Source organism: Quercus robur, chromosome 8, assembly GCF_932294415.1.
Source record: "Quercus robur chromosome 8, dhQueRobu3.1, whole genome shotgun sequence".
NCBI classification, from domain to species: domain Eukaryota; kingdom Viridiplantae; phylum Streptophyta; class Magnoliopsida; order Fagales; family Fagaceae; genus Quercus; species Quercus robur.
In genome coordinates this window covers 25,589,298-25,649,107 of record NC_065541.1, presented here as the reverse complement: position 1 = coordinate 25,649,107, position 59,810 = coordinate 25,589,298, and the positions used below count along the sequence as shown (strand labels likewise).

Sequence of the window (59,810 nt, the reverse complement as noted above, 5' to 3'; positions counted from 1 at the left end):
TATCCCATGTTCTTCATCATTGCAATCACCTTATGGCTACAATATAGGACCAAATCCGAAGTATACCTTTTATCCTTCAATCCATAATCAGTCATGTTCACAAATTCAAAGCCACTTGTTTGGAGCTCACCTCCTCCTTCCTCAAGTCCATAAATCGGCGCTAGGATCTCACCATCACCGAGCATTATAGAAATTCCTGCCTTCCATGGGATCTTCATCTTTTGGTGTAGAGAAGTGAGAATAGCCCCAATAGGGTGAAGCCATGCCCTTCCTAAGAGAAGGTTGTAGTTAGGAGTTATAAAGTTGTAATTTACAACTATGTTTCTAGTTGGCTTTTATTCCGTGCCAAATTTGATTGTAATTATATTCAATCTTTTGTACCCTGTATGTATTGTGGGATTTGATTGTAAGGGTTGTGTGATAGAGAGAGAGAGTGTGAAGACTCAAGCAATTGAAGCCAGAAGATTTCTCGTGGGTAGCTCATTACTAAGCATCCTGCGAAGTGAAGCTTGTGCTTTGCACATGACTGAAATGCGAAGAGTCAGTACAGATGGAGACAGCTGTGTTTCGCGAGTAACTTGCAAGTAAGGCCTTCCCGCGAAACACTCTGTTCTACCAGACTATGCTATTTGATACACACTTTCTGTACCCACACTATATACACCCTCATTACCCACAAATGTTACGGAGTGCTTCTTAGAAAAAACCCTACCCTAAAACCTTGAGAGTTAGAGATATCATACCCATATATCTCTACGCATAAGCTTGTGGATTTTCCTCAACTCCTACCTCTCCATTTCCATACCATTGAGAGGTTCATAGCCCAAACACTAAACACACCCTTTCAAAGTGTCAAGTGATCGTTTGGTGCTGCTGGGAAGCATTGGAAGTAGCCAAGGATGGCAGATGCAACATGGAGCTTGTTGCGAGATCCGGAGAGCTAGACAAGACACGGTTTTAAGAAGTCTTGTTGGAGTAGGAGCTTGGAGGGCTTAGGTACAACTGGTAGATTAGGCTTGGAGGGTCTCTTGCTAACCCATGTATGCCAACTGATTGTCTAGTGGATCGATTACCGCTTGAAGGGCGGCAGAGAGGTTTTTCACCGAGGTCTTCAGTTTCCTCTTCGATAACATATCAGCATTTTATCTGTGTTTGCATTTTTCTTCCCTATCTTTTGCATTTCATTCTACTGCTGTGATTATTTGAATATGTGTTAGAGTAGTTTGTTTGTTTATCTGCTCACTTTTACACTATTATGTACTTAGAATTAAGTTAGTGTAAAATTTATCGAGTCGTAACTCTTATTTGGGGGTCTAAACAACTCTTGTGTTTTTAACACATTTTCGAGCTTTCAGGAGTGATGTCCATGACATGAAATTCCACAATTATTTCTATTGGGCCAATCTTGTGAGGAGCTTTGAAAGTACCTATAACCTTCCTTGAAGTATTTTCATATGCCCTAATGGTCAAATGAAAAGGTATGATTGTTTCCAAATCTAATCCAGTGGTAAGGGCAGTCCTAAAAGGACATACATTCAATGCGGATCCATTATCAATCAACACCATAGGAACCTTGGCGCCCATGCATTCGATGGTGATTTATAAAGGTCTAGTGAGTGGCCCCTTTGGGAGGAAGTTCCTCGTCAGAAAAAGCAAGAAGAGGATGAAATGGGGCCTCCACTTCCATGAGAGATAATACTTCTTGTGGTGTAGTTTCTATAGGCACCTCTTTCCCATTCAAAGCATCCAAGAAAGCACTACAATGCTTGTGAGAAGCCATAAGCAAGCCCCATACCGATACATGAGCTTGAGTCTTTTTCAATTGAGTCAAAACTCGATCTTCTTCCTCTTTCTCTTCCTTCCCTTTAGGTTCAATGGGCTTGGATCCTTCTCCTATGTCCCAACTAGGATGATCCTTCTCCAAAAAGGATGGTTTGTAGTGTTTCACACTTTTAGTAATATTGGCCATATTGTCTTCTATGACTCTTCTCTTTAGCTTAGCCATTCCTTTAGGAAGTATCCCCCACATAGCCACCGCATTCTTCAAAACCTTTTCTTCTTCATCCCATATTCCTTGGACTTCTATGATGTTAACTTCCACGGTCTCTATCAACTTTGAACAATCCCATTCAATCTCATCGATTTGCACCCAATTCTGATATGGAGGAGAAGCTTTATGATAATCAGGCAAAGGGTTCTTCCTCACTGTTAGGATATATGGGATTCACTTGTTAGAAACATATGTCACTATTTTATGTAATTGGCTAATCCTTTGACAAAATGCACTTTACTTGTATTTGGGTAGATCTAGGATGTGTTTAATACTTCAAGAAACTTTGTTTCAAGATCAAGTGTTGAAGCCATGCAAGTCTGTCCAAGATTCAAGCTGAAAAGTGCTTGTCATTAAAACTTGACAACTAGCCATCTATCAAGCTGTTCAGCCTCGTGGCTGGACAGCAGCTCAACAGATAAGGTATCTGTCGAGGTTTATGAAAAATATAATTTTAGTTCTGTTTTGACTTTAATCTATAATTATGTGTTTGTGCTTTCTTCTCTCACAACCCTAGACATATAAACAGATTATTTTAAAGGCCGTCCAAGTGGACACAAGTTGCACAAGTGTTGAGCAAAGTTTGTTCAAACAATTTGTGACCAGAGACACAGTTTTGCCCTAATTCATCATTCTTGTGAAGAAGTTGCTGTGTTTGTGCATCGTAGGGTTTTGTGACTAAGCATCTTTTTGATCTTCATCGTTGGGATGAACTGAGAAACTTTGCAGCCAACAACCTTCTCTAGTTGGTGATTGAAGTCGCGTATTGAGATCCACGCAATTGGTTAGTCACATACTGGGAGCCGTGCATAAAAAGAGGAAATTATCACTACAAAACAAGTCCAATTGGGTATTGGGGTAAGGGTTCAACTGTAGGTTGGTATAAGGTACTAGGATTCCTTTACTTGTAACCGCTTGTTGTGATAATAGTGGAATTTTGGGAGTGGTGACCTTAAAATTACCCGGTGGGATTTTTGCCTTGTATGTTTTCCCCATTCGTAAACAAATCATCGTGTTAATTTAATTTCTGCTGCACTTAGTTTAATTGATGATTTGTTTGTGCTACCGCACATTTGTATGTTAATTTGATTAATTAATAAACTTGGCTAATTAATCAATTAATTCATCACAAGGGGTCAATACGTTTTTGGCCTATCAAGTGGTATCAGAGCAGGCACATTGTGAATTGGTTTTAATCTTTGCTATGTTTGATCCATTGACCCCTTGTTGTCATGGCTGCAACCGGCTTGAAGAGATCTTTTAATTCAAATACATCTTGTTTTTCTAATCTCTGCTTGTTTGAGTGTATCAGAAAATGCAAGTCTAAAAGTTATTTGAATTCACTTGTGATGACCATTGTAAAAGATCTCAGTTTTCCTAAGAATAAACTAAACTATCTCAGAATGAAAATGTGCAAAGGAGTTCGTCTGAGAATAGTGAAAGTTAAAGGTTTAGCTCGTAAAAGGCATATGAGAGAAAGCACCATTCCTACTGATCTGTCATCTAAGCACGAAGTGTGTTTTATGATGAAATCCGCATTTAAAGTTACAGACATGTGTTTGTGGTACCTTGACAACGGTTGCTCAAGACACATGATTGGAGACCGATCTCTCTTCAAGGTTTTTGAGTCTAAGAAAGGTGGCAATGTCACTTTTTGGTGATGGGAGCAAGTCACAGATTAAAGGAAAGGGAATCATCTCTCTACTTGGACTGTCGGACATTGTAAATGTTCTATATGTGGAAGGTTTGAGGGTGAACTTGTTAAGCATAAGTCAAATATGTGATCAAGAATTTATGGTGCTATTCTCAAAAGGAAAGTGTCTTATCATGGATGAGTCTGGAAAGAAACTCATAAGTGGCATTTGCACTCTAAACAACTGTTATGGATTGGTTCCTAATGCTGATATTGTGTGCAATAGCATTCGTTTGCCAAATGAAAATCTATGGCATCAACGGATGGGACATGCTAGTTACAAACATCTTTCTATTGTATCTAAGCATGAATCAGTCTTGGGGATACCAAAGCTTAGTAGAATAAGCATGATTGGAGAGCTAACTCACTTCCTTGGATTGCAGATTCGTCAACTAGATTCAGGTATATTCCTATCTCAATCTAAATATGCTAAGAATCTTGTGAAAAAGTTTGGTTTGGAATTTGCTAGTTCTGTTAGAACCCCTATAAGCCCAAATGTTAAACTCACTGTGGACTTGTTAGGTAAAAGTGTAGATTCATCTCTGTGAGAGATTTCACAATTCGCTCCAATACCAATGGGCTTGGTCTGTGATCGAATGCTATAAAAGATTTGTGCCCCCTCATTCTTCACCAATTGGTCATTAGATGGATCGATAAGGCACACAGTCCGACAAGTGGTATTAGAGCCTGGTCATAGGTTCGAGTCGTTGGAGCCGTATTGTGAGGGAGGGATTATGAGCGATCTCACAATTCGCTCCAATACCAATGGGCTTGGTCTACGATCGAATGCTATAAAATATTTGTGCCCCCTCATCCTTCACCAATTGGTCATTGGATGGATCAGTAAGGCATACGGTCCGACAATCTCTATATAGAAGAATGATAGGTAGTCTTCTTTACCTTATTGCTAGTAGACCTGACATTAGTTACAGTGTTGGAGTGTGTGTTAGATATCAGGCTAATCCCAAAGAATCTCATATGACTACTTTAAAAAAAATTATATAGTATGTCAAAACCACTGTTGAGTTCGGTGTGTGGTACAGCAAGGACATAAATGATGTCTTAACTGGGTATTCTGATGTTGATTGGGCTGGGAATGCTGATGATAGAAAGAGTACATCGGAGGGTTGTTTTTATGTGGGTAAACAATCTTGTCTCCTGGATGAGCAAAATGCAGAACTCCATCTCTTTATCCATTGCAGAAGCTGAGTACATTGCTGCCGATAGTTGTTGCACCCAACTCCTATGGATACAAAAACTCCTCCATGATTATGGTATTTTTCAAGAGCATCTCACCATCTATTGTGACAATACCAGTGCCATCAACATATCTAAGAATTCGATTCAACATTCTCAAACCAAACACATAGAGATTCGACATCACTTCATTAGGGAGCTTGTCGAAGATGGTATTCTCTTTCTTGAGTTTATTCATACCGATGATCAGAAGGCTAACTTGTTCACCAAACCTCTTGACAGCAAACATTTTGAATTCCTTCGTCAAAACATTGGTGTTATCTCCATGGACTGATCTCTTTCTCTCCTCTTTCTTCCTCATGCATTTGCATCTAGTTTTTATGCTTTGCTTTGTTTAACATGTTTTTGTTTATTTTCAGTTTTGTTTTGTTTTTTTGTTTTTTTTATATAAAAATAAAAAATAAAAAATTGAAAAATCAGAAAAATACAAAAACAGTGCGTGTTTTGTGTACATTGGTACTTGTGTACATTGGATGGCCATTGAAACAAAGTTTTTTAAACTTTGTATCTCTTGTAGCTTAGATAAGCATCTCTATGCATAACTAAGCAAGTGAACTTTGTGGCTCTTGTTTGTGACGAATGTGGTTAAGTGATCTCTTGTACTTAATACTCGTATCACTCTTTTTGATTGGAAGGACTAGAAAATCCTAAGAGAAAGGCATAAATAACCATCTCACCACTGTTGCCCACCAATCATGAAATGACATCTGTATGCTTCGGCATAGCAAAACTGCAATGTCAATGACATTTGTGTGCTTCAGCATAGCAAAATTGGAATGTCAAATGCTTAACATCATTGGGTATTTCTTTTCTTCCTCTTATATGCCCATGCATGATTTGCTTAAAAAGAAAAATATACAAAGAAAAATAAAAAAGCAAAAAGACCAAAATGCTTCAAATATGATTGCAAGCTTATATTCTAGGAGATGTGGGAGTTATAGAATGTATCTCGAAGGTGATAGTCCCTATCAAACATTTACGATTGTGTATGAGTTAAAGTGATTTTCTCATATCTCAAATCGTCATAACATGTATACACTTATGCAATCTTGCGATATTTTTCACACACAACATGCAATATTCTTTGCTACTCTTGATACATGTGTAGGTACAATGTGATTTGCCTATTACAAGGTTTACATGTGTTAATGTATGCTCACTAAACTGTATTGACTTGTTTTTGAAATATAAAATTGGTTAGACTTGTTTTGTGTGTGTGTGTGTGTGTGTGTGTGTGTGTGTGTGTGTGTTTTTGGGATCTATGTGCCTAAAATTGTAGTTGAGAGATGATTTTGAGAACTTAAAATGCTGTTTGGATTCTTGGTTGAGTTACATGCTTGATTGCATTCATATCTGTGTTTTTCCCTTCTTGAAAAACTATTTTTAAGCAATCTCGACAGCTTTTGACACCTCCTCGACACCTAGCTATCTATCGAGCTTTTCACCTTCCTCTTATCATAATCTCGATAGCTTTTCAACAGCTAGGTGGATTGATTGAGATTTCTTTTGGATCCTCGATAGCTTCTCGACAGCTGGTGGATCGATTGAGCTTCCTTTAGCCTTTTGTTGTTTTGTCCCTCGATAGATCCCCAACAGCTGTATCTGTCGACGTTTTGCTTTCTCGACACCTCTATCTGTCGAGATTTACTAAACCTCTATATATAGGTTCTGGGCAATCTGATTTTCATTTGTCTCGATCTCTCTCTCGACAGTTTCATCTTTTCACCTCCCAAACCTCTCTCACTCACTCCAAACTTCTTCCTCAAGGTTTCTTCAAGCTTTTACAAGTTTTGCTTCACTTGGTAAGCTTCAAATCTCTCATTTACATGCATTTCATGTTTTGAAACCTAGGTTTTAGGGTTTTTGAAAAATTTTGGGGTTTTTCAAAATTGATGAGTTTTTGTTGAAATTTTGGGATGGGTTTTTGCTTAAATGAATTTAAAATCTCATACATTGCATCATATAAGCATTATAACAGTATTATCATGCATTTAGATGTGTGCAAATTGATTGTGTGCTGGTAGGATTGGATTGGGCTGAGCCCATGATGCCCTTTATATTGCATGTCACATGTTCATGCATTTCCCATGTATACGTACTCTCTTTTCAATATATTTTGATATATTTGAATTGCTTGGGACTTTTCTGATCATCTCTCTCTCTCTCTCTCTCCCTCTCTTTTCATTTACGTTAGTCGTGTCTATGGCACCTAAAAGTAAGTCTACTCCGTTCCAGAACCCTCTTCGTTATGGGGCATCCACTTTCTCTGATACTACTCCTTCACATATTCGGTTCCGTGATAAGGATGCCTGTAAGGCCTTCTCGAAGAAATTTTCTCGACGAGGCATTCATTTTGAACGCTAAGTCATTTTGGCGGACTTCGCCGATACTGGCCTACCCGATGTCATTCACAGTCGGGGTTGAGAGTCACTGTGTGATGTCCCAGTCACATGTCCATCTGTGCTGATCCAAGAGTTTTACTCCAACATGCATGGATTTTATTTTTCTGTACCTCTCTTTCACACTCGTGTTCGAGGTATGCGCATTGCTGTCACATTGCGGCTTATTGCGGATGTGTTTCATGTCCTTAGGGTAGAGTTCCCTAACTACCCAGGTTGTGAGCGTCTAAGGACTGTGTCCAAAGATGAGCTCAAATCCGCTTTTTGTGAGCGCCCTTCTGATTGGGGTGAGCGTTAGTTCACTTATTGTTCAGACTTTGCAAAAGGTCCTTAATTTTTTAACATGGTTATGACATTCGTTCTTCACCCTCTTTCTCACTATAACTCTATCACAGAGCCTCATGCTCGATTTTTGCTATCCCTTCTTGAGCATCTTACCATAGATTTCCCTTCTCACTTTATTTTATCTATTCTAGATGTCTATAAGGATTCGGCGTCCCGTGATAAACTCATCTTTCCTTCAACTATTATGAGGATCTTACGCTATTTTTCTGTTCCCTTTCCAGCGTCCAACCACTTTTCTTTCATGTGTACCATAGACTACACTACCGTTAAATGGAGCGAGGTGTAATTTAGGTCGAGGCAGTCTAGGTCAATAGCTCCTCCCTCCCATTCGGCTCCATCTTAATCTACTCCATCCACATTCGCTCCCTCATCTTCTACAAGCGATGTGTCACTCAGAGACATCATGGCGCAGCTTCAACGCATGGAGCACCTTGATACACTCTCTACTGAGTTGTATCAGGTGAACGTTCGTGTCGGCCGTATAGCACGACAGTATGCGATCATGGGTGGCTTTGCTCCTGAGGCTTCTCCTCCACCTCCTCTAGTAGCTTCTGATTCTAAGGATGAGGATGATGATGATGGAGATGCTAGCTCTATCAATGATATGTCTACTTGACACTCTTCCCTTTGTCACTCGTGACAAAAAAAGTGAGTAGTTTTGGATATGAGAGTAGTCATTATTAGGGGGAGAGTTAGTATATGACATTTTTGTTAGGGAGAATGTTGATATTTGAGGGATGTAGTGAGGATTACATGTATCTTTTTCTTTTCTCTATTTTAGATACATTTATTCTTGTACATGGGTCTTATGACCATTATTGACATACATTGTACTTATCTTCTTTATATTTGTTGATGTATGTTTCTTTCACCTACCCTTACATGTGTTGTTTCTTTTCTCTCTTTATGCACATGCTTCTTATTACTTGTATGCAATCTATTATTTCTGTTTTACACAAAAATGCCTTGCCATAAACTCTCTTCTTGCAAAGTTTTTCAAGAGTTTGTGTTAGGATAGATTTTATTGTATTCAACAAGTGAATATGAGTTGAGTGATTTATGACTTCTCTCATATGTTCATTTGTTTGTTGTGGTTTTGTCACGGATTGCCAAAGGGGTAGATTGTTAGGACATATTTGATTCACTTGTTAGGAACATATGTCACTATTTATGTAATTGGCTAATCCTTTGACAAAACGCACTTTACTTGTATTTGGGTAGATCTAGGATGTGTTTAATACTTCAAGAAACTTTGTTTCAAGATCAAGTGTTGAAGCCAAGCAAGTCTGTCCAAGATTCAAGCTGAAAAGTGCTTGTCATTAAAGCTCGACAACTAGCCATCTATCGAGCTGTTCAGCCTTATGGCTCAACAGCAGCTCGACAGATAGGGTATATGTCGAGGTTTATGAAAAACAGAATTTCAGTTCTGTTATGACTCTAATCCGTGATTATGTATTTGGGCTTTCTCCTCTCACAACCCTAGACATATAAAGGATTATTTTAAGGGTCGTCAAAGTGGACACAAGTTGCACAAGTGTTGAGCAAAGTTTGTTCAAGCAATTTGTGACCGGAGACATAGTTTTGCCCTAGTTCATCATTCTTGTGAAGAAGTTGCTGTGTTTGTGCATCGTAGGGTTTTGTGACCAAGCATCTTCTTGATCTTCATTGTTGGGATGAACTGAGAAACTTTACAGCCAACAACCTTCTCTAGTTGGTGATTGAAGTCGCGTACTGGGATCTGTGCAATTGGTTAGTCACGTACTGTGAGCCGTGCATCAAAATGAGAAATTATCACTACAGAACAAGTCCAATTGGGTATTGGAGTAAGGGTTCAACTGTAAGTTGGTATATGGTACTGGGATTCTTTTACTTGTAACCGCTTGTTGTGATAATAGTGGAATTTTGGGAATGATGACCTTAAAATCACCCGGTGGGGTTTAGTTTCTGCCATGTAGGTTTTCTCCATTCGTAAACAAATCACCATGTCAATTTAATTTTCTCTGCACTTAGTTAACTTGGCTAATTAATCAATTAATTCATCACAAGGGGTTAATACGTTTTTGGCCTTTGGCCTATCACTAAAGTTAGGCTTGGTGATGATATTGGGATTTGGGAGGGTTCCATTGTCTATGAGGTCTTGTATCTCCTGTTTAAGGCAGAAGAAATTGTCGATTTTATAGCCAAATTTCTAATGGAAGTGACAATACTCATTGAGGTTCCAAGTAAGAGGTACGGGGTTAGGCATAGGTGTGGGATCTAGAGGCTTGACGAATTCTTTGGAAGATAAATTCTCATATGCTTGGGCAAAGGTCATTCCTACGTCGGAGAATTCTCAGCGGGCTTTCTTTGTGAAGCTTGGGTAGGCTAAGGTTTGTTGAGGTATGATGACACTTACATTCACGGGATGGGGAGCCTTAGAGGTAGTCACGCCTTCTTGATTGGAGGTTTGCTCTCACCCTTCTCCAATTGTCCATTGTTGATGGCATCTTCTATCCTAGTTCCATAATCACACAATTCTCCAAAAGAACTAATAAAGGATGACAAGAGCCTTCTATTATACACCGGAAGTAAATTCTTGATAATCATGTTGATTTGATCTTTCTCATTTGGCCTATTAACCATCCAAGATGCCTTTCCCTTATAGCTTGTCATGTATTCGAAGAATATTTCCCCTACTCCTTACTTAGTGGTCTCCAAATCTCTCAAAGTCACATCAATCATGGTATTGAAGATGAATTGATCCACAAACAACTCCACTAGTTCATTTCACACCTTAGTCTTGCTCGGATCCAAACTATAGTACCATCTTTGAAAGCATAAAAAATACAAAAAAGAGGCTATACAGAACCATACATGTGAAAGTAGAAGCAAAAGCAAATACATAAAAATTAGGGTTTCTGGCCAAGTTCATGCGCACACATGAACTTCCCTAGCGCATAATCAAGCCTACGTGCGTAGGCAAGATTATGCCTACGTAGGTTTCTGCCCATAAACCCTAGAAACACAGCAAATGCAATAAAACTTTAAATTGAGAAATCTAAAATCGTATCAGGCTCCCCAAACATACAATTACATAAACCTAAACTAGATAAACATATTAAGGCATAAAACAACAAAAAATTAAAGTAGATAGAAAGATTAAAGAGCAGAAAAGAAAGGAAAAGAAAAAGAAAAGTTTGAAACTAATTCCTCAAAGAAAAGCTCTTCAAGCTTGATTTTTAACCGTTCCACTCAATCAAATCTATTCATAATTTAATAAAAGAGTGATTAGTAATCTTAAACTCAAAGATCAAGGCTAGAAAAGACTCTAATCAAAAGAAAATTGACTTAAGGATGTTTTGTGAAAAACTCCCTCTTTGATTCACTATTTCTAATTATTCTTAGTGTTTTCCATGGGATTTCTGTGTGTTTTGAAAATATACCTTGTAAGGCTACTTATAGTGTGAAAAAAGGGGCTCAGAACGACTCTTAAACGATGTGAGATTCATTCCAAATCTCAACATTAATGCAGAAAACTTGTCTTGTTTAGTTTATGGAATTCGCTATGCGTGCGCAAGATTAGGCTTGCATGCGCAGGTTGATTCTTACGTACACATAGCAAAGGTTTTCTTGACTTTATTTTTCCAAAAATAGATTTATTTGCTCATTAAAATTTATATTTTTCATTTTAACATTTCTCAAGTCAATTTAACATTTGATTGGGTCCTAAACCAATCTTGGGTTTTAGAATTCAGCATCATTGGGGAGCGGGGTCTAAGTCATAAGGGGTACAAAATGTAGTGTCTATAGGGGGCCTAAATCCCTAAAGGCTCAAGGGTTTTTGGAGGAAGGGCCGCCACAACATACTTGAACCATTTTTCTAAGAACTGGCCCCACATGAAAAACTATTTGCCTCCCCCCCTCCCCCCATTTATCCACGTTAGTGTTCCTTCCAAACTTACTTTTCACCTTTTAATATTTTCACTCATTTATTATTAGTCTTTACTATTGAAACTCCTTTCACATATCAGGCCATTAGCTTAATTAGAAGTTTTACCTTTTCAATTCCCAAGCTTTAATATATTTTTTCTGATATGGTGTAAGTTGATACTACTTTTTTATTGTTGTTATATTACTCTCTGTTGTAAGCTGATATTGTTATCTGCATTTATTGCTAGTAAATATTGCTCTATGTTGCTGAATATATCTATTGCTATTTTTCTAGCACTGTTTTTTCAGCTCTATCTTTCTGTGGCCATTCTTTTAGCTTTGTATTCTTTCTTTTCTTTGCATAAAAGTTATAATTTTGTCTAAAAAAAGAGTGTTGAACTTATTTGAAACTAGCAAAAATGATTTTAAAATCTTGAGGGGTACTAAAGTATTCTTCTCCTTTTGTTAGATGTAGTTGTTTTATTTATATATTTAATTTCTTGAATGGTTTGAACTTATGGTTGTTAAAAGGACTAAGGGTCCATTTGGTTGGACGAGTGGAAAAGTGGGAAGATAGAAAATGGTGGGAGGGTGGAAAAGTGAGAGGATAGAAAAGATTTTAATTTCCCTCATTTTTGTTTGGTTAGGAGTTGTTGATACCGTATTTTTTCCACCCTCGATTTGCGTGCCAAACCCCAAAAATCCAAAAATATCATTTTCTCTCCATGGGTCTGCAAGAGCATCCAAGACGACGTGGCACAACCCGTTCGGGCACTGAAGCACTTGAAATGCCTTTTTTTCAGCTAAAATGACCAAAATACCCCTAGTTAGCCCTAAGTTTGACCAACGGCCAAATAAGGTTCAAACTCTCGCAAAACAACATTTTTAACAGTTTTACATCAAACCCGAGCTTCTTGGATATTTTTAACAAGTTTGACCAAGTTTGACCTGAAGTCAATCCTAAATGGGCCCAAAAACCCTAATTTTGATCCGGTTGTTAGAATAGTCTAAAACTAACGCCATTGTGAAGATTATCAAATTCTCGTTCCAATGACTATTCATGGGCTGAAATTGGAGTTAGAACGGTTGAGATATCACGAAAACCAAGGTGGCGTACTGATCGATGCACCACAAACTTCCGAGAGCCATAACTTTTGATCCGACTGTTGGATTTTCAAGTTCCATATCTTTTCAGAAATGGGAAGTGAAGACCTTTCCAAAAGTGTCAAGATCAACCCGATCAGATGAAGTTGAGTTTGAGGGCCGCCGCCTTGAAACGCATGTCGAGGCTATAAATAGCCATAGGCACCCCTCAGACCAGAAAAGGAATATATTTTTCTGAATTTCTGCTCTTTGCCTGGTTTCCTTACACACTTTTCTCTCTTCCAAACACCAAAAACACACACAAAAAACACATCAAAGCCTCTTGATTCTTCTCTCTTCACCAACAACACAAGGTATTGTTCTTATACCCAATCTTCCTTCCCTGAGTTCTACATTTGGGATTTGAGGTTTAGGGATGTGGATGAAGCTTTTTAGCTACCATCCACACCCCTAACCTTCTAAATCTTTTTCTAGCATTTATCTTGCTCTTTTTGCTTGAATAACATGATTTATCGCATTCTTTAACATGTTTCTTGCTTTATTTGTGTTTCTAGTCTAAATCTCCTTGCTTTTATGCCTTATGCCATGTTTCATGCTTAAATCTACATTCTTACACACTTATATGTTTAGATCTACATGCGAAGGGTTTTATGCCATGCTTTCCTTTGTTTCGTTCCTCTTTTTTGCTTCATGTTGATGTTAGGGTTACATGCTCACATGCTTGTATGATGTCGTTGGTTATGTTTTGATCGGATCAATGTGTTTGCGTGCCTTTGCCATGTTTTATGCTTAGATCTACATCTGTACGTGGCTATATGCTTGGATCCATATTCTACCATGTCTATGTACTAGCTTTCTACATGTTTGCTTGCACATTTTTATGCTTATATGTCTAGGTCTATATTTCCACATGCTTGTGTGCTTGGATCTATGCTCTTTACATGCTTTATGCCATCTTCCATGTGCTTGTGTGCTTCATGCCATGTATGTGTGCCTAGACCTAGGCCATGTATGTCTTGGAACGTGCTATTGTAGTCCTTTCGTCGCTTTATCTTTCTTTCTTGTGTTTTGGCCTAATAGTTAGGACCCGATCTAGACCCTATGGTCTTTGTTATTGTCCACGTACCTCGGCCCATATCAAAGGGTTTAGATCACCCTATTTGCATGTCTATGCTTGTTTGCTTGCTTGTTTGCTTGCTTCTATGCTTTATGCCTGTGTTAGCCTTTCTTGTTCTAGGCTTTGCCATGCTTAATGCCCTCCATGTGTATATGGTTGTGTGGTTACGTTCAACGCTCATGAGGCCTTGTTTGGATGTAACCACTTGGGATGCATCGCTACGATGTTGATTGATTCTTGCATACCTTTTCCCTTTTCTGCTCCGTGCGATGATATGCTTACCATGCTTGTCTGTGCCACCCATTGGCTTTATTCACATCTTTACACGCTTGCTTACATGTCCATGCATGAGTCTTGCTTGCTAGTGTGTCATCCATGCTTCAACACAATGAAGTCATGGACATTTGATCCAAACCTACATTTGTCCCTCGTTGACGCCACCTTTTTCTGTGTTCTCTTGCTTTTTTGTCTTTTTGTTTGTTTGCTTCCTTGCTTATTTGCTTGCTATGCCTATCATGTTAAACCTGCTTTATGCTTTTTCATATGCACTTCGCATCTTTTCCTTCCATTACTTGTCTGTTGGTTTCTTATCTTTGCCTTTGCATGTACACACATGGAGCGAGGATGCATGGATTCCCAGGTGTAAGTAGAAGGGCGCGGGCACAAGCGTGAGCCAAGCAGCTGTAGTCAGAAGGTCTAGGAGTTTAGCCTTTCCTTTTGGTTATGTACTCTTTTAAACCCCTTTCCTCCCTCTTCCCTTTCTCCCGTAAATGGTTTGTATTAGGTATATCATGCCGTGTACCATTCGTCCTCATCTCTAGAGTATGGCGACCCTTGTTTATTTTTTTGCACTCATATTTTGGCCATGCTCTAGGGATGTCGGCTTTTACTTTCCTTCTCTGTGTGCTTGCATTGTGCATGATGTATGTATATATACTTGCTCATCCCTTTCTAGTGTGATTGTCACAGTCCGTGTCACCTAAGGCAAGCGATGCCTAATTTCCTCCGCGAAAGTAAGGTGACATGTCGCTGGGTTTTTGCTGTGGAAATCTAGTACTTTGTCGAATGCCTTAGGAAAGTATAGATTGGGACCCCACTCATTTAAAAGCCAAATCTCAATACCCCCATGCATGCAAAGCCTCGAAAGCCAATGCTAAAATCATGTTTTTACTACCAATTTCTGAAAATTAAGGTTTTATCAAAACAAATAATTTTCCTCTGACATGCATTGTGGGGTTCCTAACACATTCCCAACATGTAACCAAACTTTTGGACCTAAGAATCAAGATTTTTTGCCATCCACATTAGATTAGGAAAAATTCCTTTTTTCTTAACCTAGGATTGGTAATAAAATCAACTAGAAACAGGTGACCAATCACACCTTAGAAAAACCCAATGATTGGTGGTGACTCCACTTACCTTTGGTAATCCCTTGAAATTTGGCCCAGATTCTTGCCCTAAAACCAAAGGTAGACCTACCTTCCTCCACCGAGAGAGAGAGCACTTGAAGCTCTACACGAACACACACCACCATATATACTGAGAGGGGCCCTCCAATGGGGCTCCACATGTGCTGGAGTTGTCACCACGGCGGGTGGTCGAATGAGTGCCCGTGATGGCGGCGGCGGTTTTTCCAGTTCTGTCCCAATAGAGGTCAGGCGTCGACAAGAGTGGAAAAGTGGAGAAATAGAAAAAATGTGTTTGTATAAATTTACTCATATACCTTTGTTAAAAAATAATGTACTATTAAAAAAAAAAAAAAGTGACAAAAACAAAAGCAATCACCCAAATTTATTAGGAAATAAAAATCATTTCTAGAAAAAAAGAATCACGTCTAAACAAAATAAAAAAATAAAAAACAAACAAACAAAAAATCACAAAAGAAAGCAAAAGAGAGAGAGAAAAAAAAAAGTAAGAGACAACGTCCAAACTAGAAGAAAAAAAAAGGAAAAGAAGAAGAAGAAGAAGGAAAAGGCAATGTACAGAGTCTACAGACTAGACCAAAAAAAAAAAAAAAAAAAGAGCAACGAATTGGATAAGCTCATGTGCAAGTGCATATGGTCATTTTCATCATTTACCTATCAAATTCCTCCCACTTAGTTTTCTCTCCAAAATTGGGGAGAAAACACCCGGGTCCCACCAATTTTTTTCTCTCCTCTCCCTCCAACCAAACACCCACCAAAAAAGTTTTCCTTTCCATTTTCTCTCCAAAGTTTTCTATCCACCCTATTTCACCTTCAAACAAACTTACCCTCATAGGCGGCTCCACGTTAGAGTTAGGGTGGTCACACCCTAGCTTGGAAAATAATCGTTATTATATATAAAATTTAAAAATTTTATGATTTTTCTTAACTTAAAAAAAATGTGTGACCACCCTAAATTTTTGTTAGGTCCAATATAATTAAACTTTGGACAAAGTTTAGCAACAAACTTGGTTGTAGATTAAGGCTACAACTCTACTTAATATTTTTTTATTGGATATAAATTTTAACAGTTCCACAATTAGATTACATTTTTTTTCTTATATCCTCCATTCTTACAAAACTTCAAGAAAATTAAAGATAAATAGCTTATGTCATTAATAAAATGTTTCATTTTCGAGTTTTTGTAGTCAAATTATATGCAAAAAATAAGTTTATGGATCAAATAGTAAATAACATCCAATTGACATGAACTTGACATGTGTTTTAAGAACATAAAAAAAAAAAAAAAAAAAAAAAAAAAAAAAACAATTCGACGGTTAGATTTTCAAAATATGTAATCATGTTAAATTGTTTAGTGAAAGTTGTAGTCTTAGGCTAAAATAAGTTTGTAGTCAAACTTTGGTTCTTTTTAACTATATATTGGGTCTTTACAAACAAAAAGAAAAATCCAAAAAAAAATTTATTTAACTAAAATTTTGAAAGAAATATTGCTTGCAGCATTGATAATGAGATATAGCTATCTTTTTTCATTAAATATTGTATAATTTAAATTTCTAGAGCCGCCACTGCACACCCTAAGAGAAACTTAGAAGGGAAAATGAACTTAAGATACTTAATTGGTCATTTAGTTTTGTTAAGTGCTAATAAGAATTACATTGATTAAACCAATGCACACAAAAACATATATGCACGAACCAACCCCTCAATAGTTTTTTTTTTTTTAATTAGTGACTAAACAAAATAAACGAAAGAAACCGCATTCCTTTCGTGCAAAAGAAAAAGGACCCTTCCTAATTTGAATTTGAAATTACCATTTCTTTATCTTTAATATCTTTAATCAAAGGTTTTACTTCTTTTTTTTTTTTTAGGTGAATTTAAAATTGTTCGAATTTTATAATCGTCAATTACTGACATCGGTAAATGACCCAAGGCAATTTGATTATAATTCAATTCGTGACGATCATAAGTAGAAAGCTCATATTCTTCAGTCATGGATAAACAATTTGTTGGACAATACTCAATGCAGTTATCACAAAATATACAGATTCCGAAATCAATACTACGTTTCTTTTGAATTGTGACTCACTATGAAAAAGCCCGGGCCCCCAAACTAAAATTCCTGGCTCTGCCCTTGCCAGCATATCAATGAAGCTTGTGCACTGCTTTAAACTATTCTGATTCCACAGTGGTACCGCTTGTCGTTGCTCTTCCAGTTTTGGACATAGATATAAGGCATGGACCATGGTGGACATCCTCTTTATGAGATTGACATAGTTCACAACTCTCTTTGGTGATAACCCTGCATTCCACCAAGTTCATCTTTGTTGGTAGGGAATTTCAGCATGCACGCCAAACCAAAATTTTGACTTTGCTCGGCACTTCCAGTTTCCATATAGCTTGTTAGAATGGTTTTAAGGTGTCGGGGTTAGAATGTTAGATGGTCCCTGATGATGCCAAACACCAGTGAGCCAGACGGTTCTCGCATACTCGAAACAACACCTGCACGACAAAAAGAGAAGACCTTGCAAAGAGCATCGGTGTGGTGCTGGCCAAATACCCTCCGAAGGTCAAGTTAGAATTTCTCACAACTCTAAAGTGCTAGAGTGGGGTCAATTATGTGTACCTTGGTTTATGAGGGTATTGGGGCTTTTTATAGTAGTAAAGGGTTGACCTCTCTTCCTTGATGTAGAGTTCTTTTCCTTATAGGAATCCTCATGAGCGTATTTTTCGGAATCTTTTCCTTGTAGGAGTCTTTTCGATTAACACCAAGCATGGGGCGCAAGATATTTCTTTATATATGCAAACGTGGAGACCAAGCAAGGCCATGTCAGGGTCATCAGCTTCGCCTACTACCTCGTCAGGGTCGTCAGCTTCGCCTACTCCCTCGTTGGGGTTGTCAGCTTCGCCTATTCCCTCGTCGGAGTCGTCAGCTTCGCCTATTCCCTTCAGCTTAGTAGTGTCAGCTTTCCATTTATGACAAGTTAAAAAAAAAAAAAAAAAAAAAAAAAAAAAAAAAAAAAAAAAAAAAAAAAAAAAAAAAAAAAAAAAAAAAAAAAAACCCCGTCTTCCTAAAGCTGTAGACGTCCTAAAGCTGTTTGACTGCCATTTATGACAAGTGAGGCCGACAGGTCTATTTTGAACATCGCTTCATGATACTATATTCATGAGTATTCACATTCACAATTTTACCCTTATCAGTCCTGGTTGCTAAGTTAGATATTCAGTCCCAGTTGCTAAGTTGCTAACTTAACCATACTTTCACTATTTTTTGTTGCTCAAGCGTAAAAGCTCAATGGCTTTGTCCAACTTAAGTTTATGATAAACTACTTTAATCAAAAAGGTTATTTATTACCGAAATCATATACAAAAGGCAAAGTGATGAAAACCAATTTAACAAAATTGTGATATAATGTCCTATTGACGTTGTGTTAAGCAGGGAAGCTAAGCTACCGATATCAACTCTGGTGACATTACGAGAACTCCAGTTGGGGGTGCAACTCTGCTAATGATCCAATATTTGTACAAAGGGTTGGGTTGTTTGTTTTGGGTAAAATTTATTGGTTAGGTTTAATTTTTTTAGTTTTGCTATTGGTAATTTTTGTTGTTGTGCTAATTTTTTTGGACTTGTATATTTTGTTTTAGATTTTAGATCTATACATTTTTTTATGGTCTTTAAAAGGAGAAAAATGTTAAAGATACAATTTTTTTTTATATAAATTAATGATGTGGTGTGCGGTATTAGTAAGTAAAAAAAGATATAAGTGGTAGACCTAGATACAAAACATAAAAATTTGCTATCTCAACTCTTTGTACAAATATTGTAGAAAAATTTATGACTATAGGATTACTCTTAAAAGAATCAATGATATTGTTAGGCGGCAAAGTATAATTTTATAAAATAAAATTGCTAAAATTAATACCCATATATATACAAATATTTTTATAAAAATAAAAAATAAAAAATTAGGAGGGGCCATTGTCCCCCAAAGTCCAAGCTTAGCTTTGTCCCTGACTACCGGGTTTGCTGAAATATATATATATATATATATATTAGATTTTTTTTTTTTTTGCTATATATATATATATATATATATATATAGACTTTTGGATCATTTGTCTCTTTCTGCAATTGTGGGCTTCACTAACTTTGTAATTGATGTTTATTAATTGAATTAAATTATTGTTTAAAAACTCTAGCGATATTATGAGAAGTTTATCAAGTGTTTGTTAAAATATTTTTATGAACTTCTAGAGTCATTTGTGTCTCTTTTTTGTAAATAAATTTATTAAAAAAAAAAAAAAAACTAGCTTTTAAGCACGCGCCCATACGCATGTGTTTAAAGGCTCTTTTATTTTTATTTTTTCTTTTTAAAAGTTAATAATTTCTATTTATTATAATTTTTTTTTTTTTTTTTTTTTTTTTTTTTGAGAATGTAAGAAGATATGATAGTGAATAATAATACTATCAAGAAACTCAAATTTTGTTCTCAGCTAGGTGAGCGTCTGACTCCCCTACTGTAGCTTAGTGTTTCCCTTCTCCCACTGAGAAGGCAGGCAAGGTCCCTTATAGTAACTCAGTTACTAGTAGGGTTGAAAGTCTCTCTTTTAGTGCTGAAGTATGGAGGACCTCGCGCAGAGATGGCAAAAACTATCTTTGTTTGAGGACGAAGGAAAGTGGATTTAACAGTTAACAAGAAAGTGGGGAAGTGAGTTTTAGCGGCTAAATTCTATACTCGTCGTGCAGTGAACATTGAAGCAGTGGCTCGCACTTTCTGTCCACTGTGGAGAACAAGAAAAGAATTTGAGGTTAGTGACGCAGGGAATAATATAGTCATGTTCAAGTTCATGCTTGGTCCTTCGATAGACACTTGGTGGTGTCGGAACGCTATGATGGCTCTATTCCAGTCAACGATCTAAAGTTCAGTACTACGGCATTTTGGGTGCAAATCCATGATTTACCATATTCCTATATCAATACTGAGACGATGATTTGTCTCGGAAAGTCACTTGGAGAGGTGTACACATCGAAGGATACAAGTGAAATGAGAGGGGGTTCGTTCATGTGTGTTAGAGATATATTAAACATATTAGGCCAATGTAATAGGCCCAACCCCAGTCCTGCTTGTACTAGTAGTCTAGGGTTTAGTCGCCTATATATACTCATGTTATGGTTCATTATAACATAAGTTATTGTACTACACTCTTATACAATAAAGATGTAACTCTTAAGGGATTCCTCTGTGGATGTAAGCCGACAAGGCTGAACCACGTAACTCTCATGTTCTCGGTGTTCTTATTCTATACTTTTCCTTCCGCATCCACTTTAGCATACACAACATGATATCAAACATCTCGCGATAATAATAATATATTTAACATGGTATCAGAGCCAAACTTCGTTCTTGGCATTAAACAAACATCTCTAGCAAGCAAAGAAAATTCTCATGTGCACACCACCATCAAAAGTCACACATGCTTCTCTACTGGATCTAGACTCCATGACATCTCGTAGTCGCCATGGCTCACTGCTGTGTCCAGATCCTCAAGCCCAAGCAATTCGTGTCTCTCCCTATCAGATTTGTGCACATCATGCCTTCGCCTGATGAAACCAACAAGACAGACGTGCTCCACGACATATCGTGACCAAAACCCAGGAACCTGACCTTCAACGGCAGTTGGATGCGCCACCATGCGCTGACAATGGCTCTTAGAACTCTCACATGCGTCGCCATGAAGGCGTTGCAGTCTGCCGATCTACACATGTCAAGAATCTAGGACTCATCCGACCTCGCACGCTCCTGCCACACGCTGAAACTGTTGCTGATGTCATCTGATGACGTCATCACTCCATGTCATTAAACACGCAAGCCCTAGTACACGTCAGCGACATGTCATAGGATGACGTCAGTGGCTTTGCTACCCAATATGTGACCCGACCCGGAAACCCGAAACCGACCCAGACCAGTATCCGTTGACTTTGACCCTAGACCAGTTGACTTTGACTTTTGCATTGACCTTTGACCAAAAGTCAAAATTTCCAAAAGGGCCTATCTTGCTCCGTTTTTCACGTAGATTCCAATTTTGGACTCTGTTTCTTCGTTTAAAGCTCCAAAATTGGTCAATTGGCACATTCTTTATTGTGGTTTCTTCAAAGGCATTCTTCACGGCATCTCCAAGTGATCTTCTCATACTTATCCAACCTCAAGCCTTTATCGAGCTTCCGCCTTGAGTTTGAGAGAGGGTGTTAGAGATATATTAAACATATTAGCCCAATGTAATAGGCCCAAGCCCAGTCCTGCTTGTACTAGTAGTCTAGGGTTTAGTCGCTTATATATACTCATGTTTTGGCTCATTGTAACATAAGTTATTGTACTACACTCTTATACAATAAAAATGTAACTCTTAAAGGATTCCTCCATGGATGTAAGCCGACAAGGCTGAACCACGTAACTCTCATGTTCTAGGTGTTCCTATTTTATGCTTCTTCTCCCGCATCCACTCTAGCATACACAACATGGTATAACACATCTCACATTGCTAATAATATATTTAACAATGCGGGTCCAAGTGATGGTGGACATTACAAAACCTTTAAGTAGAGGGAGAAGGGTGACATGGGATAATGACTCCGATGGGTGGATATCTTTTAAATATGAGAGGTTGCCAAATATATGTTATTGGTGTGGGCAATTGTCTCATGATGACAAGGACTATATTTTATGGCTTCAAAGCAAATGTTCGTTGAAGATGGAGGATCAACAATTTGGAGCATGGATAAGGGCGGCACAGTACAACCCATCAAGGAAAGTTTTAATAAAAGTGCAAGGGTTTGAAGATCAGGGTGGTGGCAGAGAGAAGAGGAATACAGGGAGTTCACGATCTTTGTCAGCGGTAGTGACAGAGTTGGCTAGTGGACCGTTGGTCCACCTAGAATGCTCCAACCTGATGGAGGGGATAAGCATGGCTGAGGAGGAGTCTGGGCAGGTAGGGGAGTGTTCACCAAAGCAGGAGGAAGCAGTTACTATTTTCTAAAGATAACTAAGCCTAGTTTCGAGGAGATAATTCAAGAAATTGATAATGCCATCGTTGGAGGCTCGGGGCTTTTAAATTCAAATTTGGATAGTGCTAATCCATCATACGTGATAGATGCTGGGGTGGATAACTTGAATAAACTAAATAAGAAGGAGAGTTTAAAGGATGAAGATAAAGGGAATAGGATTGGAGAGGTGGGTCCGCATATTCAGCATGGGTTTCAAAATGAGTTTATCACGGATGTGGCTGTCACTATGGGTACTTCAATGAGGAAACAAGGCAGCAAAGTTAAAGGGTGTAGCCAAAACAAACATGTGGCAGTGACAGGGGTTAAGGAAAAGGAAAAGAAGGGCACATGGACAAGATTAATGGATAGACCTATGAGTCCTATTATTGTGGACCCCTTAGTTAATGACTATGAACCGAAAAGAAAAGGTGGAATATCAAGCATGGGAGAAGAGAATGAGAGACAGCAGCTCAAGAAACTCAAACTTGATGATGAGGCAAAGAAACTTAGCCAATTGTTGGCCACACACTTGGGATCGACGGAGGTTGCAATGCAACCCCACCGGGAACAATGAGTCTTTTAAGTTGGAACTGCCGGAGGCTTGGGAACCTCCAGATAGTTAAAGCCTTGGAAAAGGTTATAAAACAAGAAGAGCCCAAAATTGTCTTCCTTATGGAGACAAAGTCAGATCGAGATTGGATAGTGAAAGTACGTGACAAGTGTAATTTCAAGAATGGATTAATGGTACCAAGTAGAGGTAATAGTGGTGGCCTAGCTATGTACTACAAAGAAGATATAAAATTGGATATTCAGACATTTTCTCAAACTCATATTGATGCTTTGGTGGATGGAGTTGAAGAGATAGGATGGTGGCACTTGACTAGATTCTATGAGGAACCGGACACATCTAAAAGACCGGAATCTTGGGCAAAGCTCAGACATTTAAGGGGTACTTCCAATCTTCCCTGGCTAGTCATTAGGGATTTTAATGAGATTACAGGGCTATCTGAGAAAGAGGGAGGTAGAATTCAGCCTAGGCAATAGATGGAGAGATTTGTTGAGGCAATTAATTGGTGTGGATTGCGGGATATAGGCTTCACTAGACCAAAGTTCACTTGGTTATACCAAAGGGCTGATGGCATAAAAATAAGGGAGAGACTGGACCATGCCTTAGCTACTCAAGAATGGAGAGTGAAATTTCCAAGAGCAAAGCTATTTCATCTAACATCAGTAGCATCAAATCACTCCCCTCTCTCTTTGCACATGGAGTCGAAATCCAATAGAAAAAAGTGGGAAAAGTCTTCCGCTTTGAATCTATGTGGTTGAAAGACCCAAGGTGTAAGGAGGTAGTTCGAAATGCATGAGAGGAAGGTATAGTAGCCAATCAAGAGAATGCATTGAGCATATGCTTGGAGAAATGTCGAACTAGGTTGGAAGCATGGAACAAAGCCAAGTTTGGTCATGTTGGAAGAAGGATAGCGAATCTGCAAAAACACTTGGAATGGTTGGAGCTTCAATCTACCTCACCAGCAACAATCTGAGATATGAGAACCATAAGATTTGAACTGAATGATTGGTTAGATAAGGAGAATATGATGTGGCTTTAGAGATCTCGTATTGACTGGTTTCAACTGGGTGATAGGAATATAGGCTACTTCCATGCTAAGGCATCAACACGGTATACTAAGAATATTATTGATGGTTTGTTGGATTTTGAGGAGGTGTGGCATGAGGATGAAAGGAAAGTGGAGGAAATTGTGATAGGATACTACCAAAATATCTTTACTTCTAGCAATCCAAGAGAGTTTGATGAGCTTCTCCAAGCCATACAGCCAAAAGTCACCCCGGCAATGAATCATAGCCTATCTCAGGAATTTACTCAAAATGAAGTCAGAACAGCCCTAAAGCAGATGTACCCGTTAAAAGCACCTGGCCCAGATGGCATGCCTCCATTATTCTTTCAACACTTTTGGTCTACCATGGGTGATGTGATAACCAGAACTATCCTTGATTTCCTAAATTCAGGTATATCCCCCCAAAATTTCATGAGACTCATATTGTGCTTATCCCTAAATGCAAAGAGCCTAAAAAAGTTACAGATTATAGGGCTATTAACTTATGTAATGTACTTTACAAATTAGCATCTAAATCTATTGCTAATAGGCTAAAAAAGTTTTTACCTTCTATCATTAGTGAAACCCAAAGTGTCTTTGTGCATGGACGGTTTATTATTGATAATATTCTTGTAGCTTTTGAATCTATGCACCACATTAGCCAGAAAAAAAGGAGGAAGAATAGGGGAGATGGCTTTGAAGCTAGATATGAGCAAAGCATATGATAGAGTGGAGTGGGCTTGCTTGGAGAAAATTATGGAAAAACTGGGATTTGTGGAAAAAATGGAGGAACCTGATGATGAAGTGTGTCACTTCTATCACCCATTCAGTGAAGATTAATGGGAAGCCAAGAGGACATATTATGCCAAGTAGAGGGTTGCATCAGGGTGATCCTTTATCCCCTTACTTATTCCTCCTGTGTGCTGAAGGACTCTCAGCCTTGATAAAGTCTGCAGTTGCCAATGGATAGATGGGTGGATTAGTGGTGTGTCAAAATGGCCCTAAACTATCCCACCTTTTCTTTACGGATAATAGTTTAATCTTCTGCAAAGCCACCATGGAGGAGTGCAATGCTTTACAATGAATCTTGTAGGTATATCAAAATGCTTCAGGTCAACAACTCAATCGGGCAAAGACTTCATTATACTTTAGCCGCAATACCTCAAGAGAGTTGAAGGAGGAAATCAAAACTAGATTTGGAGCTCAAGTGATTAAACAGCACGAAAAATATTTGGGTCTTCCATCTTTAGTAGGGAGAAGGAAAAGGAGTACCTTTAATGACATAAAGGAAAAGCTGAGTAAAAAGTTGGCAGAGTGGAAGGAAAAATTACTATCTAAAGCTGGGAAAGAAGTGCTTATCAAGGCGGTGGCTCAAGCTATTCCTACGTATACTATGAGTTGTTTCAAAATCCCTGATGCCTTATGTGAGGAGCTGACAAGTATGATGAGGAATTTTTAGTGGGGCCAAAAAAGAGATGAGAAAAAGATGACATGGTTGAGTTGGGATAAGTTGTGTGAATTGAAGAACAAAGGGGGCATGGGTTTCAAATAGTTGAAGCAATTCAATTTGGCTTTACTAGCTAAGCAAGGGTGGAGGCTTCAAATGGGACAAAACTCTCTAGCTTACAAAGTTCTAAAAGCTAAATATTTCACTAGGTGTGATTACATTAATGCACCTCTAGGAAATAACTCATCATTCACATGGCGTAGTATTTGTGCAGCTCAAGATTTGGTGAAATATGGTCTGAGGTGGAGAATAGGGAATGGGGAGAGTGTGAAGGTCTGGGGTGACATGTGGTTGCCAAACCCAACTACTTTTAAAGTGGTATCACCAAAGGGGTTCATGCATCAGGACACAAGGGTGGGGGAGTTGATTAACAAGGAAGAAGCAAGCTGGAAGACGGAGGCACTAAATGCTCTGTTCTTGCCCTATGAAGCAAAGATAATCAGAAGTATACCATTAAGTCTTCGCCTACCTGAAGACAAACAAGTATGGGCTTTCAATCCTAAAGGAGTGTTTACAATGAAGAGCGCATACCATGAGGCCATGGATTTATCTCGGGCTCAAGTCAGGGCTAGCTGCTCAAATGCTAGCAATGAAAGTCGGTTTTGGAGGCAATTGTGGAACCTTCCTATCCCACATAAAATTCATCATTTTACATGGAGAGCATGTAAGGATATCCTACCAACAAAGTCGAACTTTCTGCGACATAAGGTAATACAAGACAGGACATGTGAAGAATGTGGGAGGGAAGCCGAAACCTTTGGTCATTTATTCTGGAACTGTCAGAGAGCTCGTGAAGTTTGGGGGTGCTCAAAGCTTGTTATTCCAGGTACAAGGGATCACGTTTAGTCTTTTAAAGACCTGCTTTAGAGGGTGTTAATGGTGGAAGATGCTTAAATAGAGGTGGCAGCAAAGCTCGCAACTGGAGCGTGGTGTATATGGAATAATGGGAATGAGATGCGTGCTGGTGGAGTGAGGAAGGAGGGGTCGGTCCTAATGAGGGGGGGCAACATAGCACTTGAATAAGTATAGGGAAGCATTGGCGATGGAACAGATCGAGGTGGGTCTAGAAATACTAGCAGCGTCGTGGTCCCCTCCAAGTGCACCTTCTTACAAGGTAAACGTGGATGGTGCAATATTCATAAAGCAAGGAATGGCTGGGTTAGGGGTACTTGTAGGGCATGAACTAGGCAGAGTCATTGTAGCCTTAAGTAAGAGAGTCTAGGCATCGTTGGGGGCAATTGAAGTAGAGGCGAAGGCTTTTGAAATGGGAATGCAGTTTGTAAAGGATATTGGGATCCAAGACTTTATACTGGAAGGTGACTCACTCACTATTTACCGGGCTCTATCTGGTCTCTCTGATGCTCCAACATCGGTGGACTCTGTGGTACAAGGTTTATTGTCCTTCAGTGAAGAGTTCCGCAAGGTTTCATTTTTGCATGTGCGACGCCAAGGAAATAGGCCAAACCATCTTTTAGGAAAACATGCCAGGGCATTGTTGATTTTTCCACTTGGTTAGAAGAGGATCCTTGCTTTCTTGGAGCAATCTCTTCACCATGATGTAATCTCTATTGATAATAATTAATAAAATGCGCAGCCTTCTGATTAAAAAAAAAAAAAAGAAACTCAAATTTTAATTATACCTTAGCACTCTTTAACAAGAAAAACAAGATTAATTCATTATAATTTGGATTGCTGATTTTCTAATCATAAAAAAAAAAAAAAATTTCTAAGAGTGTGAGGAGATTTATTTGGAAAAAAAATATTTGTGTTTAAGCAGAATTTTAAGGCCAAAATGGGTAATTAACCTTGATTTTCCAACTATTTAGTTAATAGGCCCGGTTCTCAAATTATATTATTTACTAGCTTTTCGAGTCTATAAGACTCGATTTTGGCCTATAAATCGAGTCTCAAAGACTCGATTTCCATGGTCTGATGTGGCATTTTTTTCCGACCTGGAAATCGAGTCTCTAAGGCTTGATTTATAAACCAAAAAAATTAAAAAAAATTTTAAGTCTCAAGTCTCTTGTACAAGCCGAAATACCCAAAAAAAATTTTAAAAATCCAGAAACATAACAATCCCAATCCCAATCCCCAATCCTAGTACAATCAGATCAGAGGGAGAAAGAATCTAGAGACTCAGATCAGATAGGAGAGAGAGAGCTCGGCCTAGGTCGCGCTCGGCCTGGGTCATGCGCGACCTGGGTCTCGCACTGGGTCGCGCACGGTGGTGGCTCACCCATTCCAATCTCAATCTTCTCTTTCTTTCTGGGTTTTTTCTTTTCTTTTTTTTTTCTTTTTTCTTTTTTCCTCTAGGTTCTTCTCTGATGTTCTGAGTTCTTTACGGTGTAAAGTTATAAGGGTTATAAATCAAGTCTTAGAGACTCGATTTTCATGTGGTCACCACGTGGAAAAATATGCCACATCAGACGTGATCAGACTATAAAAATTGAGTTTTTGAGACTCGATTTATAGGCCAAAATCGAGTCTTATAGACTCGAGATGCTAGTAAATAATATAGTTTGAGAACCGGGCCTATTAACTAAATAGTTGGGAAATTAGGGTTAATTACCCATTTTGGTCGAATTTTAATTATACCCCTCATTTCTCTTTCCCATTGTACAGTGTGATATTATTTATGGCCTGTTTGGAAGTTTAGAGAGGGAAGAGAGTAGAGGAAAGTAGAGGGGAGGAGAGTAGTGGGGAGGAGAGTAGAGGGGAATGGTTCCCCTCCACCTTATTTGGATGTTTTTAAAATTAGTAAGGGGGAAGGGAGTAATTAGCCCTTCCCCTTATTTGGATGTTTTAAAAATTAGAATGGAAAGGAGAATAAATGATTAAAATAGACAAATTTACCCCTATTTGAAAATAGACTTGCAACATTAATCTATTATTAATTTAGAAATGATATATTGAGAAATTTATTTAGTCAATAATTTATTTACTTTACTCTCCCTCCAAATCTCTCTAATTTTGAGGAATTAAAAATGAGGGGTTAGAGGTGGTTGAAACCCCTCCAAACTCCTCTCCCTTCCTTAAAAAACTTCCAAATAAGATAATTGAATTACTCTCACTTCCTCTACTCTACTCTCCCTCATTTTTTAAATTTCCAAACAGGCCATTAATTAAATAAAGCCTACTAACGTTTCATCTTTGAAAAAAAAAAAAAAAAAAAAAAAAAAAAAAAAATCAGAATGCAGTAGCCCCCAGGTTCTTCACTTCATCTTATCAAAAAAAAAGAAAAAAAAGGTTCTTTACTTCATAAAAAAAGACAAGACAACGCAAAACATAAACTCGGGGAGAGAGAGAGAGAGAGAGATGAAGATACAGTGCAACGTGTGCGAAGCGGCAGAGGCGACAGTGCTATGCTGCGCGGACGAGGCGGCTCTGTGTTGGGCGTGTGACAAGAAAGTTCATGCGGCCAACAAACTCGCCAGCAAGCACCAGAGGGTTCCACTTTCTACTTCTCACATGCCCCCTAACTGTGACATCTGCCAGGTACTTTCTCCGTCTGTCCTTTGTTGCTTAGAGATATATGCAAGTTACTTAATATGTACGAACACTGGGTTTTTTTTATTTATTTATTTTATGGGGTTTCTGGCAAATTGAGAATTCGACTCAAATAAAAATCTGGATATATAGTAAACTCACCTCAGATGATGGTTTTTAGGCTTTATTAGGAGTGCTCTTTTGTGATTGAAACTCTACAGTGGTCGCAGGGTCTAATTAGCTATAAAAAAGAAAGTTTTGAGCATATAATTTAAGGTCACTTTGGTAGTTGTACTTGTGGGATTAAATTACAAAAAATTTAACTCAAGGAGTTTCGCCAAAAAGGATAGTGGATGCCATTCTTAAGTCAGGGCTATAGTATAGGTCAATTGCCCGGTGATTGCAAAATCCCCTCCCCAATACTCTTCTTGGCATCACCCGTTGCACCCTGAATAAACAGAAAATAAAGGACCACAACTCCCTAAGTTAGAGCAAGACAAGATTTTGTAGTGATAATCAACCTCGAGATGCTTCATATAAGCATGAAAATAGGATAAGAGCATAGGGAAATGGAGCTAATATTATAACACCTTAATGGAGGCTGAGGGAAAAAAAGGATGGAGATCTCAAAAGAGTTGGTAGAACCAAGATAGCTTAGTAGGCAGCAGCAGTATGAGCCAGTTGACGATACTCTGCTTTGGTGCTAGATTGTGAAACTGTGTCCTGTTTCTTGGCACTCCATGAGATAGACAAGAACCCCAAATAAATGCAATGGCCTCCAGCAGAGTGATGATCAATAGGACAACTAGCGTAATTTGCATCGGAATAGGCCTCAAGGCGAAGAGGACCCGGCTAAATAGAATCTTGTAATCAAGTGTGCTCTAATACCATGTTAGATTACCGATATTTTCAAAAGTTTAAGTTATTAGGAAATTGTGAATTTAATCATTTGATTGTAATTCTAACACTCCTCCTCACATGGCAGCCTAGAATCTTCCTTAATAAATGGGGCCCAACATGTGGAATTTTAATATTTTAAATGTGAGGAGAGTGGAGTCAGGGATCGAACTTTGGACCTGCTCTTATTCCATGAAAGAAATCAAATAATGGTGGAAAATTATTCTATATTTCCTTGCTTGTATAATGTGATTACATCTCCTTTTATAATACAGGAAGTCTTATATCTCTACATAGTTAGAATTGTAAAAATATACAATTTATCATAAAAGAAAGTGATTATTGGAGGAGATCATGAGATTGCTTCCTTGTAGGGCTCCAATAGTAATGGTGGTTGACAAAGACCAGATTTTATATCAAGGGAGTGATTTCTTGGAATATTGTACTATTGTTTCCTTAGAAGATCCCAATATTACAGATTGTTGACTAGAGTCAGATATGATAATAATGGAATTTGCTAGATTTGGTATCTTGCCTTGATTTCCACTAGTAGTGATTGGGGTGGGTGATGTTTGAAGGGGGTCAAAGGAGGCTATGGAGTTTGCTTATGGAAACATATTCATTCGATGAATCATCTTGCTAGGTTCAGTGACATTTTTTGTTGGAAAAGGAACCAATGTTTGCTTTTGGTTTGATTGGTGGGGTGGGGATGGTGTTGTAAAGGATGTCTTCCCTGTCCTATATGTATTGCTCAGGATAAGGGGCTACTATGGTGGACATTTTGAGTTAGAGAGATTGTTCCATGCTTTAGAATGTGACCTTCACGTGGCTATTACATAAGTGGGGGTTGGAAGCAATTACCACATTCATGGATCTTCTCTACTCAGCCAAGATTAAGAGGGATGTTGAAGATCAGATTTGTTGGCAGCTTATGAAGAGTGGATTATTTGTGCTTATGTCCTTTTACAGTCTCCTTTCTGCTGAGGACGTACAGTCTTTTCCCTAGAAGAGTTTTTGGAGGTCAAAGTTCTGCTTAAGGTAGGGTTTTTATTTTATTTTATTTTTGACATGGACTGCTGCACTTGGTAAGATTTTCACTATTGATAATCTACACTGTTGTAATATATATGTGATTTGAGTGGTGTTACGTGTATGAGAAGGTTGGGGAGTCGATTGAACATCTGTTCATCCATTGTTAATCTGCTAGTGAGCTGTGGTCCATTGTTCTGTTTATTTGGGGGTATAGTGGGTTATGCCTCAAAGATTCCTTGATGTGTTGGCAATGTGGCAGTGGCATGTTGGAGGGGGAGATTTGTAGGACAGGGTATTGGTGATGTTTGATGTGTAGTACCTTTGTGTCTTATGCGGATGGTTTGGAAGGAGCATAATCGTGATGTGTTTGAAGGATTAGAAAGGCCTATGACGAAGTTGAAGCTGTTCCAATTATGTGCTTTGTATGATTGGCTGGCTGTGTTACCAAACCATTCCTCTTCTACTTTGTTTGATTTCATTGATGGTTGTTCCTTCTCTCGATGTTGATTCTCTCTTAGTTTTTATTACTCACTAAAAAAAAAAAAAAAAAAAAAAAAAGGCAAAGGGGAGGGATATCTACACCCCTCCCTCTACTTAATTTTTAAAACATCCAATAAAGGGGAAGGGATAACCATTCTCCTCCCCTCTCCTTTACTTCCTCTTTATGCCCTCTTCTCTCTCCTCCCTCCAAAACTTCCAGACACTTGTAAGAGGAATGAGCAACTTGCAAAAATGCATTTAAGTTATTTGATATGCAAAATCAGAGTTATAACATGCATTCTATTTCTGTGAATGTTATTAGTTTTTCAGATAACCTCATTCTGTTTGGTATCTTTTTTTGAAAACTATCTGATTTTTTTTTTGTCTTTTTATCGCATCAATTTAGTTGAAGTTTTCTATTTATCAAAAATTTAGGCCCTGTTTGGATAAGCTTTTTCAAAATGTGCATTTTAAAAACACCATTTTAAAAACCACAAATAAGCATTTGGTAAAAATGTGAAAATATGCGTTTTCTATTTTTAAAGCCACAGTAAGTGTTTGGATAAGCTGTTTTAAAAATAATTGTTTTGGGTGTAAATTCCAAAAAAGGACTTAATTATTTTGTTAATGTTATACTGTCATTTTTCCTATAATCAGTGTTTTTTTATTATTGAAAATATGTAATTAAGCTTAACAATTACATTAATAATAACAACAATAATGATGTTGTCGTTGAAATTCATGGAGAGAAGTTTATCAAATTTAAAATATTAAAAAAAAAAAACTCATCAAGAGAAAGAATTGCATAATTTGTTAAGGTTAGGAAAATAATTATATTAAAATGTTCATGGCCAACAATATCAATACTAGACAATCCATAATTTTTTTTAAAAAAAAGTTCTTATCCAAAACATTAAAAACCAAAATAGAAATAATAAAAATATTGTTTACAACCCACAAATGGACCGAGCTATTTTGTCATGAACAAATTTCATCTCTTCATCTTGTATATTCTCAATGTTTGCCTGTCTACTACTACCTTCTCTACTACTATTGCTTCTTGGTCTGTCCAAGTCATGCTCATCCCAATTAAATCCCTCATTCTCCCTATCATGTTTTCTAATAAAATTATGCAAAACACAAGTAGCAACTATAATGTTTCTTTGGTCTTTAATGTCATAAGATGGCATTTGCTTCAAAATTTTCCATCTATTCTTCCACACTCCAAAAGTTCGCTCAATTGCACTTTGAAGTGATGAGTGAACATGGTTAAACCTCTCTTCTATGTGATTCCCTCGACCAACTCGTTGAAAATTAGAACGATGGTACCTATGTCCCTTATAAGGTGACAAATATCCTTTCCTTAAGAGGTATTCAACATCAACTAAATAATATTTTCCTAGTAAAAGAAAAAAAAATGTAAGATGTACATAAATAATATCCTTCATACATATTTAATATATAAAAATATTATATACTTGGTGGTGGTTTTGGAAAGTTGACAGATTGTCGACGAATAGCATCTAAGAAAATACGTATATCATGTGCTGCACCTTCCCATCCAGCCATAACAAATGTGAAAAGTAAATCAAAATTGCAAGCTGCCATTACATTAAAAGATGGCACACCCTTTCTATTATAATAAAGAGCTTTCTTGTTGTCTCCAAAAACAACTTGGATATGTGTACCGTTAATGGCACCAATACAGTCTTAAAATAGAATATAAATTTTAGGTACTTAGGAAATAATCCTAACAAATATTAGAAGCAAATTAGAATGTATGAAATGAATACCTGAAAGTGTGGCATGTATAATGGATTCTTTTGTATATGTCTTGGAACTGCACTAAATGTAGGGTCAGAAAGCTTGAGAATATCTATTGACATTATGTTAAGGCGTTTCAGAACTCTATGAAAATATCTATGTATAGTCTCACCAGAATGTTGGAATCTTTCTTAAACCAACCTGTTACATGCTCCTTGTCCAAGTATCATCAAACATATACCTATTGACTCTTCAAGCCCAATATGCCTTGCGTGTTGAAGTCTATATGTATTTGTAAAACATTACACAATTGAAGGAAAACATGTGGCTTCATTCTAAACATTTCATGACATTTTGTTTCATTACCCGTCAAACAATCCATCAACCACATGTAGCCAGTTTGTTCAGAATCTCTACAAGGTTGTTTATCAATATATTTCATATAATATGTCACTGCAACATGACATCCAGCAACAAGAAGATCATGTAATTCCTCATCATCATGCTCATCATTTTCCACATCATAAGAGTGATCATTATCATTATTATCAGTATAATCATTGTAATCCATAGGAATAACACCTAAAATATAATATTAATAAATTAGATTAATCACAATAAAGAAAATGATTAAACATTTAAAAGATGTTAACTAGATAAATCACAATAAGTATCTATTGCACAACAAAAGCCCAGTAAATATGATAGAGGGTGCTGAATTTTCTAATAAGAGAGCCATTTATATCAGTAATCATGCATCTCCTCTGGATGTTGTCCTTATAATTCTGTTTTGTATCATATAAAATATGAGATTGTCATATCAGGTTGAAGAATATGTGGCTTAAGGTGGAGGGATTTGTGGATCTTGTGCGAGGTTGGTGGAACGGATACCACTTTGTGGGGTCTCCTAGTTATGTTCTAGCTTGCAAATTGAAGGCTCTTAAGGGAGATTTGAAGCATTGGAATAAACATGTTTTTGGGGATGTGCCTTTTAGGAAAAAATGCTTGCTGTCTGAGCTTTTGGACTTAAGATTTGAGAGAAAGGATGCAATCTTTGTCACCAGCAGATAGTGCAAGAAGAGCTGAGATAAAGGCTGATATTGAGTATTTAGCTTCTTTGGAGGAGATTTCTTGAAGGCAGAAATCGAAGGCTTTGTACTTAAAAGAAGGGGGTAATAATACTGGGTTTTTTTCATAGGTTTGCTAATTCTCATAGACGTACAAATACTATGAGAGCTGTGGAGGTTGAGGGCATTTTGTATGAGGATCCGTCTGCAATTCAGGATCAAGTGGTGGGTTTTTATAAGTCTTTGTACCAGGAGACCAAATCTTGGACGCCCACTATTGATGGTTTAGAGTTTGCAAATTTGGATGAAACTGATAGACTTACTTTAGAAAGGGAATTTGAGAAGGAAGAGATCATTGTAGCCCTATGGGAGGCTAAGGGTGATAAGGCTCCCGGTCCAGATGGCTTTACTATGGCTTTCTTTCTAAAATGCTGGTGTGTTCTTGAGAAGGATCTTGGTTTTTTTTTTAAGACTTCCACAAAGAATTTATCTTTGAAAAATCTCTCAATGCCACATTTTTGTGTTTGATACCCAAGAAGCTTAGTGCAGTCATCATTAGAGATTTTCGCCCTATCAACCTTGTGGGTAGTTTGTACAAGCTACTTTCAAAGGTCTTGGCACATAGACTCCGTTGTGTTTTGTATAAACTTATTTCCAACTCTTGGAATTCTTTTGTTGGGGGAAGACAGATTCTTAACTCTGTTCTTATCGCAAATGAATGCTTGGACAGTAGATTGAAGAGTGGTATTTCGGGTGTGATTACTAAATTGGATATTTAGAAGGCTTATGATCATGTGAGCTGGAGTGCCTTATTTTACCTTATGGAGAGGATGGGTTTTGGGGAGAAGTGGGGGAGATGGATGAAGATGTGTATTTCTACTGCCCGTTTTTCAGTGCTTATTAATGGGTTTCCAGCTGGCTTCTTTGGTAGCTCTCGTGGTCTTCTCCAAGGGGATCTTTTATCTCTACTCCTATTCTTATTGGTAATGGAGGTGTTGAGTAGGTTGTTGAAAAGGACAAAAGATGGAGGTTTTCTCAATGGATTCCAAGCAAGTCTCAATACAAGTGGAGGTTTGCATATCTCTCACCTTTTGTTTGTTGATGCTACTATTCTCTTTTGTGATGCATCTGAGGAACAATTATTACATATTCGTATGGTTCTAATTTTCTTTGAAGCTATCATAGGATTGAAAGTGAATGTTGGTAAGAGTGAGATTGTGCCGGTTGGTGAGGTTGGAAATTTGGATGCCTTAGCTCTTATTTTATGTTGTAAGGTAGGCTGTTTACCCATGTCTTATTTGGGTATGTCTTTGGGGGCACATTATAAGGATTCCTCAATATGGAACCCTATCATTGAATGGATGGAAAAAAAGCTCACAGGTTGGAAGCAGTTATATTTTTCAAAAGGGGGTAGACTTACTTTATTGAAGAGTACCTTATCAAGTCTCCCTACTTATTATTTATCTTTGTTCACTATTCCTCAACATGTGGCGGACAGATTAGAGAGGATTCAGAGGAATTTCATTTGAGAGAGATCTGATGATGTTTTTAAATTCTCACTTGTTGCTTGGGAGAAAATTGTGTGGCCAATGGTAGCAGGTGGCTTGGGGATTTGGAAGATAGGGCTGTTTAACCAAGCTTTGCTTGGGAAGTGGCTATGGCGATTTGGGAATGAGGTCACACGTTTATGGAGGCAGATTATAGCTTCCAAATATGGGGAGGCCAGTGGGGGATGGTGTACTAGAGTTGTTAGAGGGACGCATGAATGTGGTATGTGGAAGAACATTAGGAAAAGGGCTGAGAGTTTCTTTGGTCACGTGCTGTATGCGGCAGGAGAGGGTTTTCGTATCAGATTCTGGTATGGCCCTTGGAGTAGCCCTATTGCCTTGAAAGATTTATATCCAGCAATGTTTACTATTGTTGTGGATAAGGCAGCTATGATTTTTGATATGGTTGAGTTTGCATTGGATGGCGGTGGTAGAAGCTGGAACTTACGCTTCCGTCATGCTTTTCAAGATTGGGAGATAGGGATCTTTTATGATTTTTTTGCACATATCTCATCCAAGTTACCTAGAGGGGCAAAATATGGTTGATAGGGGAGTGATAGGGGCAAAATATGGTTGAGCGACAGGCCTTGTGGAGGAGAGTGATAGGAGCAAAATATGGTTGTGAAGGGGAGGTTGGTGCTCTCTTCCCGTTATTGGCCCTCATGGTGTAAGCTTGTGGAAGTCTATTAGTCATGGTTGGCCATCTTTTGTTCATCACATCCAATTTGAGGTTGGGCCGGTTTTATTGTTAGATTTTGGCAGGATATTTGGTGTGGGGACTCTTCTTTGTGTGTGCTTTACCCAAGACTTTTTTCGTTAAGTCGAAATAAGGAGGCCTCTTGATGCAGGACAATCAGAACAAAACTGAAACAACAATAAAATAAAGGGATATGACCTAGGGGTCGGCACTTAGGCCTTACTTGGAGTCAGCACCAAGCGGGAAAAACCATTAGGAGTCAGCACCTAGGGTAGACCTGAAGTTAGCACCAGACCAAAGAAAGACTAAACGGCCATTTTTTCATTCATCAATATATCAACTATTTCTTAAGGAGTACAATAGGTTGCTTATAAAGGATTGCTAAACCCTAGGTCTAATTGGTTAGGAAACCCTAATTGCCTTATTACAAAAATAACCTTGCTTCTAAATTAAAATACTAATAGTCCAATAAACTAATAGGACCTAAAACATAAAAATACAATTGACTTGCAAACATAAATAATACTAAACAATAATCTTTTTGCATCTCTTGCATCATTCTCCTTTAGTTGGAGAAAACTCGACCTCGAGTTCTAAAGCGTTGAAGGATTAGGATGCGGACAAGTAACACTTGCTTCAAGTTTGGAATCACCCTATGGAGCATAGAGTAAAGAAAAATCTTGAATTCCATCATGTCAAACTTTTCTGGAATAACAAAATTAATGTGTGGAATCAACATAATCTTATCTTGAACCATTGGAAACACTATGTTATTCACTTTCTCCACTTTAGCAAATTGTTTGTCTTCATGCACCATGGAAGGTTGATCAAAAGCAGATTCATTAGATATCACATCATGTGTACCCTCTAACATAATACTCTCTGTAGACACCATCTCTTCACCTTGCTGCTCTTCAATAGATTCATTTCCTTGTATGCATGTTAAAGTAACACTTGTCGAGGCATATACATCTGTGTCAACATTAGGCTTTGGTGTTGCTGGAGGATCCTCCAAGACCAAGATATTAGCATCATTGTTGTCTTCTATTGGGGCAGCAATAAGTTCATTGTGATTAAGTATCCTTGGTTTCCCAATTGAATCGGATTGAGTTTTCATTTGCTTCATCTGAGCAATCTTGTCTTGAACATCTTTCATGAGCTTTACAGATAATTCCTTGGTAGATAATTCTTTGATAGATTGTTCAAAAGTGCGCCGAGGACATGAAATGGGATGAGGATGAGGATTCATCGTATTTGCTTCAACTTGAAAAGTACTACATTGAGATTGGGGTAGATATTTAGTTCGATAGAATGGTGACAAATATTCATCACAAAGCTTTTCTTTCATATCTTCCCACACATTGATGGCAGGTTCATACCTCATATAGCAGAAATATTCAAGATTCTCCCAAAACCTTTGTGCTTTACCTCTTAACTTCAACTTGGCATACCGAACCTTTTTGTTATCTGCAAAATTTGCTTGCTCAAAGAATTGCTCCATCCCATTCATCCAGTTGACAAAATCTCGTGGATATGTTTCACAACCATCAAAATAAGGTGCTTCTAATATTACCATGATTCTCTAAAATAGTGCTTCAACAAATAGTAGTTGTGATTTTCTCTGGACAAATCGTTGGAATGGGCTTCTAAGACTGTTCTCCCAAATAGTTGTTGGCTTCAAGTGAATGGATCTTACTTGGACAAGTGGACTTGTGGATGAACAATTTAAAGGCCCAATGCATGCAATGGGCTGTTACAGCTACAGTACTTTCTTTTCCTTCCTTTTGATTTTTTATTTTTTTATTTTTTATAATGTGAAATACAATGAAGTATAAAACTAAAATCTGCCAGTACACAATAGCACTTCTAACATTAAACACCACGAAACTAATGACACTAGAAACAGAGGAAACAACTAAAAGAGAAAGAAACAGTAATGGTCACGAAGCGGTGCTGGACTCATCAGCTAAGACGTGGCGTGGCTCATCGGCGTTCGGTGATGATTTCGGTGGTGCGAAGACAGGGGAGACTGCGGCAGCACAAAACATGGAGTGGTAGCTGCTAGTCTCGGGTCTTGCATTGGCGGTGGTCGACGTCCTCAACGGCGGTGGTTGAGGGTGATAATGGGTTTTTGGCGGCTGGTGGTTGATGGGTCTTGCGGTGGTGAGTGCTGATTTGTGGGTTTTGGCGGCTGGTGGCTGATGGGTCTTGCGTGGTTTTTTTTTTTTTTTTTTTTTTTTTTTTGGGTTTTGGATTGACTTGCGATGAGGCTTCAAACAGATCGGTGTTTGCTCTGATACCAAAATTGACGCAAGACAACTAAAACAAAACTGAAACAACAATAAAATAAAGAGATATGACCTAAGAGTCAATACCAAGCATGGAAAACCACTAGGAGTCAGCATCTAGAGTAGACCTGGAGTTAGCACCAGACTAAAGAAAGACTAAACGGCTATTTTTTCATTCATCAAAATATCAACTATCTCTCAAGGAATACAATAGGTTACTTATAAAGGATTGTTAAATTCTAGTTCTAATTGGCTAGGAAACCCTAATTGCTTTATTACAAAAGTAACCTTGCTTCTAAATTAAAATACTAATAGCCCAATAAACTAATAGGACTTAAAACATAAAAATACAATTGACTTGCAAACATAAATATACTAAACAATAATCTTCTTGCGTCTCTTGCATCATTCTCCTTTGGATCTGTTGGCTTGTTGGCAAGGAAAGTTGGGGAGGCATCGGAATTCGGCTATTTGGATGGCTGTGCCCCATTGTTTGATTTGGTGCATTTGGAGGGAGAGGAATAACCGGCATTTTGAGGATTTAGAGAGATTAGTTACAGATCTTAAACTCTTCTTCCTTAAGACTCTTCTGGATTGGGTTACAGTGTTTGGCTTTTGTTCTTTTTCTTTAGTCCATGGTTTCATGGACTTTTGTACTTTATGCACTTGATTTGTATTTGTCCTTGATATATACTTCTTGTATACTCAGGTGACACCCCTCTTCTTTTTAATATATTCTTATTACTTATCAAAAAAAAAAAAAGTTACCTAGAGGGGGTGATGATACCATGATATGGCAATTGAATCATAGTGGTGTTTTTGATGTGCGCTCTTTCTATTTTTCATTGCTAGTAGCCCCATTGGTGTCTTTTCCTTGGAAGAGCATTTGATGTGTTAAGGTACCTAAAAGGGTGGCTTTCTTTTTATGGACAGCTGTTAGGGGTGGGATTCTTACTATAGACAACTTTGTTAAGAAGAATTTACCTCTTGTTAATTGGTGCTGCCTTTGTCGATGTGAAGAGAAAACTGTGGATCACTTATTGATCCATTGTAAGTATGCTCGTACCTTGTGGAGTGAAGTCCTTCGTTTGTTTGGGGTTTAGTGGGTGATGCCGAAGAATGTTGTTTCTCTTCTCTCGGCATGGTGGAATTGGTTGGGGAGTCACACTTCAAATGTGTGGAATATGGTTCCAGTGTGTCTTATGTGGTTAATTTGGAAGGAGCGCAATGCCTGAACTTTTTAGGAAATTGAGAGACCTGTAGACTGTGTGAAGTCTTTGCTACTTAGGATTTTGTTTGAGTGGTCCCATATTTGGGGGTTTACGCATTGTCATTCTTTGTTTGAATTCCTTAATTTTGTTAGTCTTTCTTTTTGATTGGTTTGTATTCTTTTCAGTGCAGTGAGTTTACTATCGTAAATTCATTGTAATTTTATTATCAATAAAGTTTGTTATTACCTATCACAAAAAACAATTACATGTTGATTAGTACTCATCTCTTTCCATCAACCAAGCTGGCTGTTCACAATGACATCATAGCCACTAATCCTATTCGTTTATCTTTTTTCATGCTCCTTTGCCTTGAAAGTGCTCATTATTAGTGCCCCTCTTATTTTCCTTGAAAGAGTAAATGCATGAAACTAAAAATTACTTCAGAAACAAAAGGAGTCAATTAAATATGTGTGACTGGAGATGGCAGTCCTTTTGTCTTATCTCTTTCCAGCGAGCATTGCTTTTCTCTTATCACCAACATATAGCACAAAAGGAAAACAGGTCAGGATTAAAATTATCTGCAAGATTTTAAATTTCCTTCTCTCTCCTCTACCTTCAGAATCTCAGCCACCATACATAGCTTCAAAAAATCAACTTTAGCAAGGCATCATATTCAACTTTAGCCAATTACCATCTGTATTCACTTTGAGCCTAGCAAGTAATCACTTATAACAGCTAAGTGATTATTCAGTTATTCATAGGATTGAACCTTGTAATCGGCTACAACACTCACACTCCTACAAGCATTCTAGACACTCATCATGACACATAACATGCTTCCTTGCAGCAGTAATGCAGCAAATTCGCTAATTACAGCAGCCACTGCACTACTCAATCAGTGCACAGAGATCCTAACATTGATACAATATGGTGCCACTGCATTACTCAATCACTAAGCAATATGATGCTAATACAGCACTGATTTAATTTTTTGTCAGGAAACCTAACAAACTCAACATTGGTGAAAAAATAATGTTGATGTATTGGCAGAAAATTGTGAGAACAATGAAAAGAGGTCCCAACTCTTGATTTAATGTTCTGTTCAAAGATACAGCCAAGCTTCTATCTTTGTAATTCAAACACCCTAACAGCCACATTATTCAAAGGATAAAACAATAAAACAATAAAACATTAAAATCATCTTTCTCTTCTATAAAACATTATTCAAAGGGTAAAACATAAAACATCCTAAGTGCCAAAGTAGTGCCCTCTTAACAATCTTGCCTCATCTTGCAGAAACTGAAGTTGTAAATATGGTTATTCTATCACGACGAACATCTCTCTCTTTTCTCGTTTTGAAAAATACGTGCTACCATGAGGTAGAGTTTGGAGCCCTTCTCAATGCCATCTAAGGTGCACACATGTTCCATGACATTACAAATAGTACTACTTGGCTCCACTGAACAAGCTGAGTTCCTTAACTCCACAACATCATAGATACAACTAAGCTGTTGTGTCAACTGTAAAGCTATTCCTCCTTTCTTCCCTTTACTTTGTGTGGATGATGGTAAAGCTTGCTTCTTTCCTTTGTTTTGTGTTGGGTTAGGTGGTTGTGTGAGGTTATGAGTCTCATCTTCGTGAACATCATCATTATCATTGGAAGAAGATGAGTCAGCAGAAGTATCACCTAACCCCTCCTTAGGTATCTCAAGATCATTAAGTAACACACCTGAAGTGGGGGCCCATGCTAAATCTCCTGTGGCTGCAATGTTCTTAAACATAATATCTAATAAGTCAACATTCTCCAAACCTTTCTCTCAAAATTTTGTAGCTTCAGGTACCTCCTACAAGTTTGAATATTTTCGTTAATAACTCAAATTAGCATGTTTTATCTACTAATACAACATACATACAATGGGTTATACAAAACATACCATTTGCTTTCTCTCCCACCACTCATTAGTTGCAGCTATTATTCCTTTGGCTGCATCCCATCCCAATCCAGTTTCACTTTCTTTCAACTTATTCCAAAGTACCAAATCTTTCTTCATTCCATCCCATTTATGCTAATACTTCACCCTAGAATATTCCTTTCCATTTTTCTTTTCAAAAGCTGCTATGATATTTGTCTAACTCTTTTTACTAAAGTGGGTATTAGGTCGATTACCCTTAAATACCTCATCCACACAAGCTTCACAAAAGATAGTTGTTACTCTTAATGGCCATTGAGCTCTAACATTTGAGCTATTTTGGGATGGCTTACCCATCTAAAAAAAAACATAAGTTTGTTAATATTAATGTTCAACCAAATATAGTAAGTTCTACAACCAAACCCATGAAAAAATTGCATAGTAGGAGTAATTTTCCTAGGTAAGTTTTACAACCAAAAAGAATCAAACAGATTCAATCAAAGAATTGAACAAAAATTCCTAGATTTGAATGTAATCATGCAGTGGAAGAAAAAGAGCTGTTCTTGGAAATATTACTCATGGTGCCATGATTTTTCTGCAAAACCCAGCTACTTTAAACACCAATCCTTGTACAAAACCTTCGAACGATGTCATATAATCATATTGTAATTAAATTAATGCATAATAATATAAAAACACATATGTAATTAACCTACAACAGTAGCTAAAATGATTACTCATGGTTACATTAAAATTTGACATGAAACCAATTTGTATATAGATGTATCTCACGGACCCACATAAAAACTTTGCAAATTACCTTATTTTCATATAATCCCACCCAATTAGAGGTAAGTCAAATACTCATGGACGGCTGTTTGTGAGACAGAGAGAGCTCTTACCACCACCAGCAACAACAACAAATCTCTAAGTTCTAATATTTTGAGTTCAAATAGTATAAACCAACATGCGAAAAGCCCAAATCTATATCATAAATTCAAAGATGGGTAATGGAGAATAGTTACCTGGATATTGCGATGAAGAACAACAATAAACGGAGCAGAGCAAAAACAGAGAAAAGAGAACCAATCCTTGTGAAACTGATGAATTTAGAGGCAGAGGACTGAGGATATATATATATATATATATATGGTGAAGGGAGAGGCTGGTATTTGGGTCATTAAGCATGGACCCGAAGGCTATTTTCAATTTTCAGCCAAAAAAATTAGCGGTATCACGATTTGCAAATCGTGCGATATCAAAATTACAACGGGAAATTGCCTTTCCTAAAACGCGTAAATCTGCAGATTCAAAAACGCAATCCCACAAATTTTGCCTAGCCAAACATATCAAGATGTTTATGATTTGCTAAATGCCCGTTTTTGTCTCTTAATACGCCTAAACAAACGGCTCTTACTTGAAATTCTCTTCATATGCAGTTTTTCTAAATTATGTGGTCAGGTTTTCATTTGTACATCTTAGAGTGCGTTTTGCATTGATTATTTTTGCCAGTTTATTTTACTATTCAACTTATTTTTGGTACTATTCATGGGTCTTACTGTACTTTTTGGTACTATTCATAGGTCTCACTATACTATTTCGGCTAACTTTTACCTTTATCTACAGTACTTTCAGTAAAAAAATTTTAGTTTTAGCTAAATAAGTTGTTCCCAAACGGACACTTAATTCACCTTTTTAGAAGTCAAACAGGAACATATGTTTGATTGCAATTGCACTGTTAGAAGATGCTGTTGCAAACATCTTTGATTTTTAGAAAGCTATTTCAGATGAGAGATTTATAAGGTGAGCATTTGGTGACTTATCATATTTTAATTTTCATCAGGTCTGCCTGTCAGAAATATCTATTTGCAGCTGCGTTCTGGAAATTGTGATCTTTTTTCCTAGGAAACTGACTTTTTTCTTCCCATTAATGTTAAAACTAGGCGCTTGACAATTTCCAATTTAATGTGCATGTTTCCTCAAATATGCTCTCATCTTTTTCTTTTATTTTTTATTTTTATTTTTGATAATTGAGAATGCTATTACTTTTTCTTTTTTTTTTTAAGTAAAATGTAATGCATAAGTGAGAATGCTATTACTTCTTTATATTCTCCTTTTCTTGTGTCTTCGTGAATTTAAAATATACTTCTTTAGGATCAATTTCTGCTGATATTTGTCACACATTACAGGAGACAGTTGGCTATTTCTTTTGTCTAGAGGATCGAGCTTTACTCTGCAGAAAATGTGATGTTGCCATACATACAGCAAATATTTATGTGTCTGCTCATCAGAGATTTTTGCTTACTGGTGTGAAAGTTGGACTTGAACCTACTGATCCTGTTGCTTCCTCTTCCTCAGTGAAGTTGCATTCTGGCGAAGAAAACCTGGAAACAAAATCTCACTCTGTGTCTAGAAGAGATGCACCATTGCCAATGGCTGTTCAATGCAACAAAGTATTACCTATCCCTGTTGGTGGAGTTGGTGACTTTGCAGCACCGAAGGTGCCATATTCTGGGGGCTCTGTTGCTGGAAGTATTCTGCAGTGGCCTATAGATGAGTATCTTGGACTTCCTGAATTCAATCAGAGTTATGGCTACATGGATAACGGATCATCTAAGGTATGGTTGTAGCTGTTCCATGCATGACAGATTGAAGGCTGTATTTTAGCATTTTAGAGTATTTGTTCTGTGTTACTTTGGGACTGAAAAATTCTTTCTGCTAGGATGACCATCAACTATTTCTATGTTTTACATTGCTTGACGTGCAAGTGGGTCTTGCTCCTAATACATAAAACAAGCAATTATCATCACAAGTGTCTTTGGCACTTGCACCTAATTCATAAAACAAGCAATTATCATCACAAGTGTCTTTGGTTTAATTTGGCCGCAAATGTAGATTGCATTATTGTGGTGAATTCGCTGACCATGAAGTTAGGCACAATGAGGATAATTTAGTTATAGTATAGAATAAGGATTAAAAAATTCTAACAGCATAAAAAAAAAAAAATAAAAAAAATAAAAAATAAAAAAATAAAAAAAAATAAAAAAAAATTGTATTTCATAGTTTAGATAAGAAAGACTGCCTAGAATGACCGATTAACCAAAAGATTAAGCAATTAGAAAATGATGAATTCAATCATTTAACCTAATTCTAGCAATTCCAAAAAGACCCTTAATTGGCTATAATACCAATTTTGAGGGAAAATTACACTTTACTACCATAAACTATACCTTGTATTACATTTTGCACCCTAAATTATGACTCTTGTTATACTTTGTGCCCTAAACAATCTCCCTGATTGTGTAGACATGATGCAAAATCCCTGCTCTGATACCAAACTAATGTAGGACAAGGGGGAACAACAAAACCTGATTTAGAACACCAGGGCAGATCTATTATAGCTTGGGTTTTGAAGAATTATGGTTAGGTTTTGGTGGGGAATAGGCTAGAAAATAATAGGGATTATAGGGTTTTCAAAGGGGACAAGGATTAATAGGGTTTAGGAATGAAAACAAAGGTGAAAATCAAGATTTGGATTGCTGTGAACCGTAACCGTGAATAGTAAAATGAAAGAAAATAGATAAATTCTAGGAATCACACCTAGACTTCCTAAGCATCACACCTAGGGTTCCTTGGCATCACATTTCAGAGAAGGTTGCATAACACAAACCATAAAAGAAAGCAAAGCTCTTAAATTCTGAAAATATTCATTAATAATCAACTCAATAGAAAGTACTAGAACTCTTTAAATAGAGGACTAATACCTAATCCTAGTTGAACTAGGATTTCTTAAAACTCTAATAAGACTTGACTTGGACTCCTTGGGCTTTATTACTAAACCCAAACTAAATAACCAAGCTTAAAATAAAGCTAAAGTAAGACCCAATAGACTATAAGCACAACCCGTTCTAGAATATTAGGAAATTACAAAATTGCCCTTAATACATGAAATCAAATAAAATATAGGAAATTTGTCTTCTCATTGCCTCCTGCATCATTCGGGTTGTATACCGATGATGCGAGTTGCCCATATGGTTTTAAGCTTTGTCATAGATTTGGTTTTATTCGACCTAGTTCTTTCATCTAGGCATACAGTAAGGGCATGTTTGGTATGTTATAATAGATGCTGTAATGGAGTGGTTATTCATGTGTAATAACTAATCACTTATTTGTTTGCATATTTCTTATAAGGAATGGTACTTCCTTAGCAAAAGCTATTTCTTAAATTGAGGAATAGCTATTCTTTTCTAAATAGCTATAGTAGCTTTTTTTTTTTGATATGTAAGAAAAATTTTATTGATCAAAAAAGAAACAACCATGTACACCGGGGTGTACTTGCGGAGTACAATCAACCCCCCAAATTACAATGCTCAAAATCATATCTAAGAAAGAAGAACAAGGAAGAGATTGAAAAAAGCAACATTCCAATCTAGTAAAAAAAGGAAGAAGAAGATTTAATCTCAAGAATAGACCAGTCTCCTCCAAAGCATCTCGCATTCCATTTCCCATCAAAGACACCACATTAAGCAATATGGCACAGCCCTCCATTAAGCTATATTTCGATGCCAACCAAAGGGACCTTGCCAAGCTTCTAGCAAATCACAAAGCCTTTGAAGCATATAACAGCTTTTAAAATAAATATATTTCCAAAAAACACAAACTTTCCATACATAACAACTAAACTTATGAATATGAATAGTTATTTCATTACAACACCCAGTAATAAAGATTACTATTCCTAACGTAATTTCCATTTAGTCTAAATCTGCCCTAAGTACAATCCATATGTTTCCCCTTTTTTTTCCCCAATTGATGATTAATTGCAACAGGCTGATAGTAGCAAGCTTGGAGAGACAGATTCGCCGATTTTAAGAGGTGCTGAGGAAGAACTGGATGATGATGAGTGCTTGGGCCAGGTACCAGAGGCGTCGTGGACAGTACCACAGATTACTTCCCCACCTACTGCCTCAGGCCTATACTGGCCAAAAAATTATCAGAACTCATTGGATGGTGCAGTTTTTGTTCCTGACATATGTCACTTGCATGTGCAAAACCCCCAGCATTGTCAACACAATGGTACTATTTCAAAACGATGGAGGCAAATTTAATCCCTTGTCCCAAAGTTCCATAATTTGGATGTCTCAGGGTTTTGACAGCACCTAGTTTGGGCAGTGTTCTGATAGCCTTTTTAAGTATCTTCTGTCTCCTTCAGGTATCTTCCCCCTCCATTAGAGTATAATAAGTGGTTTAAACCATATGTTTGTGATTTGAACTGTCACTTTTCACTGTAAGTAGATCTCTCTGAGGTATATTTTGTATCTGAGGAGGATTGCTGTGTTATCGTGAACATCCAAATATATAACAAAGACAAATGTGTTTGGTGTAAGAGTATGGATGAAAGTAATTGTATACTAAGGCAAATTAGCTCAGCCAACAAATAGAACCACACACCACCAACCCCCACACCCCACCCCCCCCCCCCCCCCCCCCCCCCCCCCGCCTCTCTTCTTTTGTCTGGGTCTAATGTTTCCTTACACCTTCGAACCATGCTCTGCTTTTCTAGATGTTTAGTTTGCTATTGCTAATAATGCAGTAGGCAGTGCACCACATCATATACATTGTGAGCAACAATTGACCTGGAATTAATTTTTACATCTCTTGGTATAAAAGATGACTTTCTTCTGAACTAGCTTGGCACAGGGCTTACAAGAAGCGTAGCTAAGTTGCTAGATGATTTAGATCCTCCTCATCCCAATATGATGGTAAGTTATTCATTTGTTTGTGTTGGTCATGTTATACATCTAAAAAAGGCAAATACTCGTTGAGTCCTCACTCTTCAGTGAGGGATGCAATTGACATTTGACACTTGACACGAGCGAAATTTGGCTTAGATCTTCTGCTGCCAACAATATGTCGGGATTTTGGAAAACACCTGTCCAGCCAAGTTTTTGTGTTACTTTGATCGTTACTTCAAGTAATATTTTGGGGTTAATTTAAAGTCGCTGCTTTCCATTCCCTTTGGATTTTCTATTTCTTTATTTTTTTTGCTGTATACATAATTATATTATGCGTAGTTATTCCTAGTTTTTTATATTTATTTTATATATATATATATATATATATATATAGGAATTAAAAAAGTTGATTCCTGTGATAGGCAAGACCCATGGGGCTCTCGTATGTGCTCCGTAGTTGGCAAATTATTAATGAGAACGTCTGTGGTCACAATTTTTTGTCAACCCCAAAATGGTTGATTATGATTTGTGAAGAAAAGTGATTGGTTTATATGAAACATTGTTGTGAAACCTAGATTGGACTGGATGGTCTAACTGCCAAGGAGGTTATTTTAACCCAAAAACCGGCCTATGAAAAAATGTCAATAAATCGTGCGAATTGTAGTCCTATTGCCTGAGTTTGAAAACCATGGATAGTTCTCACGGTTCGTATCAGATTTTTAATTTTTTTTTTATTAAAAAAAATTAGTAATTGGCTTATAACTATAGCCGTAGTTAAATTGAACTGTTCAAAAAAGGAAGTGGTTCTTGGTTTTATAGTCTGATTGGGGTCAAATTGATGGTTGAACCAATGACCTCATTAATAATTATTAATTTTAAATTATAAAAAATAAAATAAAATATGTAAGAAGTTTAGAAATAATAATATTTAGTTAAAAAATATATAACAAATTTATTTTAAAGAATTTTGTAAGTTTTAACATCTTATATTTAGAAAATAAAAATAACTAAATGTAACTAAACATATAGCATTCCAAATCATTTTCAAAATAGAATGATTAATGGCATACCCTTCCTCTAGGTGTATTACACGGCCATCAATATAAGCTAAAAACTCACCAATAAATTAATAAGGGATGATATGTGTTAAAAAATCATTTAAGATTAAAAAAATAGTCTCATATTTCACATCTCTATTAACTAAAGAATTGTATGTATTTTTCAACACAAATTATTCAGAAGTACCAATTATTATATATTAATTTTTTATATTATTATTATTCAGGTAATAGTATATAACTTTTTTGGTTTTTTACAATTATATATTTAATTGTATATATTCTCTTAAAAAAACTGTAAATATTAATTTAATGTTTTGTTAACTAAACATACTTTAATTGTTGAGCATTATGTTACTTGGATTGATGAGAGTTCTTGTTTCTTAGATTATGCTCTGTCTCAAATGATGAATTTCTTTTATTTCAAATTAATAAAATGGTGTGTCTTTATAAAAGAAAAAAAAATGATTACAACAACAACAACAAAAAAGAAATTAAAAAAAAAATGTATATATGATATATAAAAAATGTATATATGATCATATTTGTGTGTGTGTTTTTTTTTTTTTTTTTTTTTGGGTAAATAAGGATGCATAGAAAACTAAGAAATGTAAACAAGCGGGTACAAGACACCACTAAATTATCTGTTACAAAAAAACCCCTAACATGTTTGGGGGGATTAAGGAAAATAGCAAAATTAGCATACATAGATTTTCTCAAACTGGTGTTGATACCCATTTTCGTGACACATTTTTTACAAGCCCAATTTGGTCGAGCCTGACTTTCTTATGGGCTTAATATGATATGATATTATATTTTGTTCTTTTAAGCATGACTTAAGCCCATGTGACATATTAAGGAAATTGAGAAAGTGTGATTTAGAGGGTATGGGTCGATTTTATCGGACCTTTTGCATGAGTCCAGCATGCATGCTACCAAGTGGGCAAGGGACACTGGTAACACCTGAACCTCATGGAAGAGGTCTTGTACCCCAAATTTGAACCCCAAAAGAGCTTGGATGTGGAAATATAGGTAGAAGAGAACCTTTGCTCTCTTCCTTACAACCTCTCTCAATTTCCTCTTCTTCCTAACTGTGGATTGAAGTTTCGGATCTGCTATATTTCTATGCATTTTCAGCATTTTTGTTATTGGCATTTTGATTTTTCTCTTGTTAAAGAACCATTAGCCTTTGTTTGCTATACATTGTGAATTTTGGGCTTGACACTTTCCACAAATAATCACTTTTAAAGAACCTAAGGGGAGATTTGGACCATTCTTGCATTTTTGGGCCTTATCGCAAAAATGTCCTTGACATCTTGGCGACTTCATTGGGGAGTCAAGCAGTAGGAACAAGAGAAATGATGCCTCCAACTATGTGAAACCAGCAAAGAGATGGTGTTTCTCACACCAACTTGCCGTTCCTAGGAAAAACATATGATGCTTTGCCATGCTAGATTGTGAAGTTGAGCTGAAAAAAGGTCTATCCTTAGCCCATTGAGCCCCTGGAGATGCTTCAAAATGTGTGAGTGCTTAAAAATGGGTGACGAAATCGCTCCAACCTCCGGAAGCCATCCAAGAAGTGAAGGATTTTGAGGACATATGGAAATCAACTTTCTTATTGAAGGGAAGAATTTTCTTCCACTCATTTATATTCTCTTTTAGCTATTATTCTTATGGATGAATATCCTACATCCCTTGCTTTACATAATATTTGTGAACATTTTTGTTGTAGCTTGAAAATCCAAAAGTGGTGAGCTGATAGTCCGACCGTGAAGGGAAGGAAGGCTCCGGCCAATAATCAACAAAGCAAAGCTCTAAACATAAATTTTAGCCCAAGAACCCCAAAGACAATGGCTAAAATCTCTTCCTCAACATCTCCAACATATGTCTCCTTTATTGTTGAGTTGTATTGTTGTTGGGTTAGCACTAAGCGTATTGGGTTGCCGCAGGTGATTGACTCATTTTGGGACAAGTATAATTGCCACTATGTGTGACCCTTCGCAGCTGAATAATTTTGGCATCATTGCTAAATGAAGGCTTCACCAAATAGTTAAAGGTCATATCTATATGGCCCACCGCAAGTCATTAGATATCCCATATACCAAGCCTTGAGGTAGCGACATTCCATACGCTAAGTCTTGAAGTCATACAAGCAATATACTAGCACCAACGCATGCTTATTTTCTATAATTCATGTATGCTACTCCGCTTTGCCGTGACTTTTGTTTACTAATGTAAATCGCATTTGCATTGGGGGCAAAATGAAAATCTTCTTGAAGCACCCAACAATGAAGGAGATCCAAAATCAATGCCCCTCACCAAAGCCTTGAAATACTCATTCACTCCAAGCCATGACATGCTCACACATCCAAAGATCCACGCACATCAAGCCGTGACATGTTCATACATTTGAAGCCGTGACATTAGCATGCATTCCAAGTCATGCCAACAACTTTGCCATACTCGAATTCGAGATTATACTTGAAAAGGGAAGTGCCATGTTGCCATCCTCAAGAAAATTGTTATTGTCACTCAACTCTAGCAATTGAAATCCACAACTAAGCCCGCTAATAAGGAAGGTTTGCGCACGCCTTTGAAGAATGCTTTACTAGACCTTATTCTAGATGTTGTGCTAGGGATGCAACACCCCTATACCGACATCTTTAAAGTCTAGTCTATCATTGTCTCAAAGTTAAAAGCCAAGCAAGAAAAGTGTTAAGACATACATGAATCATGTTAGAAACATGTGTTATTTAGAATTGACTAATCCTTTGACAAAACGCACTTTACTTGTAATTTGGTAGATATAGGATGTGTTTAATACTTTAAGGAACAAGAGTTCAAGTCTAAGTGTTAAAGCCATGCAAATCTATCCAAGAATCGAGTAAAGAAGTGCTATATTTTAAAACTCGACAGCTAGCTCGACAGATAATATCTATTGAAGTTTAAAAGGGATCTTCAACCCGATGCTCGACAGCTGCTCGATAGATAACCTATCTATCGAGATTTACAAAAATCAGTTTTTCAGATTTGATTTCACACATATCTGTGTATACATGTTTAGACTTTCTTTTCTCACAACCCTAAACATATATAAGGATTATTTTAAGGGCCATCACAACTGATGAAAGTGGATGCAACTTAATGCAAAAGTTTTTCACAAGCATATTGTGACTAGAGACATATGCCCTAGTTCATCTTTCTTTTGAAGAAGTTGTTGTGTTTGTACGCTGTAGGTTTTGTAACCAAGGAACTTTGTGATCTTCATCGTGTTGATGAATTGAAGAACTTTGCAACCAACATCCTTCTCAAGTTGGTGGTTAGTCACGTACTTGGATCGGTGCATTGATTGGTTAATCACGTACTGGGAGCCGTGCATTGAAAATGAAAGATTGTCATTACAGAACAGGTCCAATTGGGTATTAGGGTAAGGGTTCTTTAAGTGGGTGGAAGCAATTACACTCAAGAAAGCATGGGAGTGACCATAGCCAACTCCATCAAGGAGCATATCATTCGTCGCTTCGACATCTTGCAAAAGGTCATAAGCGACAACATTACATCTTGCTCATACCAATTTTTCGAGGCATGCCCTATGAAACATTAGGAAGTCGATAAACTATCATGTTATCCAAGCATGGTGAGTCCCCTACATGTGAAGGTGCAATACCTTTAATAAAGTAGGGAAAACCAATGCTTTCTCCTAATAGAAAACCTTACGAAGTGGCAAGAAATCCTATAAATTTTTTTACGGTAAAACCTCTACGTGCAAGGGTGAAAATACTCTTAATAAGGTAGGGAAAGCCAAGCACATACTCTTTCAATGGTACGCCTATCAAATGGTTTGGAAGCCAATGAGACGTTTCACTATGGTGATACCCCTACTTGCGAGGGCATAATTAGCCCTTAACAAGGTAGGAAAGCCAATGCATCCTCAAAGGTAAGCCTACCGAATGATTAGGAAGTCAATAAGATGTCATATTATTCATACATGGCAAAACCGCTATTTGTGAGGGTGCAATGCCCTTAACAAGGTAGGGAAAGCCAAAAGTTTCTTATAGTTCAAGCACGATGATCCACTACATGTGGGGACATAACCATCCTTAAAAAATATAGGAAAGTCAACGCAACAAATCACTACCTCATTGCCACATGATAATTCACTATACACAAGGATAAACTTCTCAAGAAAATAGCAAGCCTATGCATTCTATGAGTCATTGTGTGTGAGAATGCAATCGCCCTATGAAACGGTGACAAACAAGTGCACCATGAGCCACAATGCCTTTAAAATGCAGGTCATATGTGGGGACTTCTTGAAACTAACGAAGTAGCAATCTAATACATGTTGAGTATAAGTCAACTACCAAGCAGCAAGTCAAGTTTCAATATATATGAGTTACTGTTTGTGAAACCAAATCTTCCCGTCAATATAACACTGAAAAATGGTGCACAAACAGCAAGACCTGCGCTTAGCCAAAACCTATCCACAAAGGCATAACAACCCAAGCAACATGTCTACTAATCCTTGCAAAGGCAAAGATATATTCACAACATATCCAATCAAACACGAGTCATTCTCAAGAGACTAAGTGTGTACAATTTATCAAAGCTATGCTACTCAGCCACAAGGTGCACATGACCTTTTCAAGCAAGCTTTCTTCAACATATCAAAGCATTCATGACCATATTGGGGTTGTTTTCACAACAAAAACATATTCATAGCTTATCAAAGAAAGGTACTAAGTCATTCTCATGGTACAAATTACAAACCATATACATCCTTGAGGTACAAATCTTTTTTTCATTCTAAAATACAAAATTTACATCCAAATATCATATATGTTTGTTTTGTACAAAATGCAAATTGTGTCAACTAACCATGATGGTACAAACTCAAAGTGGCCCCAATACAACTAAATAGCAGCTGTTCTATACACAAGTGGGTTGTCCACAAAGGCGAAATACAAGAGAAAGTGTCTCCAAGGCAGCAACCCCTATTACACACTAAAACTAGTTCAAACTTTCAAAGCTTGGAGCTTAATACAAGACAATCAGATAAAAAAAGAAAACAAGAAAGGAGGTGAAGGAAAAAGTCGAAGCAATGTCATAATCCCCATCCAACATCACCATCTTTGGGACATTGGCTTGCAATCGATCTCTTCTTTACTTCAAAGCCGTAAGTAAGAGAGAGACCAAAAAAGGTTTAAAGTTACTAGCGGCAACCATGGTACCACCTATTGTAGCTCTATGTTGCTGTTTGTAGTAACTTCAACCTTAGAAAATGATGCATTGGCCATGTGAATGAAAGTCCCAATGACAGCACCCCAATTGTTTAAGCCAAAGTCATCCTACAAGAAACCATAGTACATTGCACTCAATATACTACTATATGCAATCAAGAAAAGAGAATGAAGAAGATGTGTGACTTAACAAGTGAGTTACAAGTTCATGCTTAACAATATGGCATAGTCTCCCAAAGTACATTTATTCTATGTAAAAGTAAGAAGCATCACACTCAGCAATTACTATTGGCATGACAAGAAGGGGTGGCAGCGTCATGCCACAGCAGATTTTGACTTGCCAAAGAAAAGGCAGCTTCATTCTCAAACAAATGGAGCTGTTGTATGTGCACCGTCTTCAATATGCTAACAATTATATAAAAAGAATAGTGGCTTCTCACCATAAGCAAAAGCATCTCGGCACAACGACATTTCTTTGAACAAGATCTTTTATAGCCACATAGCAAAGAAGAACCTCCCACTTGCAAGTTGCGCCGTTAAAAAATTCTTCTGAATTTCTAAGAAATGCTTACATTTTCCAATCCAATCCAATAAAGTACAAATAATCAAGCAAGGACCATTAGGTAGTCATGATTACGGACTGTCTTACACCTTGGAAATTTTTTTAAAAGCCCTGTTTTATCCTATACCAATCTGAAATAGGTCGAAACAGGAAAACAAGCCAAAAGATTCAAAACAACGTGGTATTTATAGTACATTCCAAAGGGTTACCATACCCATATGGTGATTCAGTACAACATATTTCAGTCATACCAGGCAGTACAGTCCGAAATATGTGATTTCAGAACAAGTTCTATGCATGCCATCCCAATAACCCCAGTGCCACTGATATTGCCATCAACAACCCCCCCGCCCCCTACTCTCATCTTTTCTCTCTTCCTCAACATGCTTTAATGATTATAGGAAATAATTTTTTTCTAAAAATTTACTAAGAACTTATTCAGGTTCTTATATGGAGGAAAAATGTCCAAGAAATAAGTACCAATTTCTTCACTTGTTTAGCATTGATGTTTAACTGCACACCAATAATGCAAATCAAATATGAAACCTTAGATCAAACAATTAGTTACTTCTTTTCATGTGATTGTACTAATATATCAAATTTCAAGCTCCAATATTTATGTCAAGATACCTGCATGATATCACACATGCATCTTATTCCATATTTTAAATTTCTATATCTACGTGACAACCTTAGTTATAAGGTTGCAACTAATTTACAAATACTTCATGTACTAAGGATAAAATGTCACCTCGAAGATAGCTTCAGCTTCACAATCAAATGCTTTGCAAAGAATTTCATAAGACTTCTCATCTCCTATCTGCACAAAAAGGTAAAACTATCTCAAAACAGTTACTTATATATTAAAGAAAGGGAAAAAAACAAAAAAAGTATATCTTGAAAAAATAACAATGAAAAAAGAAAAGAAAAGAAAGGTAACATATGTAATGTAATAATAACTCGTTACCAATGGATCAACTCTTGATGGTGAAATAGTTGGTATTATATATCTGCATGAAATTAATAGTCAACCATTAGATAAAATGCTACATAAACTAAAAACTTTACCAAATTTTTCAATAAATTCTTAAGCAAGCATGGGAAGGACCAATTACAGATTTGTGGATATAGCCCAACAATGTGATCATAAACTAAAATCTGAAAGCTGAGTAAATGATTTCCAAATGTGCTAAAAAATAAATTGGTTATCAAGATTACAACAGAGGTGTTCTTATTGATCAAATTGTCCTTTAATATCAAATGTTTCTCCACCTATGGGCCTCAACTATGTACAGGCATCTCCTTGACAGTGACATGTGTGATGAAAAGTTATTGACATGGAAAAATGGGTCTAATAAATATCTCTTACTGTCCCTAAGAACTAATTATTGAGCCTAAGAAAGGAAGAGTTGACAGCTAAAGGATTTTTTTCCCCACTTATACGTTTAATATGTCATTGGGATTTGCTTAATAAAAATAATTAGATGGTAATCCTTCTATTACTTTAAGAAGACCCATGATGTATTGCTGAGCCGATGTGCTGCTCAAGTTAACAGAATGAATAGATAGTTCCCTGCAATACCCTCCAAGACAGCCAATGATATGTTTAAAACATCCAAAAGAAAAAATAAATCTAAAATAAAACAGAAAAAATATCGTCAAGGTCAACCATACTCAGCAAATCTTTCTGGATGACAAAGATAAACTAAAAAATTTCCCACTGTGAACTTTTTTATAATTAGATAAATCACTAAAAAACTACAACAATGATTTGCAAAAAAATAAAAAAGCCAATTACGAAATGGTAATAATTTTGCAACAATCTTCAACTACTCAAATATACAACCTGAACAAGTCAACAAAGGACATATCTAAAATAAAAAACTACATTCAGTACAATACAATATAAAAAAGTGGCAGCATGACAATAACCATCTCAATGGAACCTCATCAGATAAACTTTCAGCTCAGAAAATTACAACATGAAGAATGTAATAATAAACAGCACTAGTAGGGTACCTCTAATGCTTCTCGGTCATCTTGGTGTTGTTTATTATGTCCTGTAATGCTTCTCGGTCATCATCATTTGCAGCCATCTCTTCATCTAGCTCAAATGTAATACCCTGAATGGAAGAACAAACAACCAAATATCAGTTACCAAACAAAGTACCAATAACAAAAATCCAACCATAATAATAGTTAAATTGATGCCTTTCAAACAATGCGTAGTTATTAAAAGCATACAGATTAAGGATTAACACTGGCATTTCATTATAATAGCATTGCAAAGCAAAAACTAGTGTATCTCAGGTATACAACATGTAGGAACAGGGCCGGTTGAAGTTATAGGCCATTTAGGCCACCGCCTAAGGCCCCACTTCTAAGAGGGCCCCCAAATAATAATAATATATTATATAATATTACTTTTTTATTTGAGAAAAAAAATTTACAAACAGCCATCACCAAATCCCAATAGGCCATGAAAGCCCGTTTCTCACAGAGGCCTGTTTCTCACCCAAAAAAAAAAAAAAAATAGAAGAAGATTTCAAACGGCCATCACCAAATCCCATCAGGCCATGAAGGCCCGTTTCTCACACAGAAAAAAGCTGAAGTGACAATGTGACATGAAGGCTAATCCCATCAGACCATCACCAAATCTTTAGCTTGCAGAAGAAAAGATTACAAACGGCAGAAATGTTTAGCTTACAGAAGAAAAGATTACAAAAGGCAGAAAAAAGAGACAAATAAGAAAAGAAAGAAAAAAGAATGAACAAAAAAAACACTTACTCTCTGACTCTATCTATCTTGATTCTAAAAAAAACACTCATTAGTTGGCTTACTCATCAACTGGTGTTGGCAATAAACTTGGTGTGTTCATTGAAGGTTCGTTTTTTGTTTTCTCTTCCTTTGTCTCTTTCATCTTCTTCATGTTTGCTGCTGGGTATCTCGGTTTTTTTTTTTATGGGTGTATGGGTTTTATTTTTTTTCTTTTGAAGAGAAGTTTGCTCACGGGTGTCTGGGTTTTTTTTTTTCTTTTTGGCTGAACTTTAGTTTGGTTGTTGTACTAGTAACTTTTTTTTGTTTGTTCTCTTAAATTTAGATTTCTTTAGATTCCTTTATGGCCTGTTTGGAAGTTTTAGAGAGGGAGGAGAGTAGAGGGGAGTAGAGAGGAGGAGAGTAGTGGGAAGGAGAGTAGAGGGGAATGGTTATCCTCCACCTTATTTGGATGTTTTTAAAATTAGTAAGAGGGAAGGGAGTAATTAGCCCTTCCTCTTGTTTGGATGTTTTAAAAATTAGGAGGGAGAAGAGAGGAAATGATTTAAATAGACAAATTTACCCCTATTTGAAAATGGACTTGCAACATTGGTCTATGATTAATTTGTTAGATTAAATAATTATGACTATAGTATGCAATACTTTTTTTGATAATTTTTTTTTTCTAATGTGAATTAAATAATCAATATTGGTTTATAATTAAATATTTTTTCTACTTTTTTATTATACTAAAAAAAACCCTCCTTAATTGATAATAATTAAAATAAGAAAAAAAATGTTTAATTTGTTTGTTTGCCGAAAAAATCAACAAAATATTGAATTTTAAGTGTTTCTTTGATTTATTATTATTATTTTTAATATTTTTATATAAAATACTCCTCAGCCACCATGCCAGCAAAAGACATCAAAAAGGAAAAATGAAAACATGGACGGACCCATTCATAGAACCAGGTCCGATACGATTATTATTATTTTTTTCTTCGTTGTATGGTCCTATACGATCTCGGTTGGCTGAGCACAATAAAAAATTCGAACTCAAAAAGTCCATACAATCCAAACTCTTTTCTCCAGTACGTACGTTTTCTCAATCTCCACTAAGCTCTGTTTTGTTTTGAAAAATTCAGAGTATTCTCAAAAAATAGTCTTTCAGGTTAATAATGTTGTGTTGTTATGATTGGCTTGAATTTTGTTACGTTATTTTATTGTGATGAATTTTTTGACTGTTAATGCTTGAAGAATGAGTGTAATTTGAGGTTTATAATCTGTTTGGTTGCTGAGAAAATTGGGAGGAAAATATTAGGATTATATTTTGGATGATCATGTTTGATGCTGTTTGATGCTTGAAGAAGTTGTGTGAGAGAGTTTGTAATTTTGTTAATTTAGAAAGGATAAATTGGGGAATTCATTTTGTGAACAATTTATCTATTCTACTCTCCCTCCAAATCTCTCCAATTTGGGGGAATTAAAAATGAGGGGTTAGAGGTAGTTGAAACCCCTCCAAATCCCTCTCCTTCCTTCCTTAAAAAACTTCCAAATAAGGTAATTGAATTACTCTCCCTCCCTCTACTCTACTCCCCCTCATTTTTTTAACATCCAAACAAGTCATTAGATTTCTCTAGAAGCCTTTTGAATGTTCTGAATAGTCAATAGACCCACTTAAAGAGAAAAGAGTTAAAGTATTGACTCTAAGAAGTTCTAGTCTTACACGTTTTTATTTTTTTTTATTTTTTTTTTCTTTTCTAAGAAATCAGATTAGTGGTATGGAAGTTAAGGTCACGTTCTTGTTCTTTTTTTTTTCTTTTTTTTTTTCTTTTTTTTTTTTAAGAAATCAGATTTAGAGGGATAATGAGCTGGTCTTAATCTTAGTGGATCAAGTTGAGTCCTACACATTTTACTAGTGGGCTAGTATTAGTGTTAGTGGATCCAATCAAGTTGAGTCCTACACATTATGCTAAAAAAAAGGGTTTACCGCTACACAAAAAAAAGAGTATTAATGACAAAATTATAAATTTAGAATAATTTACTTTGTATTTGTATTAATTTTAATTTTTTTGTGCAGGTTTAAAGTATAAAGTGATCATATTAAATAAAGCTGCAATTGTGCTTTTGATAAAACAGGTTCTATTGTTTTATACATTAAATTTATATTATTCTAGTTAAAGTGTGATTTTTTTTTTTATTATAGATTGTGTTTCATTTATTCATAAATATTTTTTAATTACAAATGTCTACTAGAAAATATCTATCTGAATATGAAAAAAAAAAAAAAAAAAAAAAAAAAAAAGACAAGAGAAGAACTAATTAAAAAAATATATGAATTTATAATTACATATAATAAAAGGCCCCGTTTAAAGCTTTCGCCTAGGGCCCCCAAATTCGTTGAGCCGGCCCTGTGTAGGAATTCAATTTAATTTTCTTTGGAATTTGAATGAAAGACATTTTCAGGCTTGTTGATACTCAAGCACATATAGTTTGAGAAGCTAGAGAACATGCATGTTTGAAAAGCTTGATAATAGAATAATACGCAAATCAAGCAGGACGAGTACTACACATTAGCTTCTCCAAAAAAGGAAAAATGTAAAATATTAGCATTTATGATGCTTA

At 36.8% G+C, this 59,810-nt stretch overlaps 1 protein-coding gene and 1 long non-coding RNA gene across 3 annotated transcripts; one reads left to right on the top strand and one right to left on the bottom strand.

Annotated features, from left to right (window-relative positions):
* The first annotated feature begins 28,704 nt into the window (after positions 1–28,704).
* Positions 28,705–47,222, top strand: LOC126695097 (B-box zinc finger protein 22). Of its 2 annotated transcripts, XM_050391722.1 has the most exons (4): positions 28,705–28,952; positions 44,026–44,080; positions 44,195–44,454; positions 46,666–47,222. In XM_050391722.1, the coding sequence occupies exons 1-4, from the start codon at positions 28,773–28,775 to the stop codon at positions 46,942–46,944; spliced, it is 774 nt and encodes a 257-aa protein (XP_050247679.1). In that variant the 5' UTR covers positions 28,705–28,772; the 3' UTR covers positions 46,945–47,222. The 2 variants fall into 2 exon arrangements, with proteins under 2 accessions (XP_050247679.1, XP_050247678.1); XM_050391721.1 differs by having other exon boundaries at positions 28,708–28,952; positions 44,026–44,454.
* A 7,572-nt stretch (positions 47,223–54,794) lies between these two features.
* On the bottom strand, positions 54,795–57,512 carry LOC126695096 (uncharacterized). Its single transcript, XR_007645967.1, has 4 exons — positions 57,272–57,512; positions 56,451–56,554; positions 55,399–55,441; positions 54,795–55,251 (listed from the first exon to the last, which is right to left on the bottom strand). It is a non-coding gene; the product is annotated as an uncharacterized LOC126695096 (long non-coding RNA).
* Positions 57,513–59,810: the final 2,298 nt, after the last annotated feature.

Excerpts from the sequence above, each read along its gene's own strand:
- LOC126695097 (XM_050391721.1), top strand. The coding sequence starts at position 28,773 with ATGAAGATACAGTGCAACGTGTGCGAAGCGGCAGAGGCGACAGTGCTA. Across the intron at positions 28,953-44,025 it reads CTAACTGTGACATCTGCCAG|GAGACAGTTGGCTATTTCTT; the intron begins GTACTTTCTCCG and ends CACACATTACAG. Across the intron at positions 44,455-46,665 it reads TGGATAACGGATCATCTAAG|GCTGATAGTAGCAAGCTTGG; the intron begins GTATGGTTGTAG and ends TAATTGCAACAG.